At 38.5% G+C, this 72,089-nt stretch overlaps 3 protein-coding genes, 2 long non-coding RNA genes and 1 pseudogene across 9 annotated transcripts; 3 read left to right on the top strand and 3 right to left on the bottom strand.

The window, feature by feature from the left end:
- Positions 1–19,271: 19,271 nt before the first annotated feature.
- LOC113325982 lies at positions 19,272–22,994 on the top strand. 2 transcript variants are annotated; one of them, XM_026573804.1, is made up of 3 exons: positions 19,272–19,680; positions 19,998–21,567; positions 21,786–22,994. In XM_026573804.1, exons 2-3 carry the CDS (start codon positions 21,537–21,539, stop codon positions 22,811–22,813), a joined length of 1,059 nt encoding a protein of 352 aa, XP_026429589.1. In that variant the 5' UTR covers positions 19,272–19,680; positions 19,998–21,536; the 3' UTR covers positions 22,814–22,994. The 2 variants fall into 2 exon arrangements, with proteins under 2 accessions (XP_026429589.1, XP_026429588.1); XM_026573803.1 differs by having other exon boundaries at positions 19,907–21,567.
- Positions 22,995–31,545: 8,551 nt separating this feature from the next.
- LOC113326270 lies at positions 31,546–33,742 on the top strand (annotated as a pseudogene).
- A 4,783-nt stretch (positions 33,743–38,525) lies between these two features.
- LOC113326953 (cyclin-dependent kinase C-2-like) lies at positions 38,526–43,847 on the bottom strand. Of its 2 annotated transcripts, XM_026574607.1 has the most exons (13): positions 43,547–43,847; positions 43,389–43,461; positions 42,341–42,422; positions 42,166–42,256; positions 42,011–42,040; positions 41,693–41,808; positions 41,533–41,605; positions 41,308–41,428; positions 41,090–41,207; positions 40,297–40,436; positions 40,129–40,186; positions 39,712–39,782; positions 38,526–39,520 (listed from the first exon to the last, which is right to left on the bottom strand). In XM_026574607.1, exons 4-13 carry the CDS (start codon positions 42,239–42,241, stop codon positions 39,004–39,006), a joined length of 1,320 nt encoding a protein of 439 aa, XP_026430392.1. In that variant the 5' UTR covers positions 42,242–42,256; positions 42,341–42,422; positions 43,389–43,461; positions 43,547–43,847; the 3' UTR covers positions 38,526–39,003. The 2 variants fall into 2 exon arrangements, with proteins under 2 accessions (XP_026430392.1, XP_026430393.1); XM_026574608.1 differs by lacking the exons at positions 43,389–43,461; positions 43,547–43,847 and adding an exon at positions 42,701–42,810.
- A 3,267-nt stretch (positions 43,848–47,114) lies between these two features.
- Positions 47,115–52,623, bottom strand: LOC113326775 (SUPPRESSOR OF ABI3-5-like). Its single transcript, XM_026574428.1, has 10 exons — positions 52,488–52,623; positions 51,279–51,422; positions 51,143–51,183; positions 50,355–50,868; positions 50,199–50,270; positions 49,943–50,035; positions 49,785–49,864; positions 48,246–48,806; positions 47,908–48,122; positions 47,115–47,799 (listed from the first exon to the last, which is right to left on the bottom strand). Exons 2-9 carry the CDS (start codon positions 51,324–51,326, stop codon positions 48,062–48,064), a joined length of 1,470 nt encoding a protein of 489 aa, XP_026430213.1. The 5' UTR covers positions 51,327–51,422; positions 52,488–52,623; the 3' UTR covers positions 47,115–47,799; positions 47,908–48,061.
- Positions 52,624–64,692: 12,069 nt separating this feature from the next.
- LOC113326083 lies at positions 64,693–65,245 on the top strand. 2 transcript variants are annotated; one of them, XR_003348282.1, is made up of 3 exons: positions 64,693–64,787; positions 64,885–65,060; positions 65,232–65,245. It is a non-coding gene; the product is annotated as an uncharacterized LOC113326083 (long non-coding RNA). The 2 variants fall into 2 exon arrangements; XR_003348281.1 differs by having other exon boundaries at positions 64,693–64,796.
- A 963-nt stretch (positions 65,246–66,208) lies between these two features.
- Positions 66,209–70,974, bottom strand: LOC113325967. Of its 2 annotated transcripts, XR_003348207.1 has the most exons (8): positions 70,674–70,974; positions 70,086–70,482; positions 69,891–69,990; positions 68,441–68,528; positions 68,067–68,145; positions 67,506–67,577; positions 67,145–67,231; positions 66,209–66,514 (listed from the first exon to the last, which is right to left on the bottom strand). It is a non-coding gene; the product is annotated as an uncharacterized LOC113325967 (long non-coding RNA). The 2 variants fall into 2 exon arrangements; XR_003348206.1 differs by having other exon boundaries at positions 66,209–67,231; positions 70,674–70,973.
- Positions 70,975–72,089: the final 1,115 nt, after the last annotated feature.

The raw sequence follows: 72,089 nt of genomic DNA, 5'->3' as shown, positions 1-72,089 counted from the left end.
GTTTGAGATGAAGGATTTGGGTCCAGCTAAGAAGATTTTGCGTATGGAGATTACTCGAGATAGATCTAAGGGGAAGTTATGTCTTACTCAGAAATCCTATCTTGAGAAGGTTTTTCGTCGCTTTGGAATGCATAACACCAAAGATATTAGTGTTCCAATACCGCCTACAGTTAAGTTATCAAAACAGTTGTGTCCTACTACAACTGGGGAGAAGGAGTTTATGTCAAAGGTTCTCTATGCTAATGCGGTTGGTTCTTTGATGTATGCTATGGTTTGTACTCGTCTGGATATTGCACATGTTGTTGGTTTAGTTAGTCGTTATATGGCGAATCCTGGGAGAGAACATTGGTATGCGGTGAAGGGAATTTTGAGATATCTTCAAGGGACCTTGGATATTGGTTTAGTGTTTGAGAAGGAGAAGAACTTGAAAGTCTGTGGATTTTTTGATTCTGATTATGCGGGTGATAGAGATAAGTGTCGTTCTACTTCGAGGTATTGTTTTACATTGAGTGGAGGACCTATCAGTTGGAGGTCTATGTTACAACCAATCGTGGATTTGTCTACTACGGAGGCAGAGTATATTGCTGTTACGGAGGCTGTTAAGGCAGCGTTATGGCTTCGTCGTTTAGTTAAAGACTTGGGGATTATACAACGGAGTGTTGTTGTGAACTGTGATAGTCAAAGTTCTATTCATTTAGCTAAGAACCAAGTTTATCATGCACGCACCAAGCATATTGATGTTCGTTATCATAGAGTTCGAGAAGTGGTTGATAAAGGATTAGTATAACTATTGAAGGTTGATACTGAAGATAATCCAGCAGACATGTTAACGAAAGTCGTTCCGAGGGTCAATTTTGAGAGGTGTCTCAGCTTGATCAATGCTGCTCGTTGTTAAGGCCCTAGGGGCATTAGAGGCTACGGTTAACTTGTGAAGATCAAGCTCAATTTGGTGGAAACATCGGCAAGGTGGAGAATTGTTAGAATTGTCGATGTTTTAGGAAGGTTCCAGAATTTTCTAGAATCATCTAGGTGGTTCCTTATTTTGGTATAGCTAGAGGTTTCTTGTTTTAGTTAAACACACGGTTTCCTTTCTTAGCAATGTTTAGGTTTCCTAGTATAACTCATATACTTGGAAGACAAGTTTGTAACCTATATAAATAGGCGTACAAGTCTTAGGGAAACACAGACACACAACAGTTTAGAGAAGAATTCTCAGCATTAGAGAATTTTAGGGTTTAGAATGTTTTGTTCATAGATAATTGTTTGGGGTTTGTGAACAACATCATGCTGGTCATAGTTGTGGTTTATTCTCTGTAATTCGTTCTATAATAAGAGTTGATTATAGTCTTTTGTGGACGTAGGCATATTGCCGAACCACGTTAAATCTTGTGTCTTTCTTTGTTTCGTTTAGTGCATCTTATTTCTGTTTTCTTTAGTTCTACGTTGATCCAAAGAACTATTAGTGTCTTGTGAGGTTAATCCTAAGGCTTTAATCCTAACGCAAGGCACGAAGGATCATCGTCTCACATTTACGAAGTTAGATCAATTTTGAGTTGGTTGGCTATTCAGATTCTGATTTCATAGGATGTAATGATACTCGAAAGAGCACTTTTGGATATCTTTTTCTATTAGCTGGAGGAGCAATATCATGGAAAAGTGCAAAAGAGTCTATTCTCACTGGCTCAACAATGGAAGCTGAATTTGTAGCATGTTATGAGGCTACAAATCAATGTTCATGGTTGCGGAACTTCATCTCAATGTTTGGAGACCTAAATTTTTCCTCCGCACCAGTGAAACTTACTGTGATAATGCCGCAGCAGTATTTTTTTCAAAGTACGCTAGATATACTAAGGGTTCAAGACACATGGATCGAAAGTACCTATGCGTGAAACAAGTTGTTCAGATGAAAAAGTTGTTCATTGAACACATAGGCACAAAACTTATGATTGCATATGCATTTACGAATGCGTTACCTCCCAAGCCTTTTTTGGAACATGTTGGAAACATGGGTCTTTAGGGAGTAACAAACAATTAGTTTCACTTAGACTTTTACTTATGTTTGAACACTTATTGAGATCTTATTATTGTTACTATTCTGAACTTATTTCTGGATCCACTTTAGTATACTTTTATGTTATTCGATGAATGTTACATAAATTGTTTTATTTTGAAGACATTACTGGACCATTATGATATCCCTATTTAAGGCCGGATTGAGTAAGTGGCTTGTGTTGTGGTACATGGAAGGGAACACGTTGATAGAAAGACAATGTGCCACCGCCATGACTCACATAAGTAATTTTATTAGTTGAGGTATTACGTTTAACGATTATATTTTTTTAGCAATTATGTGCACTTATATTTTTCTACGATTAACCGTTAAATAGATTATCACATGGTCCAGTGGGAGAATGTAAGAATATTTCTACACATATGAAATATCCTCTTGGGCCATGTAATAACTTGGTTATTCATGAATATTGCTAAACATGTTGGTTACAATATTGGGGTCTTTTCATATTCTCTCTTCCTTAATGGATGATCGAGATTAAATGAAAATTTTAAATCCTATGAACCTTGGTCCTCCTTCTACCTATAAAAGGAACTCTATAATCATCAGAATAGGGTTCATGAATTATTATTATTTCATTACATAAAAGGTCAAGAAGGAGAAACTTAGAGTTCTTGAAGTATTCTGCTCAAAGGGTGTTCTTGGAGGACATCTTGGATTCAATCAAATGGCATCGTCAGGTATCCTTCCTAACGCAACTATGCTTATGATGTGATTATCATGTTTGTTCAAAGATCCTTTATATATAAAAAATAATTCTTATATTTATTTGTATGTGTTTGTACTATGTGTTACGAGATATGCTTGCCAAACAGTTTTCATATAAATCATTTTTTCTTAAGATAATCAATTATTTTAAGAAAGGTGATTGTATCATTGTTATGGTTAAGTTAGTAGTTATTTAGGAGCTGAAAATCTAACAGGCTGTCCTGAGTCTGATGCAGATTTGGTTGCTACGGCATCAGATGGCTGGTTCCCATCTCTATATTGATGCGTCGCCTGGTTTTGTGGAAACACCTACAATTCTCATGTCGATCAACGGGATGATATTCCATGGTGATTGTGTTTTTCCTTTGAGGATATGCACCAGTTTCTTTGAGCCAGAATCCAAGATTATTCGATGGTATCCGGTGTCCAGTTGCAGTGCTTACGTTTCCGCTACAAAGGTGGTCCAGCTTTAAAGAAGGATACCATGGTGGTCTCGAAAATTGTGGTATGGTGTTCTATAAAAGGTGTTGATGAGGATGATGGTGTGGTTGGAGGTGGTGGGGAAGAAGATCGTACAGTTTTGGATCCCTGCTCAGGTGTGTGGAGAATTTAGTCCATGTTTCTACTGCCTCTGTACATATGAATAGAATGTGTGCTGCTGATTCTGGTTGTGTAAGTCAGTGTATGCAAATGTAGGATGTTACCGTTTGCATTTCATGTAAAAGCTCCAAAGTTGTGATGCTTCACTTTCAAGAGAAACATTTTGATTTTAGGATGACAGTCAAGCTCAAGCTTCGTACATTTGGACTTGTTGTGTGGTATATTGGGCATTGCTAGATGTATGATGAGGGAGTAACCACTTTTGACAATGTATTTACCTGTTTTAGAGAGTGTCCATTGGGTTTAAATAGAGCTGATCCTCAGTGGCATGCTAATCCCAGTTGTTGGTGGTACTGTTTATTAAGGCATCAACCAGTTGTCCAGGGTTGGCCTGTGGAGGTGGAGGCAGTGGTTGGCAGTTGGTTAGACAGTTTCTATCCCAAATGTTAGTTATTTGACCACCTCCTGTTTGAAGAAAAACACCTCTTGGATGTAAGCTGCTGCTCTCTCATTCCCTTTTATAATTTACTAGGATTGGAAGTGACAACCCTTTGGTGTATGTTTACTTGGTAAATAACGTTATATGCAAGTATATGTAGAATCTCAACATTAGATAGGTATATTAATTGTTTTCGTGTTGGTTGTATCTTCTGATTTTTTGTCTTCGGCACTTTTTTCGCTCTTGATTGGGAAAATTTGATAACTAGAAAGAAGGCATTGACATTGGCCTTCCGGTACCAGGTTGAATTCTTAGATATGGTTTTTGTGTACACATATATCTCACTATCAGACACGTGTATATAAAGAGGCACGTGGAAAGCATGCAGGCCAAAAACATCGAAACATGATGGGTCACGAAACACCAAATAAACCCCGAGGAGTTACTTTATCTCATCCCCAAAAGAGAATCCAAGATCAACGGTGGAGAGAAAGTTAGCTGACACGGACTGACAGGGGCAGAGGACACTTGTCTGACACGAGCAGACCCCTCAACTACCCACATTAAACACTCCGAGCAGTGTACGTGTCGACCAACCTGTGGAACGAGCGAGGATGCCTCTGCGGGATCAAGGGGGAAACGCAGACCTCCGCGCGATGGACGCAAGGACACGAGAAGATAAGGTTCCAACGGTCTTCAGAGATGGGACCCACGTTCTAACCTTATAAATACCCAATCTCCACCAAGAGGAAAGAGGAGGAAAAAATATCAGGAAGGGAAGGAAAGAGAGAGAGAGAGAGAAATAGCAAAGGTAGGTTAATCCCTGAGAGGAGAGAAACATGTAAACCCCAAAAATCATTCAACTGTTCGTGTAACCGTGAAGAACATAGTAGAACAACAAATCCCGTGGATGTAGGCCTTAGTGCTGAACCACGTAAACCTTGGTTTTATTTACATTTCAGCACTTTACATTCATTTAGCTCCACACGTGTTTGCTTATGTGTTTTGTTTTCCTTAATACTTAGATCTCATGCACAAATGCCACGCCTGGAGTGGTTGGAGGAGGCCATGATAAACCCGAAGGTTTTGAGCCAATGAATCAACACCAGGGTACCATCACCATAATCTCCTTAGATGTTAAAGATTGATTGTGAGCGTTCGGACACGCACGTGGTTCGTGTGCTCACAATTTGGCGCTAGAAACAGGGACTTCGTCCCGGTAAAAGATTTATCTTGTCCTGTGATTTCATTTTAATTTGGCATATGATTGCTCTGATTTTATCAGCTCGGACCGTATAGATCATTCGTCAACTGTATTATGTTCAAAAACCCACCTTTGGTCTTCAATAAGAGTTACTGTTCTAAGCGGGTTATTGTTCTAATTCATCGGATTTACAATTTTCGTAGTTTTTATACTAAGGATCGCTTTTAATAAAACTCTAACCCGTAGGGTATTAATTCCCTCTTGAAAAATTGTATTTCGCCAACTAACCAGCTTCACGCGGATATTCCCGTTTCTGTTGTTTGAAATAACTTATGCAGAGAGAACGTGTTGTGAGTAAAGAAGGCAAGTTTACGCGAGATTTCAGTATCAACAAAAGGGCACGTGATGGAAAAGACGCAGGAAGCAGGAAAATCCAAAGCTTTGTCAAAAGAAACGCCCAGGACAACCCCGATCATCACCCGAAGCAAGCAGAAAGGAGATAAAACTAAAGTGACCAATCGAAGGCAAGATACTGCAGAAATCACTTCACCCATGAACGCTAATTCAGTTGCAGCGGCGGCTCTCAGAGCAGCAACGATAAAATACGGGGAGGCTGCGGTAATTCCGAAGGCTGCGGAGGCTAGCAATACCTTCGCCATGAGTCAACTTAATCAACCAAGAGAAAGGGTGGATGAATCCCGAACATTCCAACCCGCGCACCTGCTAACCTTTGGAATGCCGCTAACAAATAATCAGAATCAAACCATACCGGCTGCTCTGGCACCGCAGAGGGGCGCTCACTCCAATTTGGAAACACCAGCAACCGAAGCTGATCCCCTGCCACCTTTAGTACAGACCATGGAGGAGGGCGGTACCACGGCTGTAGCGGCACGCGCTGGGACTCCCAATCAGGGGTCCAACCAATCACACCGACTAATGGCTGAGCTTGAGGAACTGAGGAAGAACCAGCAGGTTTACGCAGAAGCTGTAGATCTGTTGGCCAGAGAAAATCAAGATTTAAAGGAGCGGATTGCTCTAAGCACGAAGACCAGCCAACAACTTGATGAAGCAAGCTCCAAAGCACCAGAGCCAAACCAAGACTGTAGAGTCGTCCTAGCGGCTAATGAAGACGTGACAAGGAGACGTAGCGTATCCGACCCGGATTATGACGATGGAGAGTCAGACGGTAATGAGCGGAAGAATTTAGAGCACCAACGCGCAATGGAGGAACTACGAGATGAGATGATGGCAGAGATCAGGCAATTAAAAAATAAACAAGGTGGGGGAAGGTTAGAGGAGGTCATGAGAGAATCTAACTCCACGCCCCTAACGCATCGCTTGGCCAACACCCCTATTCCACTGAAATGCCCTGTCCCGACGTTCGAATGCTATGATGGATCCAGCGACCCTGCTGCACATATTCGGTACTACAACCGTGTCTTAGCTAGATGGGGTCAGAACGACGCCGTACTCTGTAGATACTTCCCATCAAGATTGAAGGGATCGGCGTTATCATGGTTTGATAATCTGCCACCAAACTCCATCCACTCATATGACCAACTCGAAGAGAAATTCTTAAGAACATACATGTACAACAAGACTGTAAACACCGGGATGGATAAGCTCTTTTCACTAGCAATTGGCTACAAGGAAACCACGAGGGAATACACACACAGATGGCATAAGATCTGCCAAGCCATAGGGAGCGTGGACCCAGTGGTAAGCATCAACTGCTATAAATGGGGCTTAGACCGAATGAGTCCCCTATTTGTTGAAATTCACGGGAGCGTGCCCAAGACAGAAGGAGATCTCCGAATAATTATCGAGAAACACGCTCGACTTGAAGAAATTCAACGGGAAAACCCGAGGGCATATGCAAACATTTCTTCAATATTCTTAAAAAAGGGAGCAGGTTCGAATGGACTGCTGAATGCGAGGAAGCATTCCAAAAAATCAAAGAACATCTAGCTTCAATCCCAATCCTGCAGAAACCAGACCCTGATGAAGTTTTGGCACTGTACATAGCAGCAACAGAGGACGCAGTCAGCGCGGTATTAGTCAAGACCAATACAAAGGTAGAACAGCCTATCTACTACGTCAGCAAGACACTCAATTCCGCGGAAAGAAATTATACTAAGATTGAACAACTCATCCTCGCACTGGTATGGGCTACCCAAAAACTGAGAACCTACTTCCTAACTCACCTCGTCAGGGTACCATGCAAAGCACCATTGGAAGCAGTCCTCAAAAGCACGGGAAAAGTGGGCCGAATAGCCAAATGGAATACCCATCTGGACCAATTCAACATCATTCATGAAATTCAACATTCTCAGAAGTCCCAAGTGCTGGCAGATTTCTTAGCAGACCTCCCCCTAGACAACGACGAAGAGATTAAGGGAATACCAGAAGCCGAGGAAGAAATCAAGGATCCAATGGATATCCTCGAACCTGCGAGTCATAGACAATGGGAAGTCTTTGTCGACGGATCTAAAAATAAGGAAGGAGCAGGAATAGGTATTGTCATTATCACCCCAACTGGAGAAAGGATTATACAGGCACTTAGATTGGAATTCAAAGAGCATACCAATAACATTGTTGAATACGAAGCTGTCGTACATGCCCTATGTATAATAATAGAGATGGGGGTAACCGATGTAAGGCTGACAAGTGATTCGCAGCTTGTCATACGGCAAATTGGGCTCGAGTATAATGTGTACGATGACACTCTTTCAGCTTACATGGCCTTGGTCCAAACATTGGCATCACAAATCCCGAACATTAAGTTCCGGCACTTATGCAGAAGGGACCTCAGGCACGCGGATGCCCTGGCATATATATCATCTATGCTGAGGGATAAAAATGCCGAAGCTATTAAAATAGCAAGGGTATACGAGCCTTCGATTGCATCTCAATTCTCCTTCGCTACCAATCAAGATGTGATGGAAGAAAATATCGAAGACCAGGTAGGAGAAGACATCCATAATGACTTTGATGAAGAAGACATCCTGTCAAGAGCAAATCAAGACGAAGACTTCAGCAACGAAGATGACTGGAGGGTGACAATACAAGCCTTTCTCGAAAAAGGAAGCTTACCTGCGGATCGGAAACTAGCTAGGAAGATGCTCTCGAAAGTGGGAAGATATGATCTTCGGGAGGGGGTCCTGTATAGAAAATCCTTCCTTGGACCATTACTACGCTGCTTGTCCCGGAGAGAGGGGCATCGAATTCTAAATGATATCCACTATGGTGACGCGGGGAATCATAGCGGCATGAGATCACTGGCTGACAAGGCAAAAACGCAAGGATATTACTGACCGACCATGATACAAGATGCTGCGAGGATGTCCCGACGATGTGAAGAATGTCAGCGCTTCGCGAAAAAAATCCACGCGCCGGCAACAATGTTAAACTCTGTCGATAGCCCGTGGCCATTTGCAAAATGGGGCGTAGACATCGTAGGGCCTTTCATCGAAGGATCAGGGAAGAGACGATTTTTGATAGTAGCCACGGACTACTTCAGTAAATGGGTGGAGGCTAAGGCCTTGGCCAGGATCAGAGACGCGGATGTGTTCACTTTCATATTCCAGAACATCATTTGCAGATTTGGTATACCTGCGGAAATTGTATCTGATAACGGTAAGCAATTACAGGGAAAAAATGTAGACATGCTCTTCGACACCTTCAAAATAAGAAAGAACAAGTCCACCCCCTTATACCCTCAAAGCAACGGACAAGCGGAAGCTACCAACAAGACCCTCGCCCTTATACTCAAAAAACAATTAGACGAGCATAAGGGAAGATGGTGCGAACAACTGCACAATGTCTTATGGGCATACAGGACAACACAAAGATCCGCTACCGGGGAATCCCCGTTTCTTCTAACTTATGGAGCTGAAGCAGTCATACCTACGGAAATCCTCATGCCAACCACGAAGACCGAAGCTTGGGAGAAAAACCTCACAACAGATATGATGTTAGAAAGGTTGGACGACTTGGAAGGAAGAAGGGAAGTAGCATTGCAAAAGATGGAAAATTATCAACAAAAAGGTAAAACTACGGAATTTTGTAGAGGGACAGTATGTGTTGAGAACAATCCCACGGTATCAGCAAGAAAAGAAATGGGGAAAGTTAGCACCTACATGGGGAGGACCTTTTATGATCCACGACATTGCGGGTAACGGTTCCTACTACCTTCGTAATCTAAAAGGCGATGTCCTCCGGCATCCTTGGAATGCTAAATGGCTCAAACCATACTTCCCATAGAAGCAACGCAGATTTGAATCTGCTTGGAGTGTACCAGAAGAAGAAGGGAGCCTGACCGCTCCGCATGTTTCTATCTCTGGAAGAGGGATTGCAGACCTCAACTTATCAATCAAACAAGTTTTCAAATTATCAAGTCAGTGGAATCTACCTACAATATTGGGGAAAGTAGTTAATCTACAATCTCTCAGGGCTCCCCCATCAGTGTCCATAAGTGTAAGACCAGGGGGAAGGCACCCAGCAGAAAGAGATACCCAACCAATCTTAAGGCAACGGGTCGACGGAATGGGTGCGTAAATATTTTAATCCCATATCCTAGAACGTTTCCCCGGCCCCCACCGTCTGGGAATCCTCTGGCCCAGGATTCGCCAGCGGGGTGACAGGTCTCAAGACGATCACGAAGGTACCTTCCTTCAGGATCGCACTCAAAAACACTTAAAAACTTTTGTTTTGATTTTTCACGAATACTTAAAATAAAAATAAAACGACATTGTAGGTATATCAAGAGAGGATTCATTTCATAAAGGGTGATTACAAGAAGTGAAAAGCCAAAGCCAAGGATACACAATCAAAAAATATTCCTTTTACAGGATCATCAGCAAAAAATATCCTTGTTACATAATTACAAAAAGTATAATGATGCCGCGGATCCTACAATTGCTGCAATCTCTATCTAAGTGGCGGCCCCATCGGCAGGATTATTCCAAAGACTTGATGGGACGCTCCCACCAGAAGAAGGGCCCGAGGAGCTTGGTAAGGCAGAAGGAACGGGACGACGAGGATAGTTCTTCACGAGACCATGTTCATTCCTTAGGCCAAGTTTTATCCTCTCCAGCATCTTGTTCGTCTCCTCAGCCAATTGACAACGAGCCCTGTGTTTAATAACTGTTGTCCGCTGTTGGGCTTGGGATAATAACGAAGATAGCCGATTCACCTCTCCAGAAGCAGCACCAACGGCCTCCTCGCGGGTTGCTGCTAAATTCTTGAAGTGATTGGTCTGTTCTTCCTGCTGCGCTAAGGACGATTGAGCCTTTTCAAGTTTTTCATTTGTGACGCGAAGGCGTCCCTCGAGCTCTGAAAAAGACAACACCACGGAGTTAGCATAGAAAAAAGACAAGGTCACACTCGATGAAATGGGATTATATCTTCGACACAAGCCGAAGCCTCTTCATACTCATTAACAACCGCATCTCGCGCTTCATCAAGATGATCATATTCCGCGGATAATTTCTTATAGTCTAGTTGAAGGTTGGTGAGAGTAAATTGACAGGCATCTAATTCTACCTGCTTCATCGAGTCCACATGACGAAGGTGGTCGACCTCTTTATTTATCTCTGAGACCCCTTTGCTGAGTCTGTACATGCACACTTCGAGATTCCTCTCAGACTCAGCATGACGAGCTACGTCGGAACGAGACGCGGAAAGAGCATTACTGAGAGCGTAGACTTCAGCACGAGCGTTATCTCTTTCTCTGACAAGACAGAGCATATTATCCTGGACCCCTGAAAGAGGAATGGATCGAGCCGTCTGTAATTCTTCTTCCAACCGCTGAATCCTAGATTCCAACAGGGAAGTGCGCTCACGGGCTTCTCGCAGACAATCACGGGTCCACAGCAGTGTGCCATTAAATAAAGCACGATCATGGTTGTACATATTTTGCATGTCGACCATCTGAACATGCCGCGCGCGCCATACCTCAGCCCGAGCATCCCATTTCTTAGCTTCACTCTTAATTTTCTCAACCAAATCTCTAATACGAGATTTTTGCCGAACTCTTTCGTTTCGAAGCCATATCAGCTCGGGGACGCCACCCACTGGAGATAGGGTGGGGAGACTCAGACAGAACAACTAAGAGATAAAAGAATGACGACATACGGCGAGGGAAAAGAACCAAACCTGTGAAAGCGGAAACTTGGCTACGAGTTTGCTCTAACTCCGCGCGCACTGTAACAAGTTCTGACCGAAGATCAGCCTCTGCTTCACCCAGCTTTTCTTTTTCCTTAAGGCTTTTCTTCAGCTCTTCAATTTCCACCTCAGCCGCAGACAATTCCTTTTCTCGATGACGAAGCTTAGCCTCGAGCTTCAGAGATTTCGCTTTGAAGAACTGATACAGCACGTGGTTACAATGCTCGCTCCTCATCATCTACACATCAAGATAACAACATTATTTCACCGAAGCGTCTGATCGTCACTTAGAAGTGTGTACGAAAATTTACCTCAAGCACACGCTGCTGCGGAAAGCCATATTGATACCCGTCGGCGATGGCCATCATATCGGCAACGGAAGTAGGAGGCTCCGGCACGAGGGTAGCTTCGGGAACAGTCAACCTTTTTCCCCAGGCTTCAGACACCTGCGCCTTTGAAGACATCTCCATCATGCGACGGGTATACGCGGTGGATTCCTTTTCCCCAGCGACCACAGGAGCGGGATGAGAGACAAACAGAATATTCTTTTCCTTAAACCAATCCATGATGGCGTCCTCACCCTCAGACGTCGGCGACTGGGGAAGACTATCGGCGGGCGCGTCAACGACAGATTTTCCCTTCTCTGACTCGACCCCCTCAGCATGCTCCTCCGCGCCTACATGCACAGCAGGCTCCTCCGCACCAACATCTTCTACAGTAGCATCCCCATTACCATCACCACCAAGAACATCCCAATCATCATTGGGGGAAAGTAAAGAGAAGTCCTCGGGAAAATCGAGGGCTTCGTCAAAAAACTCCCCCGTGGAATACATTCGATCAAAAGAAAATTCTTGAGAAGTGGGAAGGGTATCCGCGACATCACCAGCAGGGACGGAAACATCCCCAATGACAACGTCATCAGCCATCACAACTTTGTTCCTTCCTTCATCACCAGCGTGACCAGCGAAGACCTCTTCTCCGGCATTGATAGGGGAGGTACCAGTACGTTCCTCCCCATCTGTAATCTCGTCCTCAGCAAACTCTTCGTTCACTGGACTAGTAACTTCTTCTTGGGCCTCAACCTCGCCCATCACCGTAGTAGAAGACTGCTTCGGCCTAATCTTTTTCTTCTTCAATACCTGAAACCAACACCGCAAAAAGAATTATTTTTCCCGTCTGATGGAAGTTCTAAAAAAGAAGCGCAGCTAGAATCTGCATACCTGAGCATCTGAGATATTCTTCGGTGGGAGTATAGCACCGGAACCATCCTCCTCGTCTCCCTCTATGACGTCCAGGGCATAAGGAAAATTCATGCCCGCAAAGTTCAGACGCCAGGGGAAGAAATCTCCATAGCGAACAGGAGGAGATTCGCGCGGCTTACCATTCTCGGTAGGCCGCCAACCGCGGGGACCGGGAATCCAACCGTAAGCCCACGGACCAACTATCTCGATAACGGTGGCGTGCCACTCGTAATCATGATCGCGCTTGATCCTCTCTCGCGCGGGGAAGAGTTTCCGACGACTGGACGCCTCCGTGCCAGGAACATACTTCAGCTTGGCATCGCTGACCTCATTTAACAGACGAATCTCGCCTCGAGGAGCAGGGAGATTCCGAAGGCTGACACTCCACGGCTTGCGATTCCTTCTATTGACGTAATCCCCAAAGGAGTTATTGAAATTCTCAGGCGTATACCATTCTTTCTCCATGGGATTGGGAACGTAACAAGTCATCGACGTTTCCCCCTTACTCCGCAGATAGCATTCCTTCAGGGCGCGGAGATAATTCCCCGATAGTTGTGATACGGAACGGCTATGAGTATTGGTGGAAGAACCCTCACGACTAGCCAGCACGTCGTAGTAGAATGAATCACCGGATTTGTACAACGGCAGCATCAGACCAGCCTCGAATGCCCCAACCGTCGTTAACAAATGAAACTCATCGAATTCGTACTTGGAGATAAGCTCATACGTAATATCATCCTCAGGGGCATAGAAACGAACCCCGAAGGCTTGAAGCTCATGCTTTTCCTTGAATATTTCAAGATCGATGTGCTTAAAAGTTACTTTTCTCCTGCTAACAGAGACACTGCGTATCAAGGGAGCAGCCTCATCCTCCTCGGCAGGACCGGATGAACTACCGAACGCTTCCGAAGCTTTTCTCTTCACGGGGGGATTCTTTGAAGATTCAACCCTAGGAGCTACGCTCTTCGTATTCTTCCCTTTAAAAGTTGGAGAAGACCGTAGATGATGCTCGGGCACTAACGAACGTAGAGGAGGAATGTCAAAAGCAACAGCGCGGGGCGAAGCCTGCGTACTCCTAGTATCATCACGAGGACGAGCCACTGAGCGATCAAAGACTCTTCGAGAACCAGACGGAATTATCGGGGGAATATCTTCCCTAGAGGACGAGGCTTTCGCTCCAGAAGAAACTCGACTCCGACGAACATCATCTTGAGACTCTCGACGCGGAGATCTCGATAACCCAGAATCCGGAGTCTGATAAGTAGGCCGCGGACGGTCAGACATGGCTGCGGAAAGAATAAAATCAAGAACAAGTTACACACCAAAATCACCAAAATCAAAAAACACATCCATAGTAATACAACCACGATAACATAGCAACCCTAAAAGTAGTATACATGCTCAATATTTCACCCTCGAAGTAATGGCTTCCTTAATTTAAGATGAAGAACAGGGGCAAACTAGTATACAAGCATCAGAAGAAGTTCTTCATCACAAACAAGGAACAACAGTAGCAGAAAATTCACAAGTCAACACAGCATAAAACGGTGGAAATAAAGAAAAGGAAAACTTACCGGCAAAAACAGCAGTAGAAGAAACAAACAGGAGAAGCGGGCGTGGTTAATGCTAAGGTGGAGAGAATTTAAGATCACAAGTGCAATGAAGATTGACAGAGAATTTAAGGTCACAGGTTCAATGAAGACAGACAGAAAATTTAAAGGAAGAATGAAAACTGAGAGAGTGTTTAGGAAGAATGAAATTAAATTTTCCTTCTATCCTTAAAATACCCGAAAGAAAGAGAAGGAAATTAAGATAGGAATGGGAAAACGTGCCCGTTACATAAGCAGTTAATGCACGAATAAAAGACGTGCCCAAATATCTAGGAGAAGTTATTAGGAGTGAGAAGAATATGCGACGATAGTTTTTCTTCAAGGCACCCATTAGTCATTCAAGCCCGAAGAAAAGGGGCAAATTGTGTACACATATAACTCACTATCAGACACGTGTATATAAAGAGGCACGTGGAAAGCATGCAGGCCAAAAACATCGAAACATGATGGGTCACGAAACACCAAATAAACCCCGAGGAGTTACTTTATCTCATCCCCAAAAGAGAAGCCAAGATCAACGGTGGAGAGAAAGTTAGCTGACACGGACTGACAGGGGCAGAGGACACTTGTCTGACACGAGCAGACCCCTCAACTACCCACATTAAACACTCCGAGCAGTGTACGTGTCGACCAACCTGTGGAACGAGCGAGGATGCCTCTGCGGGATCAAGGGGGAAACGCAGACCTCCGCGCGATGGACGCAAGGACACGAGAAGATAAGGTTCCAACGGTCTTCAGAGATGGGACCCACATTCTAACCTTATAAATACCCAATCTCCACCAAGAGGAAAGAGGAGGAAAAAATATCAGGAAGGGAAGGAAAGAGAGAGAGAGAGAAATAGCAAAGGTAGGTTAATCCCTGAGAGGAGAGAAACATGTAAACCCCAAAAATCATTCAACTGTTCGTGTAACCGTGAAGAACATAGTAGAACAACAAATCCCGTGGATGTAGGCCTTAGTGCTGAACCACGTAAACCTTGGTTTTATTTACATTTCAGCACTTTACATTCATTTAGCTCCACACGTGTTTGCTTATGTGTTTTGTTTTCCTTAATACTTAGATCTCATGCACAAATGCCACCACGCCTGGAGTGGTTGGAGGAGGCCATGATAAACCCGAAGGTTTTGAGCCAATGAATCAACACCAGGGTACCATCACCATAATCTCCTTAGATGTTAAAGATTGATTGTGAGAGTTCGGACACGCACGTGGTTCGTGTGCTCACAGTTTTCTATAATTTGTTGTTCATCATATTATTTTGATATTTGATTTTGTATTTCTAAAAGGATAAATATCAATTTAGCTTTTGATTTTTGATTTTCTAGATTCATGAAACCTCAAACCTGTGGATAAAATTGATAGCATGAAAGGCAAAGGGGTTTGTACCTGAAACCCTGGAGCTCTATTTGAAATTATAGGGGGTCTGGGCACTTAAATGTTGAAATGCTCGGTAAAATTGGATGGAGGCCAATCGAAAACCCTCATCACCTAGGCTCAAATTCTAAAAGCTAAGGCATCTTTAAATCATATGTTTAAAGGTCACAGTCCTAAATTTGGTCCAGCATTTGTAGAGGTAACAAATTTATGGTTAGTAAGCACATACCAGAAACGGTGTTAGAATTTGTGTTAATGTATGGGTTAGTGACCATGGCAAAATTAGATGCTCCATTCTAATCAGTGGTTTGATCCTGTGACCATTTGCACATTCTAGGGATGGATGTTTATTTGTTAAGTTAGCTAATCATGCCTTATGCCATAACTCTCAGAGAAAGAGTGAACCTCATTGGAAAGAAATTTGGGATCTTAAGGCGATTCCTAAATCCTGTATCCTCACAGTGTGATACTATGCGTTATTAGGATTCTCATTGTGTCAGGTGTAGTCTTTGTTATAAAGATTACTTCCTTACATTTGTTTATAACTTCTCCATTTGCTAAGCTCTTTGGAGAAGCTTGAATATGCATAGCAGCAGCATTGCTGGATTCCAGGTTACTTCTCTTAATGACTGGATTCTAGACATGTTAATAATGATAGATTATAAAGTTAGCATAACTTTATGGATGCTCTGTAAATTCAGAGCAAAGTGATGTTTAAGCATATCATCCCTAATCAAATCTGTTGGAGCTTAGTTTCAGTAGTATAACTATAGTATCCTCTAAATTATCTTAGTTTGCAGAAAAAAGGAAATAAATACCTCAAAAAAAAAGAAAAGAAAAGTGAAACACCTCATTGGGTTTGTTTTTGTATGACACCTTAAGTTATTGCAGGGAAATATATATGTGGTTTTTAAGCTTTGACTCTCCGTTAATCTGAAATGTTGGAATTGAGCTTACTCCGATAATGGGGCAATGCCTTGGGAGAGACTATCAAAGATAATGGGGCGTGGAGGCTTGGGGTGCGATGATGCATCTCAGTTGGTGGGCAATAAGGCTTGGTGTACATGCTGGGATGTGTAAACGTTGAAATGTATGCTTAATTTTTTTCTTTTCATTGTTTAGTCATTGGATAATATTTATTAAATCAGTTTGGTAGTTGTTTTTTTTTTTTTTTTTTTGGTATCTTTTCTTGATTTGGATTCTGTGTATGGCAATGACGGCTTGATTTTCGGTTAATAACTTGGGGCAGTATTCGGTCCAGCATAAGCCGGATTTGAAATTTTTGTAACACGTCTCATGAAATGCTTTCTCCTAAGTGTGAGGCGAAGCCGAGCCACACCAAATCAAAAATCATAAACGATGCGGCGAGGCGAAGCCAAGCCATACTAAATCAAAAATAAAAAACACGTTTTCGTCCAGCATAAAATCACGCAAGACCAAAATAAAAAATGCATCAGTTTGGAACGGAGCAGCGACACCAAATAAAAAATACATCGGGACAGGACAAATGTTTCGGGACAGGACGAATAAGAATATCAAAACTCATAAATTCATCGGGATGAAGGGGGCAAAGCCCCGCGACACAAAATCCAGTACTTACCTAAATTTATTAAGCAGTATTGGAATTTGAAGTATCGTCATCGTTTTTATCGGTGGAGACCACGGCAATTTAGGTGGGTAGTTAGTCTTTTTAATATTTTTAGACACCCGTTATTATCTGTTAAAAATATTGGCTAATCTGTGATTGGGCTTTCCAGAAATTTCTGAAGTACTCATAATGGACCAGTAAAGGCAAGCCTTCTAGAATAAATAAAGCCCAGAAAGTTCTAGGCTCTTGCGTACAAGAAGATGCTTAGATTAGTCGTGCATTTTCTAGAGAGCTTCTATTTAATCGGTCAATAGTGAGTGTTAAGAAAGATCTAGATAGAAATTGAAAGAACTATCTAGAGAAATATATGGTCGGTGGACGAAGCCTATAGATAGGCACCCGATGGGATCATTTGTAATTAATCCAAACTCGAGTGAGTAAACAAAGCAGTAAGAGTGAGAGCTAGTAGAAAGAGTCAAAGAGTCTTTGTAAAACAGAAAGTGTAAGCCAAAGTTGCTACACTAAATCCTCCTGTAACATCTCATTTTCAATTAATCAAAAGCCTCACTTTCTCAAATAACCAACCTCATTTCCTAAATTCATTTTCATAAACTCATCACACTTTCGCATTGCGCCAACATTATCGATATAAATAACGTGACTTATGAATGGTTTAGTTAGCCGAACCGACCTTTCTAATTATCCGGTATAGCCCAATAAATTATGCATAATTATTATGTACAACCCGAAATACTTAAATTAACTACTCACTCCTCCGTTCCTATAGGCTGGTTTTGTTTTTAGAGAAATTTAAGGAAATTAAGAGAACTAATCATTGAAAGTGGTCCTCATGACACTTGTCAACAAAAGAAGTGAAATGAAATGGTCACATGACACTTGTCAGCAAAAGAAGTAAAGTGAAATGGTCCACATGACACTTGTCATCAAAAGATGTTAAGAGAAAAATGGTCCCAGAAAATTAAAGTAACATTTGACTTTCCCAATTAGGAAACCAGCCTATCTTTTTGGAACATTTATTTATAGAAACCAGCCTATTCAAAAGGAACGGAGGGAATACCAAACTTTCTAAATCAACAAAAACAATAGTTTTCCTTTTTTCTTTTAATATCCTCGCGTTTTTAGGGGCCATCCGAAAGGATTTAGGGGCCATCAATTTATACCCAGCCAAAAACTCTAGTTAAGGGGTACATATATGATATTGAAGTTACATAAATGCCCTTCTGGTAAAACTGTATAAAAACCAAATCAAAAAAAATTCTACTCATTTCAACTCTTCTTCTTCCAGTTTCATATTATCTTCCGATTGTGGAAGAAAAAAAAACTTTCCCTCGTTCTTGTGTTCAACCGAAACATCGCCGCGAATCGTAAAATCAAAACATCGTTGATTCGTTTATAAAACAATGGATAAGGGAAATGAAACCCACAGACCTAGAACCAAAAACGTTGCTCGGGGTATCGATCCAAAGATTGGGATTTTAGCAAGAAATAAAGAAATTGTTGCTGCAAATGAAGAAGAACGCGAAGAAGAAGTACCCGTCGATGTAGTCGGTGGTGACGATTCCGATAGTCAAACACTTCGTCAACTTCAAATGATCCCAATTAGATAAGAATCTATTATTTTTGGGGTTTATTTCGCTTTAATTAGACGAATCGAGAAAAAGAATACAATAAAGGCGTACCTGAATGGATGAGAAAACGAAAAGAAATGCCAATGCCACGTGAGATATGAGATACCTTGTTGGGGAAAAAACAAAATTTTGCAAGTAGCCATGAGGGAGATTGTTTACATCAGAAGTTTTGCTTTCACATCAGAAAAGAAAGATAACGTATACGTTTTCTTCTTCTTCTTTTTTTCAGGGAAGAATATCATACGTTGAACATGCATATTGTGGGCATAGGAGGGCATCTCCTTTCTATATAAGTTGGAGAGTTGGTATACTCTTGGAAAATTCGACAGGAACTAGCCAAATTTTCGGATTCGGGTGATGAAGCTTTCAAGAAAAAGAAAGATAACAGAATGATGACTAAAAACTGCTTAACTAATACGATCATGTGGGATTTCCATCATCGATCAGGTGGCCATCGGCCAGCTTCATTTATTAGGTTTATTCGTTCGTATCGGCCAAACAGTATTACCTGCTAACATCACTTGGCGTTTATGGAATGAGCGTAATGCTCGTACCTTTGAAGGGAATAAAAAACACAAAATTGGTCAAAAAGACCAAAACACAAAATTCCTGGGTCATATAGATTCTTAGCTTTTGATATTGTTTATATAACCAAAAATCAGAAATATTCTGTTTATATAGCCAATTTGGATATTTGGCCCAGGAAAATTAAAAAAAAATGTCTCCTACCTAAAATACCCCCTAACCTTTTAAACCCTTCTTTTCAAAGAGAATTTATTTCTCTTCCCTTCCCGCAGAGCTCTGTAGAACCTCCTCTTCCCTTCTCGCAGAGCTCTGCAGAAATCGGCAATTCAGAGCTCGTTTTTTTTCTTCAGATCTCGTTTATCAATCATGATGATTAGCGATTGTTTAATACGTTTGTAGAATCCAAGTTTCATCTAATCGAAGTTTCATCAATTGGAGTTTCATCTAATCGAAATTTCTGAGTTGGTTTTGAAGCAATTGAAGTTTCTATAATAGCGTCGAATCGGTAAGTTTCAATTTGTCCAATTGAAGTTTCTCTGTCGATTTTGAAGCAAGTTTTAGTTGTTGATGATTAATTTTTGTTAATTTTTGATTTTAGTTGTTGATTTTGAATATCCAGGGTTTAGTTGATTATGTGACTGGTAAATTTTTCAATTTTTCCATTATTTCGGTTTGTCTCGAATCATGTTTTCTAGGGTTTAGTAATCTGATTTTCAATGCAATATACACAGATGTGAAGTTTGTGTGTTCAATTGTGATGTGAACTGAATTAGTATGTACTTCTGCTAATTTGTTTACATATTATCAATTGAATACATCCAGATTCAGAAGATTTGTTTTTATATATTCCTTTTGAAGATGGATCGTCATTTTCTCTGTGTGGTTATCCGGGGTACCGATGCGTGTCCATACCAAGTTACTACGAAGTCAACAGTTGATGAGTTGAAGGCGCATGTCTGTTCTTATTGGAATAGAATTTTACCGGACTCAATTCAGTTTGTATTTGACTATGAGGGGAGAAGCAATGTTGTTGACAGTGATGTGAAGCTCTGTTCTTTCTTGTCATTGTGTATTGTTAACCAGTTGTCTTTCTTGGAGCTTCGTTTATTTGAACGTGTTCCTCTTCGTGCTCTTGATTTTGTTCGTGAACCTACTACGAGCGAGTTTAGTTTAGCACCAGACCCTAGTAGAGATCAGTTGGTTAATCCTTGTCATCTTCCGAGCAGCAGTAGAATGAGCGAGTTTCGTTTAGCACCAGACCCTAGCAGAGATCAGTTGGTTAATCCTTGTCATCTTCCAAGCAGCAGTAGAATGAGCGAGTTTCATTTAGCACCAGACGCTAGCAGAGCTCAGTTGGTTAATCCTTGTCATCTTCCGAGCAACAGTAGAATGAGCGAGTTTCGTTTAGCACCAGACCCTAGCAGAGCTCAGTTGGTTAATCCTTGTCATCTTCCGAGCAGCAGTAGAATGAGCGAGTTTCGTTTAGCAGCAGACCCTAGCAGAGCTCAGTTGGTTAATCCTTGTCATCTTCCGAGTAGCAGTAAAGTTACTCCTACACCTACAATGACGGAGTTGCTTTTAGCTCAGTCACCTATTCCTTCCTCTCAAAAGCTTGTATCTTCTCAAGATATACCCATGTCTCAAGAACATACATACAATGGAAAGTTGGCAATTAAAAGATCTTGCAAGGCGGCTGAATAGGAGTTTATTATAAAAGGTGTTGGTCAAGATTCTTATGGAGGACGAGATGAAGCTCGTCTTGTTGTTGAGAAATATAACCATTTTTTTGGTCGCAGGGTGAGAGTCGTCAAGAGCAATACAGAACGACATATGGTGGAATGTTATTACAAGGAGAAATTGGAATGCGACTGGATGTTTCATGCAGCTCCCAAGACTTCCAATGTGAAGGGTCACTTATTCCTCAAGGCCTATAACGGGGAACATAAATGTTGTGCTGGTTATAGTGATGGAATAAAGGCTGATCCTGTTACGCGCGAACTTATCAAGAGTTTGATATTTGAGCAGATTGAACAGAATCCCAACAAGAAAGCCAGGGATATTGTTAGAGAACTCAAAAGTGATTATGGGTTGGAAGTGAGCTACGATCAGGCGCATGCCGGGAAATAATTATGTTTCAAGGAGTTTTATGGCGAGGACATTAAATCATACACTGACTTGAGATGGTGGTGTGAATCCGTGAAGAAAAACGATCCAGGTAGTAGGGCTGATTTAGTTGTTGAAGGTGGCGAGTTTAAGAGTTTGTTCTTAGCCTTCGATGCTTGCATCTCTGGTTTCGAATATTGTCGCCCGGTACTGTTCTTGGATGCAACTTTCCTAACTGGAAAATTTAGGGGTTGTCTTATGGCAGCTACCGGGAAGAATGCGAATAATGGTACGTCTTCTTTTAGTTTTGATGTCATAATTTTCTTTTTATATCAGATTATCACTGGATGAAACCGGTTTCATCCTTAACTGGTGAAGTCATACTAGAGAATGAAACTAGTTTCATTCTGTACAATAGCAGTTTCAGTCAGTTTGATATGATTTTTTCTTTTTGTGTTTGTTTTGTTTCTGTATGAATATTTCCTCTGGCATATGGTATCGTATCAGCTGAAACTGTTGAGAATTGGCATTGGTTCTTGAAGAAACTAGAATCTATCTTGGGTCCTCGTGTACTAACTTTTATTTCGGATCGCCATGAGGGTTTGATCCAAGGGATTCGTGATGTTTTCCCAACTTTCTATCATGATTGGTGTTACCACCATTTGAAGAATAATGTCCGCAGTAAGACCAACAAGAAAAAGGGAGAGCATTGTGCTGCGATGGGTTTGTTCAAAGAATGTTTCTATTCATCGACTCATGAAGGCTTTGATCAGGGTATGCAAAAGTTGAAGGATATGGGATGTGATGGTCTTCACAAATTCTTGAGTGAGATTCCAGTGGAATGTTTGTCCAATGCACATTGTCTGGGCTGTCGTTACGGCTACATGTGTTCAAACATTGCAGAGTCCTTCAACTCTTGGATCAAGGAAGCAAAAGGTATGCCTATTGCAACACTTGTTAACTGGATCAGACTTAAAATTATGGAACAGATGAGTACAAGGAAGAGCAAGGGGGCGACATATAAAGGATTCATTTGTCCCAGGCTAGAGAAAAAAATATTGGCTTCCATTCGTGCTGGTGTCCAGTGGAGAATAACCAAGTCTGGTTACATGGAGTGGGAAGTTTTTGATGGAAAGTACACGCATGTTGTTAATATTGCGAGGTTTCAGTGCAGCTGTAGGGTTTGGTTTACTGAGCAGTTCCCTTGTGGTCATGCTATTGCGTGTATGCATTCAAATAACATCAATGTTTACGAGTACATTAATCCGTATTTCAGCATTGCTAGCTTCCGTGCTTCGTATGATCGTCCTATCAAGCCCATTCCCGATTACGACAAGCCTATTGATGTTGCTACTGGAGATCTCGTGAACCCACCAACTGTCGTAGGAAAAAAACATGGTAGGCCGAAGAAGAAGCGGATTCCTAACACAAGTAGTGCAAGTTTCAAGAGACCAATTATGTGCGGTAACTGCCATACTCAGGCACATCATAACAAGACGACGTGTCCTCATCCTCCTGCGAAAAAGCAACGTTAAGTACCTGCTTAAGAACATCTCCAGCCTTCATTTCTTCTGTGCAGCTTTTTACCATGATATCTTTTATTAGATTTTTACCATGATATCTTTATTAGTTTATTCTTCTCTGCAGCCTCTTGTTGCACATCTAAGATTCATTTAGAATTTACCTTGGATTGTTTCTTTTGTTCATAAAAATATATCTTATGGAATTATTTTTTCAAGTATTTCTCTTCATTTTTATAGTATATATCTTTTAGTCTTATGTTGATTGTTTAATTGTACATTCCCTTCAGTTTTTCATTGTAAAATTTGAATGTTTGTGAAGATTCAAATTTAATTGTACATGATGTAACCAGTTTCATCCTGCCTATTCTGGAAAAAATGAGATTTTTGGCCAGGATGAAACTGGATTTCATCCATCACATATGGACAGAAAAAACTATTTTTTGTCAACCTGCACACTCTGAAAACAGTTTTTATACAGGCTTTGATGTAAACAGTTTCATCCAATCCTGGTTACAATCTGACAAAAAAATTGAAGTTTTATACAGGCTAGGATGTAACCAGTTTCATCCAAGCCTGGTTACTTTTTCAAACTGCAAATTTAATCATTTCTGGCTAACATATTCAAACACAACCATCATGAAATTGAAGTATAGGCATTTTCCAGTAAAAGAGTTCATATTTTAATTAAGACGAATCCACGGATCATAACTGTATGCGAAGACATAGTTCAACAAAAAAAAAGTACTACCAAATGAACTACATTAATAAAAAATTTCTAAACAACCTAAACACATTAAACTTTCCAGCAGCTATTCTCATCAGTTAGGATTTCATATGCCAGATTGATTCGTCTTGTGCCCATCTCCTCTCCAATAGTATCTTTTCCTTCAAAAGAGTAACCGTCTGTGATTGCCCATTCCATGTAGTAGATAACATACATCATCGAATCATCACTGCAAGACAAATGAATATGTAATGTCAGTTTAACGATCTGGAAAAAAAATGTAATGTCGGTTCAAACTTCGTTTCAGTTTGTATGTTATAATCTCAGTTCAAAGAGTTAACGACCTACCTTTCACACTGTTGTGGACAATCTGATTGAACGACGACATCAACGTCATCCATACTAGTACTTTGATTTGAACTTGAAAGAGATGATTTATTCTCTCCGCCATCATTTGAGCTTCTTTTAAATAGTTTAAAGAACCTAGGCGAGAATTGTAGTGTGTCCAAGTTCTTCCATGGATGTCAAGGTGAAGCAATGTGAAATGTTCTTTATCATTCAGCATTGGGATGAACAAGTGTTGTGTTTCGACATCAATATTTTGCAGTTCAGCATTTATCATTTTTGCATCGTCCAACTCATCTTCCGCAATGACATCAACCTGAATACAAATTTGAATCAAAACCAGTTAATCCATATTTTTTATATGGATGAAAATCAATTACATCCTGTCATTAATGCTAGATGAAAACCAGTTTCTGCAGGTATCATATGAAACCCAGTTACATCCTATATATAATAGCTAGATGAAACTCAGTTTTATCCTACACTAGTGAGAGAATTATATTTCAAGCAACAGATGCAAGCCAGGTACATCCTACACTAAATTAAAAGTTATATGAAAACAACTTGCAGATCTAAGTTCATTCATTTTAAAATGTAGTATTCAAAATGTTTACCCATGCAAGCGCGCTGAGAAAGATTGATTTGGAGTATCCTTTGGTATCACCGCCATATTGAAACAATTGTCTCCATTTTTCGATTTTAAACTCCAAAATAGTGTTCACCAATGGCTGATTGAAAACAAGTTGCTGGATGTGTTCTCCACTGATACATACACCTCCATTGGACTTCCAAACACAATCGCTGCATTTAAACAAGTTCATATAATTTAGTATAATCTTAGCAGTACTTTAACAGAAATAAGAAAAGTAGAATGAAAAAAAAACAGCAAAAGAATGTGGATACGTACCTTACTTTTCCAGTTACATAGTACTCCTTTATTAACTTCTCTTCAGCTTGTCTTATTCCGCTCATCAAGTAATTTTTCCACAGCTTGTTGTTCCTTGTTAACTTCCTCAACTTATCGTCCTTCTGCTTCTTCTCTGGACGCTCATCATCATCTGATACAAACTTGTTATTTCTAGCCCTTTTATATACGTTCTTCACTCTATTCTCAAGCGATCCAATAACTTCCAGAGGTTCTGCTGCGATAATTTCTTCTTGGTTGATTTCTGATGCAAGAACTGGTGCTAGAGGTTCTGCTCGAGGAACTGGTATTACAGGTTCTGCTTCGGGAATATTTTCAGCTTCCTCCATAGGTTTGTTCATCTCTTGAGTGATGTCGTCTTTAGGAACATCCTCCTCCACAGGTTTATTCATCTCTTGAGTGATGTTAAGGTTGAAATAGTCTTCAGGTGTGGTGTAAAGAAAAATCTCTTGAGAGCAAGCTTGCTGAGTTCCCGGTTGAGGCTTGAGTTGCGCTTTCAAGGCTTCCACTTCACTTTGCAAGTCTGAGATTGTCTTATCCTTTGCTTCAGACTCAGCCTCCTTTGCTTCCAACTCTGTATTCCTTGCTTCCAACTCGTCATTCAAGTGATGGATAATCATGTCCTTCTCAGCTAGTTCATTCTTCAACTTGGAAACATCATCTTCATCTGTGTTTTCTTCTTCATTACCAAACAAGCATAGTTGTTTCTCCTCTTGACTCCAGCTACCAACAAAGTCAACAACCTGCAAACACATAAAATTTACCATAACACATGATGTAACTGGTTTCATCTTATCATAACACATTATGTAACTTGGTTTCATCCACTAATAACACAAGATGAAACTTGGTAGATAATGGGTTTCATCATTTTATAACATAAGATGTAACTAGTTTCATCCAGTTATAATAGGGGATATAATTTTAAAAATGAATCTAAACAACATCAACACAAGATGTAACTGGATTCATCTAGTTATAATAACAACAAGATTTTTACCTCACTGCTTGAAAGAGTTTCAAGCTTCCCCTCAATTTCGCAAGATACTTCATTTGCTCAAAAATCCAAAACTTCAAAAACAAAAATATATTCAAAAGATAATATATAAGATGTTACTCACTGTATGATACATTTAACGTAAGAAAAAAATATATTCAAAAGATAGAAGACGATACTCACCAGCAAATAAAAGCTGCAACCATTGATAGAGTATGGTGTCTCGTATACAGCTTTAACACTTTGCATTAAATGTTCGTGAATGAGATCTGGCCAAGATACTTTGTTAATGGTGTCGATTGACTGTAGGAAGTTCAAATACTTGTAGTGGACATACATACCTCCAGTGTTTATGAAGAATATTGTACAGAACATGAACAGCAACAAAAGTTTCGCCAAGTCTTCTTCTGTTCCTTCTTCATTCATAGCAGTATGTATTCCTTCGACAATGTATTTCTTATCCAAACTGTCCCCAGTATTATTCTCTTTCCTTTTCTTCTCTTTGGATCCAGCCTTCTTCTTTTCATCTTTCTTTTTCTCCTGTTCATCCCTTCTCTTTGGCTCAAGAAAGTATTTTTTGTAAAATTCAGAAGTTTTCAAACTTGGGTCTTCTTTTGGTCCATAAAGTTTCTTATCTTGTTCACTCATACGTATTCTCTGCATTTTGAAAATAACAGCAATATGATTTGCATCGGTCTTGAAAATTTGATCACCAATCTTGAATGCCAACTCTTTGGGGTCAAAATTTCTTATGATGAACTCTAACGCCCTTGGATCTTTGCTACATTCAGCCTTGCCCACCTTACCTTGTTTGATCGCCTCAATAAAGTTCCAGAATTTAGTCTTCCTTAACACAGCCTCTTGTGCTTCAGTAAATACCAGTTTTTCCAACACTTCAACTGTCGGTTTCAGGTTTGATCGGAACGTTTTCTTCCCTTCCTTTTTCTCTAACTTGTCTTCATCCATTTCGGCATCCACAAGTTCCATATCCCCTGTGCTAGACTCTCCGCCCACTTTCACATCATGCTTATTCTTGGATGTAATTTCAGCAGCAGCACTCTTCTTACTTTTCTTGCTACTGCTTCCTGCAACAATTTGGATGAAACCAAGTTTCAGCAGGTTTCAGAATAACTGATTTATGGCAAGAAGCTAAAATAGGACCTAACTTTAATACAGATCTTCAAAAGTTAACTTTAAAAAGTAGCAAAATCCTGGATGTATCTGATTTCATCCAGTCTTAGTCTGCTGAAACAACATATACTGCAAACTAAACCTGGATGAAATCAGTTTCATAATAGTGTAAACCTGCTGAAACAGTTGATATAACCAGATTTAAGCCAAGATGAAAATCAGATTACATCCAATCTCACTTCAAGCAATTTAACAATTAAAAACAATTAAATAACAAGATGCAAACCCATTTAATCATTAATTTAATACCACCAGCAGGTCATTTACATTCTAACTTAAAATTTGATGAAAACCAGTTTCAAACACCTGCTGAGCATCACTTCGTAGCCAAATGCAAACCCAATTTCGTTCAATCCATAACATAGATTTTCATACATCCCATTCACAACATACTAATAGTCTTATATTAACCGCAGATGTATCTTTAAACCTGAACGAAACTGGTTTCATCCAGTGTTAATCTGCTTGAAACAATATACACTGTAGATTAACAAAAGATGAAACCAGTTAAATCCTGGTTTAAACACTGCTGAAACAAATCAGATACCCAGATCCAATTTCACTTCAACCAATTTCACAGTGAAACAAATCAGTTACATCCTGTTTTAAACTGGTTTAATACTTAATGAAACCAGATGCAAACCAGTTTCATCTAATTGAAATTTAAAATAAAACAAGCAATTCAACACATAAATCAACTAAAATGAAAATTAAAACAACCAATTCAAAAATTTAATCATGCAATTCTGAAATTAATAACAAAAAAGAGTTAGGGTTTGAAAACTTACGAGTTATAGGAGACATTCTGTGGAAACTTATTGAAACACTAACTCTCCAAATACACTGAAACAGATCGATTGAAACCCTAAAATCTCCCAATACACTGAAATTATTGAAACCCTAATTCACTGAAACCATTGTTGTAGTGTTGATTGTGTATTAGAGACGGAGGATGAAAACAGTTTCTAGTATTGTTGATGGTGGTGTTGACGGTGGATGAAACTGATTCCCCTCAATTTGTGATGAGACAGTGGATGAAAACGATGAAATTGAAGAGAAGATGAAAACGATTTCTGGTAACTGGGCATGAAGATGAAGATGATGAAAACGATTTCTGGTGTGGGGATGAAGATGAAGGACGGTGGGGGTGAAAACGTGGGGATGAAGGACGTTGTGGTTTTAGTGAAGAGAGAGGGAGATCGTGGGTGGTTTTGATGAAAACGTGGGGTTAGAACGGTTACAAAAGGGTAGTAATGTCTCTCCGCACTAAAAAGATTCCATTGGCTATTTGACCCATGCCAAATTCTAAATGTCCATTTGGCCCAGAAAAAGAGCCTTTTTGACTATATGACCCATTTTCTCAATAAAAAACCAAGCGATGTTATCATCACCGAAATAAAAATCCAGACTACTTACTGGGCTTCCGTTGATCTGTCTACGCAAAGTGTTGCAATTAATGATGGGATTGTTAACTGGAGTCATGAATTTTTTTATCCTCATTTATTTCCTTGTAATTCTTGCTTTCGTGCTTTTGGGTGATCTTTTCGTGTGAATGGAGATTTGGGTTGTATATTTGTTTCTATCAATACAATTTTGTCATTACTGAGCGGAAAAAAAAAAAAGAAAATAATATTATATCGTGTTGATACACACAGCCATATAGCACATTTATTATATCCAATACCATCCCTTTGTATATAACATATAAATTTATATAATAGATCACAATAAACTTAACAAAACTAAATTAATGCAGATCACACTTTGTGTGTTGATTTTTAAGAGTACGATAAATATGGATGCCCGATTGCGAAATTTGGGAGAAACTTTGGGTGAGTATATTGCTTCCGTATTTTTTTTCCACCAAAGAAGAAAGATAACATACGCGTTTTTCCTTTCGAGCAAAATATGACATACATTTAACATGAATACTGTGGGAGAGATTTTTGCCGAAAAATGACTTAAAAAATTGTCTGATTTTGTGTATATGATCAATGTACTAAGGAATTCCAAAAACAGCATACATGACCAAAAGAGCAAAATATGACTATAAAAAATGATGCTCATGTCCTTGCATACGACTGCACAATGAACATAGTGAGAACATTTTTTTGGAGTGTACTGATAGTGCGTTCGAAATATTGGCCAGTCAACCGTACTCATGTTCATGGTCAACAACACTCGACACTATTTAGTCAACGGTCAATAGTACGTTTTTTGAGTGTCCAGTAGGAGTCCAGATGCGTGCTTGGGTCAGTCAACTGGAATAGTCAATAGTACGTCGGTGGGGCTCAATGAGCCCTCGTTTGACCAAAATAGTTGGTAAAAGTCTATTTTCGAGGACAAAAAAATTATAAAACCGTTGCTAAAAATCCAAAATGTTACTTTTATAGCAGTAAGTGCGAGAATTTCACCCTTTTTAAGTCTTGTTCGGGCAAACAGCTCGTTGCGCCAATCGGATGACATCTCCTTTTCATATAAGTTGGCGAGTTGGTACATTGTTGAACTTTGAAGATTCGACTGGACATAGGCCAAATTTTCGAATTCGGATGATGAAGCTTTCAAAAGAAAAGAACCGAACGAAGACTAAAATCATCTTAGATAATACGATCACGTGGGATTTCCATGATAGATCAAGCGATATAGAGATTCACAGGATATTTACATAAGAAGTACCTATGTAACATAATTTAGGCTAGTGGTATAGGCGGCGTAACCCAACCGTCTAACAAGTGCGCTCTATCTAACATACTATTCAAGTCTTTGATAGGCTAGTGCAGCTGCGAGCACAATCTATCTGTCCAAGAGCGAGTGATTATCATTGGACTCTCCATAATTGATTTCCATATGGGTCAAACATTTTATCTTAAAATATATCTTCTATCATCAACGGTCAACCATTGTGTAGTCCGGGACTTCAAAACCCAACCATATTTACGTCATGTTACCATTATAAATCTTGCAGGAACTAGCATGATATTGACAAGTCGGTGACTGTATTCTCAGTGTGATTATGTCATGCCTGAACATGGGTGTTTGAAGCTTTATTGTGGCCATTAATCCCAATATATAACAATAATGTGCTTTATAATAATATTGATCTAGAACAAAAGAAATAAAATGTAAAAAAATAGAAGTTTATATTGGTTATCAGTTTTCATTTAAGGACAAACATCATCCTCGGACGGGTTTTCATCATCCGCTCTTCCCAGCGGACCAACATGATGATCATAATATCATCGTGATGAAGATGATAATCATAAAAAAAACTTAAATTTATTATTCTTATTTTCCATCGTATCACGATGTTATAAAAAAAAAACTAAGAAAACCCATCATTTATCTTTATTTTTGACTGCTAAAAGCTTCTTTTCGATTAAATTAGAGTTAAAAATAAATAAATTTCTTAACCATTTTAAGGTTAGGAATTTTTAACTTTCCAACCGTAAATCATACTTTACATCTTAGAAAATAGGATTTCCTAGCCGTAATTGGGTTTACGGGTTGGACAATTAAAACTCACGGCCGTAAAATGTTGTTTACGATTAGGAAATCCTAACCGTAAGCGATTCTGATAATCACGAAAAGAAAAAAAAAAAAAAAAAAAAAAAAAGGTTGAGTTTCAGTTAGGATTTCTTAACCGTAAATCAGAAATACGGTTGGAAAATTAAAATTCTCATTCGTGGATGTCGTTTACGGTTATAAAGTTGACAAAAAATTCCAGTATGAAAATATTTGCATTTTGATTTTATGCTCGATGTTGGAATGAGTACTAGTTTATTTATACTCGGTTTTACTCTATACTCGATTTCTAAAAGAATATCAGATCATACTCAATTTTAGAATTTAATACCAGATTTCAAAAAGAGTATAATTTATATTCGATTTATACTTTATACGCGATTTCAAAATGAGTATAACTTTATACTCAATTTCAGAACGAGTATAACTTTATACTCGATTCCAAAAAGAAGAGTATAAGTTCATACTCAGTTTAAGACTGAGTATAAAATGATATTAATTTTCTAAACATAAAATGAATACAAGTATATATTCGATCTAAAAAGAGTCCAACCATATACTCATTTTTATATAGAGTAGAGCTCATTCCGGCTGAGAAATGTTAAATTATTAGCGGTAAATTTCATGAGAATTCACTAATCATTCATCATCTCTTTTTTTTTATCATGATATTTTATATCAGAATAATAATATATACCACAAAACATAGCAAAGAATATCTTATGAATCCTTAATTGTAGAATAACTGGCTACTAAAAACACAGGATAATCAGGAGCTTTTATCAAATTCTCACAAGTCAATCATACGATTAGTCCTTTATATTCTGCAGGTAAAACAAAGAAAAATACCGAAAAATCACATAACGTAGAATCTGTAGGTGTTGTTTTTTTCTTGAAAATAAAAACAGGACAGATTTCTATAAATATTTTTAGCCCCACCCACTGTCATAAACCCAAATCCACCACCTTTTAAAGAAACGTTATCACGACCGAAAGATAGTAGCAAAGTTTAATCACCTCTAGCTACTTGATCATTTTGAAACAGGGAGCTTTTTCCTTACAATAACATCATTCTGCTCCTTCCTCTATACTTCCTCGTCAAAATCAAAGGTAGCAACAAAGGTAACATTCCTCCCGGTCCTCCCAAACTTCCCATCATTGGTAACTTGCATCAACTAGCCAAACCTCCTCATCGCATTCTACACAAACTCTCCCAGAAATATGGCCCGGTCATGCTTCTAAAACTAGGAAGTATACCCACAATTGTAATCACATCAGCCGAGGCTGCAGAACAAATCTTAAAAACACATGATCTTGATTTTTGCACTAGACCTTCATTGGCCGGTCCGAAACGTCTTACATATAATTACTTAGATATTATTTTTGGTCCTTGTTGTGAGTATTGGAGAGAGATGAGGAAAATTTGTGTTCTTCATCTTTTTAGTACGAAAAGAGTGCAATCTTTTGCAGCAATCAGAGAGGAAGAAGTTTCAGTTACGATTGATTCTATCCTAGTTCTACTGATCCTATCGATGTTTCTAAAATGTTTATAAGCTTAACAGAGAAGTTTCTATCCAGGGTTGCTTTTGGCAAGACATTCCAAAGTAGAGATCAATTTAGTGATGGTAGACATCAAGAAATCCTTTACGAAACCATGGCAGTAATGAATGGTTTTTCAGCGTCTAACCTTTTCACCAGTGTAGGTTGGTTCTTTGATAGGATCACTGGACTCCATGGGAGAATTGAGAAATGCTTTTATGATTTTGATGAATTCTTTCAGCAAATTATAGACATGCATCTCAACCCGGAGAGACAGAAATCCGAGCATGAAGATCTCATAGATGTTTTGCTAAAAACCGAGAAGGATGGAACGAGTACTGTTCGTCTCACTCATGACCATATCAAAGCAATTCTTCTGGTATGTAGTTTCACTAATTCATTCAATATATGTTTAGGACGCTTACTTTATCACCCCAGTATATATGCACGCACTTCACTCCTGAAATCCGCCCAACCCACCAATATTATTTCTAGAACAGGCCTAATTAATACTGACCCTTGGTTGACTGTGGTAGTGGGTTACTTCGTTCTCTGCTTTACCACATGGCTGCGGCAGGAAGTAGGTTTCACCTCAAAATTTAGAGTTAAAATTTTTTGCTTTTTTCTTTGCGTTTTGATTTGTATAAACCATATATTAAGGATGTATTTCTTGCTGGAGTAGAAACATCTTCTGTAACCATGAATTGGGCAATGGTAGAACTGATTAGGAATCCAGAAGCAATGAAGAATGTTCAAGAAGAGATCAGAAGTCATGATTTAAGAATGAAAGGGAAGGTAGAAGAATCAGACCTAGATCAATTCTTATACCTAAAAATGGTGGTTCAAGAGACACTACGATTACACCCACCAGTTGCGCTATTGCTTCCAAGAGAATCTACGAAGCACCATGTTATAAACGGATATGATGTTTACCCCAAAACAAGGATCCTGATAATAATGGCAACTGCAAGATGAAACTTAGCTTATATAAAGACAACTCTCTTTATTGATGTTTAGAAAATCTCTCAAAACTAAACACAAGCTCTAATCTTGCTCATATGATCAACCACAACTTTGGTGATCATATATATATAGAACTATGATTCCTTTTCCTAGTCTTATTACCTTATTACATGTCTTTCCTTTTCTTAGAACTAGATGACTTCCAATTCCCTTAGGATTACATCAATTTCCTAATCTTTTCCTAACCAGCTTTTTAGTGACTTCTATGTTGAAGTTTAACCAACAAATAAATGCATGGGCTATCATGAGGAATCCTGAGTATTGGGACAAGCCAGACGATTTCATCCCAGAGAGGTTTGAAAACCGCTCCATTGATTATATTGGAGGACAAAATTTTTACTTCATACCTTTTGGCGGTGGTCGGAGGAGCTGCCCAGGAATGAATATGGCACTCGTATGGACAGAGTATATGCTGGCCAATCTACTGTACTCCTTTAATTGGGAATTGCCCGGAGGCCTGCAAAAGGAAGACATAAACATGGAGGAATCGTCGGGGATTAGCATTCATAAGAAATATCCACTTGAGCTGGTTGCGACCAAGTGCATTTGATGGTAAATCTCGTTAAGAAACTGTGATGTGATATTGTTGTCTAAAAATGCATATGAAATTTCTTATTTTGCTTATAAAAATAAAATGGGAAGAAGTCAGGGACTGTTTCCGTTTATGTTGAACCATTCAGCACATCTGATTGCAATTGTAATGCCTCATGTAACCATCCACAGGCCTGATAAGCAACCAAAGTCTCTGTACTTCACAATACTAGTTTATATATCTGCTTTTCTTCAAATACATACGTGTAACGGTGGTCTCATGAAATGCGAGTCCCGTTATATTATTAGATTCAAATTATTATCATACACTATTTTGTTATTTGAGTTCTAAACCCTAAACCCTAAAATAGCTAGGACAATCTAATGTTAATCCCCTAAGATTATCATTCTTCAGTAGCCGTATGTCATAACATTTGGTATGTTCGACAACTTGGCAAGCAGCAAAAAAAAAAAAAAAAAAACCCGTCCAAAACCCCTATTCCACTCTCATACCAGTAACCGTCCAGGGGCAAAGGAGGTGGTGAAAGATATTCACCAAATTTTTCCTCAGCCAAATCGAATGTCGTGATCATTTTTAAATCTATGCTCTTCCAATAGAGAGTTCCATATGTAGTTGCTGGAAATCCCACAACTACACCCAATGAGATGATAAGAACACCAAGTCTAAGTCATGAGGACAAACTCAAACGTTAATGATATTATACACCACTTGACGCTAATATAATTTTCACACAAACTCTATATTGAGAATATGATGTTCTTACAAATATCACAAAGGTATAAATGACAACAATGGAGATGATATACAAACCTCAACTCTAATGGTTTCTTTCCTTTTCTTTCGCCAGGCTTTTGAGAGCTGTCCTTGTCTTGTCGCATCGATGCTTCTCCTGATTGAGTCGCATTGCCCTTGTCCTTGTCGTGTGATTGTCCTTCGTGCCTTCTTCCTTATTATCGCGTGATTACTCTTCGCCTAATTTCTTCCTTCTTCGTGTTAATGACTGTCGAGGTTACGAGTTTGCTCTGTGTGATATTTCTCCCCTACACCATAGACAAAGATACCTTTTACTTTACATAAAGAAATGTGCCGAACTGATCGATGATTGAAGTTTCTTAGGTTTTTCCATCCATTGCCACTACCTAGAATGTAAATGTGGACTTCTACAATGTCCGTCATCCGCACATTTAGTCTTGAAACAGAGAGACTAACTCAAAAGTTCTTCTTAGGGTTTCAGAATAAATGGTTGGATTTTATTTGCGGAAGAAAAGAGTAAAGACAGCTTTATTGTTGCATACCAAAAAAAAAAAGACAGCTTTGTCGTTAGAAATATACACGAAGTATCCTACTATTACAGTCTCACAACCTATGCTCAGACGAAGTTATATCCTACAGATATATAGATAAGATACTGAGGTTTGCAGAAGAATCCGAGGACCAAAACGCTCGTCAGCTAAAATGCTTTCTCAGGCTGGAGCATCCAAAAAATCCAATCACTACCTACTGGAGCGAACAAACAACTCATCTACAAATATGCACATCAATTTTATCTACTATTTGAATTGAACAATGGTTCCATTACTATATTCACGAATTTCCCAATTGTCTGTCGACCAGTGGGAGGGACCTATGCAAGATTGCTGTACTAAACGACGTGAACGCTGCACTCTTGGTAAGTTAAAATCACTTCCATTCTCGACAAAATTTCATCGAGCACCCAAAGATGCAGAAAAATTCCTCCATTCTACTGCAAAGTTATAGCAGTTATAGGCATCCAGATGTAAGCAAATTAAGATAATATTAGCAAAGACATGCTTATAACAGAGATTATAAGGGAATGAATACAAAAAAGCCATCAGAAGTTCAAGACTATACCACTTAAACAGGAAAGCATATATCTCGCAACACAGTACAAACACGCACACACACATACGACATGCACACGCACAAACACAGCATACGGACACTGAGAGCAATGACCACGTTTGGGAAAAGAAACTAAACTTGGAAACAAAATAAGTGTACATTTCTGCCGCCACTAGACGTGATAAACGTGTTTGGCACTATAGCTCAGTTTTAATGTTTCCTGAGACTGCAGAGTATCGAAAATATCTGCATAAAAAGAGTGAAATGGCGAGCAAAATACTGTCCAAACACGTTGACATGCCCACAATAACAAACTTACAGGGTAGAATTCGTATTGAATGGCATATACACAACTGATAAAGAGACCAAAATATGGAGAGTGAGATGTGCAAGTAAGTTTGGCTTAGCAGTTGTTTAGAAAACTACCACATTTCAATGTTGATGAGTTCCCTAGAAGACTTTCAAATGATTACTACAGTTAAGATTAAAGAAGATGTTGATACCCAATTACAGGCATAGATTGCCAAAACAGTGTTCAAATAAATTGAGATAATTAAGCTCAATCTTGCTTGGCCCTGGTTACCAAATAAAATCAAAGGAATTTTATCATTTTTGTGCTTTCTAAGATTCTCAATTTTCATCTTTTACTATAAAAATTTGCAGCCCTACATCAACATGACAAAGGTAATGAAGTGCATAAGATGGTTTCCTATTATTGGTCCTTCATTCTGTAGTTAGGTGAAATTAGGCTAACCCTATAATTTTCTTCTGGCTATACAGAGTTAAAATAAATATTGCATAAATTTCTTAAACTCCGTGTGCAGCAAGGAAACTCAAGCCTTGGCAGAAAGATATCGTTTTATGCAAGTACAGGAGGTCCAAAACTACAAGCAGACACATGAGACGGAATGGCATCTAACCATTCAGAACTACAGATCATTATCATTAATAGTCTTCTAATACAAACCTGATAAGTATGACTACTATCATACCTTATGCTAAAAACAGAATTAATGACTCCTAGAAAAGCGACCTTGTCATGCTTTCCATGTACCCCTCTAGCCTTTTTCATCATGAGATAGAGAGACAAATCAATAGTTACATAGGATAGATCATCACTACTTAAGCTTAAAGTTGCATTAATCTTAAGCTAAGGTTAGGTACACGATTAGACCTTAGACCAGATCTTAATTTGGATTTTTACCAACCGAACTCAGCTTAACTCAAGCTAATCTTTGATTCGTTTAACCAAATCCAGATTTGTTGCTAAACCTTAAAAAGCCAACAATGTTTACCCCCTTCTAAGAACCAATCATTATTGGTTAACATGATTAACATAAAAGTTTACATTTACATGTATGAAGTAAAAGTTTAATAATGTTACCATAACATCTGAAGTGCCAGAACTGAGCTAAACGGAAAGTTAGAAGCGGCTCGTGAAGGATTATTTCACCGCTCTATAAAGGGTGAATATTGTTCATACTCAGCTTAAGGATTAATTGGTAGCTAGATGGGCAATATGATGACCCAGATTATCTGTGCTATCTCCACTGGGTGCGAACTTGAAGCTTCTCAACTTCGAGGAGGTCCATTACAAAATGTTTTACGATCTCTCACATGTGCCCTGCTTCTGCTTAAAATCTCTTGGTCACCTCCCACCTAGGACACATAAAAATAGCTATGATGTTAGTATCAAAACACTAAATATACTACCAGAAAAGTGATTATTGTTAGCAACACATAACCATATTTAGCAATACATTAGCAATTGTTCATGAAAAAATAAAACATTTTCTGCATCAGGCCTTCATTTTCATTCAAGTCCAAAACTCATGTCAATGTGCATCTTACATAATCATCTACTATCTAACAAAAATTCAAAAAAAAGTTTTATCTGATTCTTAGGCATTCATGAAAATATGAAACTCACCACTATGACGACCCAGACTAGCTGCGCTCTCTCCATTTGGTTGTGAACTTGAAGCTTCTCAACTTCGTGGAGGTCCTACACAAATTGCACTTGGTCTGATTTCACTTGTGCCCTTGTTTCTACTTGGCTTCTCTTGGTCCGCTGCCATATATCCTGGAACACATTAAAACATTAATGACGTTAATATCCAAAATTTATCAAATACTAATTGTACAACCAGAAAAGTGATTAGACCTTTTATCAACAGATGTTAGAAGCACAAAGTCATGAAACCATATGTTACAAAGTCAAACATGCTTAATGGCATCAGATGTTACAAAGTCCTCCCAATCTATCTTCACTGATTTGAAAAAGCATTCAAAGAAAATTTAAAACACTTAATGCGTCAGCTTTTATTTTATTCAAGTCAGAAACTCATGACAATGCCATCTACTATCTACCAGATTCAAAAAAGTTTCATCTATTGCATAGACATTCAAATATGAAACTCACCATAATGATTCTTCATGCAATCATATGTTGGTTGACTTGTCCAATATCAATTTCACACTCTTTATAGGACATAGCTTACCTATAAATTTAATTAGTACATGTCAATCAGTTCCTTACAAAAAAACAAAAATTAACTTACATAACAAAAGGGAGTTTCCAACATGGTTATCTACACCAGAAATACAATGCAATTGTACATCCAATTGCCACATCGATAAGATCTATGTAGTGTATTGTTCTATAAAGCTTGACTTTAGAACGACCTATAATTAGGAAAGAAAAAACTGATCTATCTAGTGCATTATGCTTAGAGGAGACATCATTATGCTACTGTCTTCATATTTGTTGCTGATGATCATAAACATCTGAAGCCATGGTCGATCTGCTGGTGGTTGTTTCAGAGGCGGCGTGAAACAGAGAAGAAAAGAGGCAGTAAAAAGGAATGATGGATGATGCCCTAGAAAACACTGGCGACCCAATAAATAGTAGGGTAACTAGACCAAAAGTCTATTTAAGCCGTTAGGAGATCTATACAAAAATCGAGTTAATTCAAGATTTCGGATTGCTATTCAAATGATTGGGATTAAGAATTAAAAGATATCTTGGATCAAGAAGCAAATTAGGAATCATATGACAGAATAATGATAAAATTTAGACACATATTGGTTCATGAACAACTTTTGAAGTACAATGAGAGATTTCATGTCACAAAGCGTTCCAGAGATCCACATTTGAAGATCAAGCACTCGGATATACTTTACAACTCATAGACCTCGGTACCACCTCAGAAACAGGCTAATGCACAACTCCTATAATTACATTTATTTTTGTTATGATGAGTGAGATTTTTAAGATTTGCCAAGTGGTATCCAAAGTTGGCTACAATGATGCCTGTAGGTGATATCAGTCGGTGTATGTGTACCAATTCAGATTTACCCCAGGTTCCCTAAAGGGAATAGTGTTACACAACTTTGAGATACCGAATCTTAGGTCCTGGCCTGCAACCATATCGCCTTTCAGTGGAAAAAGAAGACCGTGCAACTTGATAGTAAACATAAAATCCCTCCAGCCTTGATTCAGTTACGTCTGTCGTGTCGTTTAACCCCTGTCACCATTATAATGCCTACTATAATAATGTTGCTGATGTGATTTACTATCGTTGCCTAGCGTATCTCGACCAGAACTTGAACCTCGTGAATATGGACCGTTCTGTGGACGGTAACTTGAACTGGTACGACTGTAGTTACTACCACCTCCTCGGGGACCAGGCATTGCGTTAGCAGCATAAGGAGGTCCACGTCCTTGTGGAGATGGTGGATATGAGCCAGCGTTGTAACCTCCTCCACCACCACCTTGACTTGCTCGATTTGGGTTGAATCTAGAGGGCCCGCCAGAAGGTCCTCGTGATTTACCATAATGATGGCTAGCTCCAGCAGCCACTGGAGGCTGAGAAGTATGTATAGGCTGGTTAGCTCCTGGATGGAGTGGAGGGTACCTAGACTGTTGGTATGGAGGCGCATGTGAGTGCTGAAGCTTTTGCCGTTTTGCTGCTTCCTCTTGTTGCCTCTGCTGCTGGCGTACCTTGAACTCGTGTGACGTTTCATATTTAGGCAAACTGCACCATCAAGTAAAATGAAATTTCAGCATTATCAAAACCGGGATCAGAGCATATACATCTATCTACAGATGAGGATTTTCTTTTCCGCCAAAACCTGTCACCGTATCGCCTTCTATCGGTTTTCGCAAAATTTTGTTAACTGTCAGCTTGAAATATGCAGGAAAGAGAATGTGGTCATGGAATGTTACCTCTTGGGATCACAAGGCAGGGGATGAGTCCAGAAATACTCGGCATTAAGCGCATCTTTGGCTGATATTCTCTGAAAACATGAAGATGGCATTATTATACTTAAATCTAAAAGATACTCGAGCAACAGTTTCTATGATTTAGTATGGAGACAACAAATTAAAATCAAGGGGTAAAGTTCAGTCATGCAAAAGATAAGTAGATATAGTTTCACAGAATCACAAAGATGTATATCCAGAGGAGGAAACACAGGCTAAGGCAGTCCAAGGGTAGTTTCATTGAGGATTACTTCTTTCCGAGAACAAATAGAAGTTAAGAGGGGTAACTTATTCTGGTGGAAATACAGCTTCATAGAATCATATTAAATTATATAACTTCCTCATCACTTATCTCGACACATGTAAGTTTTAAATAAGTACCTGAGATGGGTCGAGAGTCATCATTTTGTCCAATAACTCCACAGCATGGCGACCATGCCTATATAATAAGGACATAAAAAACGATCAATTACAATATTCTTATCGCGCACAAACCAATTATTCAATAAAGTACTCATTAAAATAAATCTATGTGAGTTGGTTACATACTGCCTGAAAGTTTCCCTAAGACATCTCTCCGTTGGCTTCTTTGGCTTGAAATTGTTATACCATGGAAACTTGGAGACACCAGGCCAGTTGACCTCATTGGGAGATCCACAGAGCTTAAAAATCATGTCCAGTTGCATCGTCTGCAGCAAATATTTATATCTAGTTCAAGTTCTAGGAAATCCATTTTCAATTTTTTGGTTGACAAGCATTTTCCAGAAATCTATCATCATATAATAAAATATCTGAAAATCATCATGTAGGTAGAAAAAAATCAACAGATAAAACAGACCACAGAGGTCCACGGAATTTCGGAAAACCATTCATAGCAATCACACGATTAGGCAGCACGAAAAGGAAACAAATACATTAGTAGATACAGATATCCAAACTCGGCAACAGACGTTGGGTGTTAGAATAAAAGATGATATTTATGAACCTATTAGTAGCTTATGATGCACAATTTATGTTTACTTGGCTATGTATTTCTTGATCTATGTTTTGCCATGCACCAATTTAGTAGCTTATTATTGTCTAGGATATTGACTCATATCTATTATTCTTAATGTTGTTTTGTTTTTATAATTCTCGTCACAGTTCTCTTTTTACCAATTCCGGTAAGCTTATTGGTTGACAAATTCGAGAACTGATGTAAAAATCATTCATTTAGAGAGAACACACAAAGACAGGTCCTCTTTCTTAATAACTGTTCATGATATCCAGGCAGGATACTAGCACACTATGTTGTAAGGTACACAACTATAAACCATTTAGTGAAGAAGGAATAGAATGTCACCCTGTCTTTGCCAGGTAAAATTGGTTTTCCTTGCAGAAGCTCCGCGAAAATACATCCCACGGACCACATGTCAATAGCCGGTCCATATTTAGTAGCTCCGAGCAATATTTCTGGGGGTCTGTAAAAAGGAACCAAATATGTAAAAATGCTGCACAGACTAACAAGTAATGTCAACTGGATACCAAACTTTGTAAGACCCAATTTGCAACAGTTATTACCTATACCACAATGTAATCACTTCATTTGTTAGGTTCCCTTGATGGTCGTTGGATAATGATCTTGCAAGGCCAAAATCTGCTAGCTTAAGGTTCCCCTCATTATCTACTAGAAGATTAGCAGCTGCGGGAACAGATAATTTCAATGTCTCAGACCATTGGAAAAAAGAAAAGAAAAGTGAAACTCAATTTATTTAATAAAACAGAAAAGCTTGGCCTAAAATTAACCTTTAATGTCGCGGTGAAGTACTTCATTGAGGTGACAGTAATGAAGTCCTGTCAATAGCTGCTTCATATAGCACTGGGGAAATCAAAGTAACTTGAGTACTCACACAACAATCACTTGCTGAAAAACTGACAATTCTCAATGATAAGTTTCTGATGGTACCTTGATCTGAGGAACTGAAAATCGCACCCCACGTTTAGAAAGCCCAGAAAAGTCATGGTCCATGTATTCAAATACCATATAGATATCACCCTTGTACTTGTTACCAACTGTCGGCCCTATAAAAAAATGCAGGTAATTTCGTATATCAATTAACCTCCAAGAAGTTCAGTGGAGCAACGAAGCTTAGTGGATGATATGCTGAATAGCCTTGGTAATCAGTAACAATTTTGATAACAAAATAATATTCTAAGAAATATATTTGAATCGTAGAATAGTAATGAAGGAAAATTTTCAGCTGAAAACTGTAAATCTACGCACCTGGCTTCCCTTGCTCATCGTTCTTGGGTCCTGGTAGACAGTAAAAGGTTTAGAAACCTTGATAATTAAGTGTGAAAAGAACTAGTGATGAGACTCGTGAGCAAAACGAAAAAGAAACTACGAATTAAAACTGGAAGAACTAAAAAGAAGGCTACCAGTGGAGGTAACAATCTCTTTCAGCTTAATAACATTTTGATGACGCAATTTCTTTAGAATTTTAATTTCTCGCATGGCAGTTATAGGGAACTGCAAACAGTCAAACTTTAATGTTAGACATCCAAAGCTCAGGCGTCCAATAATAATTGGTAAAAAAAAAAAAACGAATGTTACCCCTTCTTTCTCCTTGTCCGTTCGAATCTTCTTAAGGGCAACAATATCCCCTGTTAAGACGTCTCTAGCCTTGTAAACTAGACTGCAAGAGAGTGTGGACAACAGATGAAAAAAAATAAAAAACAATTAACCTCGACAAGGTATAAGTTTGAGCACAAACAGACTTAAACTTGCATTATGCTTGTCATGAGCTGGTTTTCAGAGAAAACAAGAAATTATGATTGCCATTACAATCCACTAACAAGACTTTGTTAAATAAAACCCATTCAGATCAGAAATAAATTTGTATAGCAGTTAATAACACAATGCACCAGAGAATTAGGGTTTTAATAAGGGTTTTATAATAGTTAAAATAGTCACCCATATGTTCCTTCACCAATCTGCTCCAACTTGTCAAAACAATCAACGTTGCGGGATCCAAAAGCAGGGGACGCATAGAGATTGAGCTGCCCAGGGGCGGCTACAGCCATAATAACTCTTTTTCAACAATCCTAGACCCCAATATGATGGATAAACGGTATCTAAAAAGGAAGAACACTGATACTAACAATTATGCAATATGAACTTCAACTTTATTGAAAGAGTTCAACAGCGTTTTGCCCTAACTGTTGCATCTTTCTTCACTGTTTTTTTTTTTTTGTCTTTGAATTCTCTTCTATACAGTATTCTATTTTTTTCCTCCCTCTCTATATGCGCTCTTGCAACCTATTTATAGACTAGGACTTCAACTAGTCCTCCTAGGATTATAAACCTGGTCCCAATAATATTTTGATGGGCCTAAAAACGGATCAGACCGAGTTAGAATAGTGAGTCATCAACTCGCGACTCAGTAAAACCATGATGAAAACCTTGTTTCTTCATTTTGGAAAAATATCTGATTTCACTTGTATTTCAATCACACAATCAATCAATCAACATAAATTCAGAAAGAAAGAAAGAAAAAAATCACCTAATCAGAACCCTAAACCTCACAATGAACCCTAATTTCAGAAATTATAAACCCAAACTTCAAATTGTGTATTAGCAAAAGAATTCAATTGAAACTCACTTGCTAAAACGGAACAGTTCATGCCTGCACTTATCACCTTGTTCCTATCCCACGCCATTCCTCTTGTGAGCATCTGCAAAATTAGATCGGACATAAGATTAAGGAAAGGAATAAAAGAAAATCAAAGGAAGCTGTAAATGATGGATAAATTAACCGACCAAGCGTTTCCGGCAATGGAAAACAACAGCCAAAATAAGTAATATTTGCCGGAACAGATCTAATCAAATCCATGTCTGAATCTTTGCTAAATGATGGGTACTTGAACCCACTGTCTAAAACAAGGTTCTTAGTTTTGTACGGGTTACATGGAGAGGAGACAAACATCTGCGATCACTGATCAGATTTTGAAGAAGATGAAGGTACTGTTAGAGCAAGGGCTATGGGTAGTATCACCCTTTCAAACGAAAGAGTGCACTACCAATTTGAACAAATTAGGCTCTCCTATGAGTAAGTTTCAACCCATTTTTCTCTCAAATCTTTCCACACACTCTTTCAGGTTAACGAGTGGTTGGGAGTTTCATATTAGACGGGAGACTATCCCCGCAAGAAAAAATAACAACAAAAGGGAGACAGTTCCCGTAAGGCTTTTATTTTTTCTTCTTTACGGGGGACAGTCTCCCGTTTATTTTTATTTTTTTTCTTTACGGGTGACTGTCCCCGTTTAATGAGTTTTTAAGATAAAAACGGGAGACTGTCTCCCGTTTGGTATTTGAATTTTGTTCCCCCAACGGCTACATTTCAGCCTATAAAACCAACCCATAAAACTCTTTTCTCTTCATTCCACTTCAACTCCAACTCAATTTCATTCTACTCCATTTTAGTTTTGAAGTTCTCTTCTTCTCTTTATCCATATCTTCTTCATCAACACCGATCCCTTCAACCCAAAAAACTCAAAAAACTCGTAGGAAACAACAAATTAAATTTACTACGGAGGAAGATGTGGCTCTTTGCGAAGCACGTATATCAATAACGGGTGATGGTAGTGTTGGTGTGCATCAAGGAAAAACCAAATATTGGGATCGTATTATTCCATTATTTATCGAGAAAATGAAAGATAACCCAAATGATAGAGACAAAACTAGTTTAGAAAACCGAATATATGCTATAAAGAAAGACATTAAGCTATTTGTCGCAGTTCTTGGAAAATTATTTCGAGGAGGACGAATAAGTGGTTACGGAGCCGAGCACACGGTAAGTATTTTTGTTTCGTACGTATTGCTCGTTATGTTTGTAAAAATGAATACTCATATGATAAGTTTATATTGTAGATGATACGTGGTCGGTGTGACTTCCACAAGCTACATGGGAGACCATTCATCCTTGATGAGTGCTACGAGTTATACAAGAATGAACCTGGTTACGATTACACCAAGTATGTTGAAGTACCCCCGCTACCCCCACCACCCGGTTCAGGAGGTGGGCGAGGCTGAATACCTAATACACTGGTTACTTGGAACGAACATCTCTCACCCACGTACCTATATCCTTGATCATCTTCAATATCCAAGAAAACACATCGTTTCTTTGACAACCTATGCGAATATCTTAGGACATCATTATTAGTATGCTCACTTCCTCACCATGGCTGCCATGTTGTTCCTTGTATTGACCTATTCTCCATTTGCTTACGAGCAATAGTAATTGAATGTCTTCCCATATCCCTTTGAACCTCCGCTAAATTCTCCTTGTTAAACACCTTAATTTTTGGCCACAAATCATCCCAAACCGGTGCATTCCCATCAATACTGGGAAAGAAAGTGTGGAAATAGTAGTAAAACCAATACTACAAAAAAAAGTGGGGAAAATTAATATATAACATTTTTCCGAAAATATCAACATTAAATGGGTTTAAGATATAAAATGAGCCATATGTATATACCTCTAAGATCATCCACATCCCGTTGAAAGTCTTCAATTTGCTACTAGCCTCGCCCAAAGATTTATAAAGACAAGCCAACGTTGGACATCCCCAATCAAACCTATTTATGTTTTCTAAATCCAACTCCTCAAAGTTACATAACCATCCTACCTTTGCGGTGGATACACTATTTGGCATAAGCACTTGACCAATCATCCATAAAATAAAAACCCGAACAATTTCATCGCAATATAGTTCCATAGCCACTCCAATCTTTCCTTTAAATATCTTCAACCAATCACACATATCTACACATTTGATACCACCACTCCTCTTGCTCAAATAGGAGGACACATCAAGATCACGAATTTTGTTTTCCCCATTCTCACCAATTTCTTCTTCACTGTCAATCGGATCCAAATTCTCATGAATATCTTCTTCATCATCACTTTCTTGCTCGGTTGCTTTGGCTTTCCCTTTCCCCTTTTCTAGTGCTTTCTTCTTTTTTGCGGCTTTCTTTTTCTCGGCTTTATCGAAAATAAGTTGAGATAAATTGGGCAAAAGATTTTCAACATACTCCAAGCAAGTTTCTCTATTTTCCTTATCGCACCAATTTACATAATCTAGCTTTACTCCTTTTCCTACTTCTAAACCCGTCAACCAAGAGAAGTCATTGGGTGTGAGCCGTATTTCAAATGTAGGAAAATGAAAAGTATTTGTAGATTTCCAAAACCGCTCAACAATTGCGTGTGTGAGTTGTTGATCATCTTTCGAAACATTTATCTCAAGTAATCGACCCAATCCACATTGGTCTACAAACAACTTACATTTTTCATTTTTATATACAGTTTCATACAAATTATGCATATTGCTCCATCCACCTCTAAATCTAATTGAAGGTTCACCATCTACAATGTCAAGAGTGTTGCATATATGATTTTCTTCACCTATAGAAGACAAAATAGTATAATCCATTGTTCTCTATATGAACCCTAAAACAAGTGTCATTAACCATTTATCAAAATTAAGCTATAAATCAATCAAATTAAAATAATGAAACAAGAGGTAAACAAAATTAATTCGCTCAACATTAAGATTGAGCTAAGAATCATACCTTTAATTCACTCAACACCTTCAAGAATTTAGGAAAAAAAATCAAATTAGGGTAACTTTTAACCAAAACCTAAATAAGATGATGAAATTAATATCAATAAACGATTTTTTTTTGTTAGAATAGGATTTACCTCTACTAGTTAATCAATGGGATACATTTATTTTTGCAAGAAATCGGATTACTTATCGTTTTTGAAGATTATAGTGAAGGAGAAGATGAAAAACCATGAAAATGTTGAAGAATAATGAAAACATCCAGAAGAATTTTCTCCTGATATCGACTTCCTACACAAACAGAGGACCAACCCCCCGTGTGAAACTTTTTTTATTTTAGACGGGGGACTGTCTCCCTCAAGATTTCTTTTTATTTCTTATGGGGACAGTTTCAAAAAAACTATTAAACAGGGGACGGTCCCCGTCTAGTCCTTTTATATTTGCCCACAGTGGATATACTCGTTCATATGGACGAGTGGTCATTCATATGGGCGAGTTAGTCTCCAAATGGAGACTACCCATAGCCTTTGCTCTTAGAAACCATGAAATGATATTTTGGTTTTCATTTCTTCAAATCGTTTGAAGCAACAAAAGGGAAAGAAGAGAGGGATAAGTTAGATTAGAAGTTGGGCCAAGCACCAAGGTTACTGGGCCATTTAACACCAAGCAATCTGACAAAAGAAAAAGGGAAAGATTACGAGAATAAAACAAATACAAATATGAATAAAATAACGATGGGAGGGAAGAATGGTATTTAAGAATTGCCTTGAATAAGATCCGGCTGAATAACAACATTGGAATTGCTAACGTGCAAAAACTTTATAAATTCAAAACTACAATATGCAACTGAACAATTACACCTTTTTATTGTTTGATTAATAATAAAATCAATACAAATTACAGAAACCAAATTTCTCTAGGAGCAGCAGAAACAGCAGATGCATACCAAACTCTCTCAGGACAATTACAGCAGCTAATCCTCCTGCCATTACCAACGGAATTACTGGTATCAGTCGTACTAAATCTTCCAGTATTCCACCATGTTTCACCCTTCCTAGTTACCAGGGGTGGTTGCGGTGGTGATGTTCAACTACAAGCACCATTTTATTATTGTAATTGTTGCTGAACTGGATGACGACTCCAGACAACCCTGAGGCAGCCATAATTATCCAAATACAATAAAACTCTTCTATAAGGATGCACCAGAAAAATTCCTGCTAGCACGAGCTACAGATCTCCATCAAGCAACATTTCTTCAAATGCATTAGATGATGATGTGAGGCATGGCTACTACAGTTCAACTCTCATTCTCGTCCCTGTAATCCCAAACAACATCCATGTCCATGATGATACTGTGCACGAACGAGGAGCGGTATGAACTGATACTATCCAGGCTTTGCTTTGACGTTCTGGATCCCAGATCAGGAATTGATCATTCACGTTCACCTGCAAGTGTGAACACTAGGAAGTAACGCAACCACTTATTTGATTTTAGGGACAAGTTTGTCTATCAAACATCAAGTGTACTTGGTAAGCGATTCATAGATTACAAACCTTCTCCAGGGAATTCAAGTATTCAGCTATTCTTTCTTTGTTAACCATGAAGATGAGCTCCTTCGTTTCAATGTGTACTGAAAATTGACTCAACCTCTGTCGGTTTATTCAGCGTCCCTAGTGCATTATGTTCAGTTGAATTGATAATGCCTTTTTAAACCGTAAAACCCATAGCATGCCCCAACTTCCATAGGACCTCGGGATCACTCAAGTACCTATGAACAAGTAAGAACATCAAACTCAGTTAACGAAAACAGTAAATAAAACAAAAACCAAGTTCCTTGGTAGGATAACAAGTTATTAAGCACTAAAATGCACACAAACCTATAACTTCATACCTCATCATTACATCTGGACCACCGATCTCAATATCTTCTATAACAACTTTTAAATATGGATCTTCCTTGATGCAATCCATTCTTTCTTCAAGTTCCTCACAAGACATAGCAGCAGAAATACCATATGAAGAAGGCCCATGCCGGATTTCACCAATCTCAAGTTCTCCTACTAGTTGCCGTTGCTGCTGCTGCTGTAGTTTTTCTTCTCCTTCTCCTTGAACTAGTTCTTCCACTTCTGTTTCTCCTTCTCCTGCTTCTCTGTCTTCTACTTCTGTATTTTGTTCTTCTCCTTCTCCTTGTACTAGTTCTTCTGCTTCTGCTTCTCCTTCTCCCGCTTCTCTGTCTTCTACTTCTCTTTCCTCCTCCACACCCCCCCTATCTTCTACTTCTACCACATCTCTATCATCTACTTCTCCTTCCTCCTCTCCCACCTCCTTTTCTTCTTGTTGTTGTTGCTGTGCACGTGCAGCAACTGCATCTCTTTCTAATTGTCGTAGCCTTCTTCTCTTGCTATTTAGCTTTTCGTGCAGGACACGACTCTTCGATTTGATCTTTTTAAAACTGAAGATTATAGGGTTAGATTCAGTGTATTATATTATATCTATTCATGCTGGAAGTTCTACAATTGATGTTAAAAACAAAAGAAGTTGGCACCTTGCATAAACAAAGGGAAATGCAAAAATATGGTTCATATGAGAGCTCTATGATCAGCTGATACAATCTCATCTCTTTCTGTATAAGTTGGGTTATACGTCTGATGAATTGCTCCCAACATATATTCGTCCAGCACAATACTGTCGTCTTAAAAAAGTCAATTTGTGTTTAGATGAACAAAAAGTCCAACGCCTACGAATTTGAACCTGTACATGTGAGTTGGCAAAAACAGCAAGCACTATCGATTACATTACCAGATAACAATAGTGAACTCCAATCATCCAACCCATTTGTATATTGACTGAAGTCTATTAAAACATTTTATCTGCTGCACTTGATTCTAATCAAAGTTCTATCCTCTTATTGTCTTTCTCAACAATGAATTCTTCCAAGTAGGTTAGTTTTGTGGCGTTATCATAAAAAATTGACTACCTACGCCCTGTCAGGAAAAAATACAAATACTTAATGCGGATAATTAATTTGTCATTGATATTAATACCAGCCCCGAATGATAATAACCCTAATATGCCCATCATCACTAACACGGTGCTAAAATACCAAAGCAAAACCAACCATCCAGTTTGATCACTAAGCTAACTGAGTGAAAGTAGTGCTTTAGGTAACCAGAGAAAACCAGTTCCATATTTTTGTGTCAACTGTAGCACCTCGTGTCTGTACAGTGAAACTTCGGATTTTTTTCCTGAATATATGCAGTGTCAGATGTTGTCAGTGATTCAAAGCTCGGTGAACTTCGAACTCAATGTAAATACTAATTATCATCCAAACATATTATAGCTAACTCAAATCTCGGCAATTTGTTTGAATCGTGTATGAAAGTCGTAGTATGTTGCTGTTCAAATGTATCCAAAAATACAAAACACGTACCTGTACTCAAAAGACAGCTCTCTCCCATCATCAATGAGGCCATCATATCCAACTTCCTCCATCATAGTACGAGCCGCTCTCTGTGTTACCAGAATGAGTTTCTAGAAACGAACTAGAAAGTGAATAAAGAAGTATATGGCAACATAAAGTTCACATACCACTGAAGGAAAATCAATAAATGCAAATCCACGACAGGTGCTGGATTCCTTTTCCTTTAAAATTCTGACATTACAAATGGGTCCCCATTCTGCCTAATAATAGAAGCAATTGAAATAAGAAGGCACACAGTCAAAACAATAGCCTTTTGTTTTGGAGGATAAACAGAAATCTTTCCTATCATGTATAGGTAAAACAACATATACAAATAAGATGTGAGACAGAATTCAGAGTTGGAAGTTTATAGAGGTTAATTACTAGAATCTGATAAAGATCTTCCTTAGTGGCCTCGCTTGACAAACCCCTCACCCTAACGGTTGAAGATGGAACCTGCAAGTGGAAATGGATGCCCCAATTAGCAGGTAATATAGGGGAAATATACAAAATAACAGTGCAGTGTCTGTTATAGCATACCACTGAAGAATGTTCATGATTTCGTCTGTCATCGCAATTTTCCTTCCACTGGATGTGAACTCGAGGAGGCCTTATTCTCTGACGATCATAATGTCCACGATACAGAGAATGTTCTGGACTTTGATCTCGCTTCCAACTTGAACTTTGTCTATCAGGAACACAAACAAGGGAATCGCACCTCTCCCAACTACCATCTCTTTTTCTGCTTTTGTCACAATCAGAACCGTAGACGGACCGGCCATAATCGGTACCTCTTTCATGCCTATCCTCCCTTCTTCTGGAGATATGATGCCTATAATCATGACCATTATCATAAGGTGCAAAATCAGCATGATTACGACCAGCAAACCTTGTAGGCCTGTCAAACCCAGGATCGTGGGAGCTATCAATGCCACGATAGCTATATGCATGGGTATCCCTGTCATGCATGTGTCGGCGATAAGCCTTCCGAGGGTATGTTGCCCCACTTAACAATTCCATGTCAAACCTTCTATCACTATCAGTACCACCAATCCTGCAAGAAGTGAATCAGGAAGAAAGAATAAGTTATTTAGATATAACAGACCATGTTGCAACCAAAAGATAAGTGAGCAACATAAGCACACTAACCAGAAGTAAACAACAAAATTAATTTGAAATATCATAAGAAAATAACCAGATTACTTTTGATTGTAGGGTAAGTGTTACATAAACAAAGATACTACATGCAAACCAACCATTTTCAGGACATATAGTTCTGAAACCACACTAATACCCGCGCCAATATAAAAGCAACATACACCACTCACCGAAGGTCTGCCTGATGAACCACAGGATGCCCCTCCAGAGCCTGTGCATTAAGAAAATGAGATAAGTTAGCAACTAATAACCATGGTACATGTACACAAAGTCCTGTTGGAAGAACTGGTAGGAAATTGCACTTACACTGATATGGACCCATTCTTCCTGAACTAAATGACGCGTAAAATCCATTATAACCCGTAAGCTTCCGCTGGGCGCTAGGTTCACCTCCGCAAGGGTTCTGACGATCTTTTAAGTGTTTCTTGAAGCAGATACCTTTCGTCTTTCCTGTAGAAGATGCACAAACAGATATCATTTTGCCAATATGAAGCAAGAAACATTCTTATGGCTCGACCACTTTTCTTATTATTATACTTCTTAACCAAATCCTTACGAAGACATCAATCTATCTTCAATTAAGCTCTCAGAAGATATGAATTATATAGACACAGAGGTACCAATAGAACATGATGTTCGTTTTCACTCTAAATTGTGGAAGGCAAGTCTTTTAGGTTCTTAAGATACTTTAACACTTGAACACATTTTTGGTCAAAATTCTAATAACACCACTTCCTTTTAACTTATGAACCCCGGACAGTTAAATAGTATATCGATAATAAGACAGATAAGATTCAACAAATTGAACTTAAAGAAGATGGAAAATTAGACATCACAAATTTTCTTTCTGCAATACAAACCAACGAACATAGTAGCACTTGATTGATAAAGAACCCTACAGTATTATAAAGAAACATCATCCAATTTAAGTAAGTTTTAGCTAGAATTTCATTATATCCGTAAGCAATAGAGTTAGCTATTAACATCTTAGTAAGAAAACACTCAGAAAATATTCAATTCTAGGGTTCTTTGCATTTGAACCTGTTTAGGGTGTTTCGATCTAGTAGATCGGAGATGGAGAAGGGTTCTTACCAGTCCAGAAACTCTAATCGAAAATAGAGCTTCGCTTCCACAAAATTCCAAAATGAACCCTAACACTACAGCGTTTGTCTACATATAATACAGGGTGGGATACAGGAATTTGATGGTGTCTGAGAAAATATGTTTCTATGGAGTAGAGTAGAGAAGGATAAGGGTCCTTGAGATGAATTTTGCAAGTTCAATTCCATGGAGCCCTTTAGAATTGGAAAAAAAAAAATCCAATTTGGGTTTTAGGGTTTTCTGAGGATCAGATAACAGAAATGATGGATGCTACAGTTCCAGATAATCGGCAAGAATTTATCAAATATCTAATTACAATCGAATCAATAGAAGAAGATGAACTAAGATTACTATTAGTGCAATACAGAGAGGAGATGAGTAACATTTGGATTCTATAATGTCAAAAGGAAATACCTATATGATACTGATCATGACGATGACGGAGTGGTCTTCCTTTGGAGAATAGCTCCTGCTTTGCACCACAAGGATTCCAATTTCACCACTGGAGCAAAAAAGAAAGAGGGAAACGAGAGTGAACCCTAGAAATTTGAGGGGTTGAATTTTCACGAATTTTCATTTGAGGAGATTTATGAAGTCAAGAAAACGCCAGTCAAAGTATAACGATTCTGGTCAAATGAGAATAGAGTAAAAATCGTATGTACCCGACTCACTGTATCCTAATGGGTTTAGTGTTTCAGTTTTACTCCTTTTTGTCCAAGTTATAAAAGAATCATTTTTTGGGACCATGATTTTTTATAGGGTACCGTTGTTTTATTCTGGGTAAGATATTAGAAATAAATCTGGATCACCTCTAATCTAAATATTTATATTAATACCAAAATTACCCATTTCAATTAAGTTAGTGTAATGATTAGTTGAATCATAAGGTTAACATTAGAGCTGGCAAACAAGCCGAAACCCGTGGATAAATCCGTACCCGGCCCGTGAAAACCCTAACCCGGCTTGGATGGGTTATAAACGAGCCGGGTTAGGGTAAGAGAAATGGTGGCTTGTTAGTAAACGGGTTAACCCGTGCCCGGCCTGTAAACCCGCAGGTAAACCCGTGTACAGTAAATTTTCACCGTTGGATTATGTAGGACGGGTCCACTTAATCCTATACCTACGTTAAAGAGTTAAAAACACTAAAACCCTAACAGATCATTTCTTCTTCCTCTTTCTTTTCTTTTTTTCTCCCCACCGTCTTCTCCTGCGGCTGCGACACCCTCCTCAGTCCTCAGTCCTCCTCAGTTCTCACAAAACACAAATCAGTCATACATATTTACAGACAGACGCTTCACCGCCGGTCCACCACCACCACCGCCGCTTCACAAAACTCCTTTTCTCTTGATTTTCGATGGAGTTCTGAGTTTGAAACGAAAACAATGATGAATTGAAGCAAGAACAAAAGATGGGGGATTGATTTGAATTGGTTAACGGTGATTGTGTGGATGTTTAGACGGGTACTGGTGATTTTGGAAGAATATGAGATCAGATGTGGATGGATTTGTTAGAGCCTGTTGAAGAATGGGTCTCGAATTGATTCGAAGTTTGGCTGGAAAATCAGATGGGATTAATAGAAACGGATTTGGGGATTTGAGGTTGCTGTCGATGTCAATTTCAGGCAAAAAAGACAGGGGATCTCGAGGCTGAGAAAATGGTGGTTTCTCTTGGTGTTTGAAAGTTGGGTTGAGATGGATACTGAAGTTAGCAGCAAAGATTTTAATTTGAAGGAAATTGATGTTGTCGTGACTGGTTATGGCACTGTTTCAATTGATTTTGTGTTGGTGATTCAAGATGCATGTGAGTGAGATGATGATGCTTTATGTGTGTTAGTGGTGAATGTAGCAGTTGTTGTTGCAGTAGATTAGCAGATGACTTTTGATATTGCTGGTGGTGGTGCTGTGTCTGCACACTGTGTTCCTTTAAATGCAAAATCAGTATCAAATTATTGCTTAGTTTTGCAATTTTGAGTTATTATATTTTGATGTTAAGGTTTCGTCGGTGTGACTGTTGAATCTGTTGGTTGAATTGAATCAAAATATCAAATGAATTAGATGAACGTTAGGTTGCAGGGAAGGAGCTTTAGATGGACTGAATGTGGCCGGAAATAGCCCAAAAATCAGAGGAAACTCCTTTCTGGCAAGTTGACTCAACAGAAACCAGCTAACCCGTGAGCCCACAAGCTTTACCCGTTACGGGTGCGGGTTGGAGAAATGACCACCCGTGAAGAATATCAACCCGCAAGCTTTGGCCCGTGTAAACCCGTAACCCGCGTGTTGGTCACAAGCCAGCCCCGGCCCGCCCGTTTGCCAGCTCTAGTTAACATGATTAATGATTAGTGTAAGATTAAATCAAAAAAGAAAAATTAAACTAAATAACTTAAGAGAAGAAGAAGAATAAGAGTTTAAAAAAAAATGAATCCGAACCTTCAAACTACTGAGTTATACGTCAATGTTAGTTTTTTGTTGCTTGAATTAACCAAAATTTCCTGAAAATGAGAAATTTAATGGATTTTTTGTTGCTTTAATGGAGTTTTTGTTTTTCAGAGAAAAATTCGGTTGGGAAATGTTTTTCGCGACGTAACTGAACTAAGGTTCGGTTGGGAAATGTTTTTTGTGACTTAACCGAACTAAGGTTCGGTTGGGAAATTTTTTTTGCGACGTAACCGAACTAAGGTTCGGTTGCGAAATGTTTTTCGCAACTTAACCGAACTAAGGTTCGGTTGGGAAATGTTATTTGCGACTTAACCGAACTAAGGTTCGGTTGGGAAATGTTATTTGCGACTTAACCGAACTAAGGTTCGATTGGGAAATGTTTTTTGCGAAATAGCCAAATTGTTCTTCATGTTTACCATTTCCATTAGGTTCGGTTAGTTCGACAAAGTTTTTGCATAATTCCTAGCCGAACTTCTCTCTGCAACTTCCATTTTCAACTTATTTTGATGGTTAATATTCATTTTTTCAGCCAAAAACAAAACAAAAGTAATGGGTTTGTGAAAACTTCATTGAATCGACGACAAGGAAGGGGTTTGTCACAATTTTGATTTTGATTTAGTCTTTGTTAATGATTTAGTTAACTAATATATATATATACATAGAGGTGGTTGTTAGGTTAGTTATAAATTAAATTAAAGGGTAGATCAGTCATTTTCACACTTTAGGATACCCCTTATAATGGTAGGGAGGTTGGCCTAATAAAACCATGGTCCCAAAAAATCGTTCTTATAAAACCTGGCTAATTTGAGCCTACTACTAGATGATAAAAAAGGTCATTAGAAATAACTTTCACACCACCCCTTATCCGACAATTATTTAAGTACCTAATTTACCCATGTTTAATTAGCACTAATTAATCGTATTAGGTATTAATTATGTTTTAGATGTGAGATTAACTAATGTTAAAGAGTTCTTCGAAACATCATACAACTTAAATTTTTTGATTTTTTTTTCGTAAACATTACTCAGATGCGGTTTACGTTAATGCTCTCATAAACCGATTCTGGGTTCATGTTCCAAAATTAACAGAGGACTTCAACAATCGGTTGAAGTTGGCATATGTATAATCCGATTATATGAATCGGGGTTTTACTTGACCCCGAGTATATGAGTCGGGGTTTCATAAGAATTTTTTTTCATTCATTTCATTATTATAGGATGAATTTAGCACATGCATGGAGTCTTTAACCCCTAGGCAACCCTAGTGGACGAGTTATAGTTTCGTGGGCGTTTACATAGAGATCTACCCACAAAATCTACACCAAAACTTCTAAAACCATCAATCTTCGTCGGAGGAACCCGAGTCCCATTCACTCGACATGAAGTCCCGGGCATACTCCCGGATTTTGGATACCATGAATTGATAGCTTGCATCGAATGCGAATGCTTCCCCCTTTTCCTCCAAGTAGCGCGCTTAGACGACTTCATGCTAAAAAAACAAAAACTTACTTTGTTAGTGGTGTTTAGTAAGAAGATCAAACAACATGGATCATGTAAAATAAACCACCAAAATACTTACAAATTGTTCAATGGAGTAGCTAAAGTGGGTAGCGTTCAAATCCGTTTTTGGATAGCTAAAAAAGCAAGTATCGCATTTTCGATGACTAGGTGCCTATCATGCACTTGTTGAACACTTCTTCCATTGGGATTACCAAACTCTTGCCTATATTTGTTTTGCACCTTATAGAGGACTGATTTTTGATTCGAGTTTCGGCGTACCATGCTTCGGTGATGGATAGATCTTCATTTGAATCAAACGAAGCCATTGTGCAGGTATGAAATGAGTACTTGTGGAGTATATGGAGTGAGAGGGAATAGAATGAGCAATTTTGAGCCAAATGGGATCCAAGGATGAGGTCTATATATAGAGAGAAAGTCCCTAACGACTATTATTTTTTGAAAGTCTGAAATAATTTGAAATAATCGGTCTTATCGAAGGTCTGTAAAATCCGATTGTGTTTTTATGCCAGCACGAATCGGACTTTCTTGTGACCAATATAAATCGATTATAGACATGTAAAAGAATTTAATTTTCACCGACACTAATCGGTTTATATATATGCATATGTGATCCAATAGTGGCTTGAAAAACATACAGGAAAAATAGCATTTTTAAGGCATGAAGAATCGGATTATACATAACCCACACATAAACCGAATCCTTTATGGAATCTAGACAATCGTTTATGTTGACATATAGAGTATCCCTATTGTTGGCAGAATTACTGAGCAACACACAATTATAATTAAAACTTAAAATGCATATTAAGCTCAACACCATGATCATCCAAAATAAAAATCTTAACCATCCCAAAAGAGTGTTAAAAACTTAAAACAACCACAAGCCTTATAAACTTAAACTTTTAATATCTAAAACTTAAACTTAAAAACTTAAAGAGTAGGAGCATGAGCAGCAACAGCATCACCGGGAGCATTAGCAGCAGAACCAGCACCAGCACCAGCATCAGCAGCAGCACCACCATCAAGAGCAGCATCTTCTGCTTCAGCCATGGCTTGAAATTGAGCCATTTCTTCCCACAAATCTTCCATAAATCCATGGCGATCCCTCTCATATGAAATCATGCATGTTTCTCCTCATCCTAGTGAACCTCATGACCACATCAAGCTCCTCCAGTGCAAGCTTGTCAATCAATGAGAGGGCTTGTTCAAGACGGGTCTCACCCCCATAAGAAAACTTATAGAGGCTTCTTTCTGGCACTGGTTGTGGTTCCCTAAGAATATCCTCCAAGGTGAGCTCTCGAGTGTAAAGCGCTAGGTGTCCGAAGTCCATATCTACATAAAAATTTAAAAAAAAATCAAGTTAACAATCGGTACATAACCAAACATATGTAATCCGATTCTCAACAACAAAACACACAAGAATGTCAAACACAAACAATCGGTTTATGTGATACATATATAAACACCAATTGTGGAATGGAATCTGAAGAGACAATCTTAATCGGTATATTAACAAGCACATAAAACCCGATTATGGGATCGCATAGTTTAAAAAAAATTGTATCCAAAATCGGATTATTATAAAGCACTTATAAACCGATTCTAGTGTTGTACTTTCATATTTCGTTTCTAAACCTAAAATCGGTTGATGTTAATAATCACATAAGCCGATTACTCTGCATGCTCTTCATGGTCGAAGAACAAAACCCAGAATCGGTTTATTCGATATGTCAACATATACCGATTCTGGTGTAATCAGAGATTAATTTTGATGAACGAAAATCGAAGATATAAACATGTAAATCAATGAAGAAATGCGAATCATAGAATGGGTTGATGGAGATTTACATTTTTCTTGGTTGGATCGAATATCTTGGATAAGAGAATGAAAAAAAATTGATTAGGGTTTTGAGAATTGGAAAAGATTATGATAATAATAGAAAGTTTTTTAGGTTTAGGTTTTTTATGTTTTTGGATTTACTAAAAATGGAAAGATTAATATTTATATGAGATTGTTTTAGGAATTAATGTGGGGGTAAATTAGGATTTTTGAGAAGTTTGGTAGCCCATAGCAATTTGGTGGAGTGGGAGGGAAATTTGATAGGCCAAATTAAGTGGGGTAGGCTCCAATTTAGCCAGGTTATATAAGGGAGACCAGATTTTTCTTGCCCAAGGTTACTATTAACATATACGCTCTTATTGATGTTATTAATGTTGCATGTTGTTTGAGGGTGAAAACGATTTCTGCTGATTTTGGTAATTTCGGGTGTGTAGGTGAGAAATGAGTTTAAACCCTAAACAATGTACTGCAAGGGAGTACTTTAGATTCGAGAGATCAATCTGTACAAATCCGACCCAAACCAAGAAATGGCCGTTCCAGACTTGCTTCGGTCACAAAGTGAAGGAGAAGGGTTGGTTTTGGGGAGGAAGCGAAGAGAGTGTTGAGACCAGAATAGTTGATTCTGGAAGAGTAGTTGTTTCCCGACTTGTATCAGAAAGTGGGAAGCTAACAGATGGAAAGCTAGCAAATATTTTCTGAGTGTTGTATCCTCCTGACCTGAACTTTTTGTTCGGTGGAAATAAGTAAGACCTATTTATACAAGTCGAAGTGAAACGTACTCTGGTCTCGTAAGAAATGGAAAACGGATGAGTAAATGGGTGGAGGTGGTAACCGGTAATTCCTGGAATTGATGTTTCATAAAAGAAAGCGTTTCACCATTACTCCCTGTATTTACTAACCGCCTCATCCTTATGACACTGTCGTATAACGGGCGTAGTGTACGCCGCACGCTGTAAACCCCCAAACCAATACCCAATGAGCATCGCCCAGTTTGTGACATGTGTTGATGTCTCGAGTGTTTTCGTGTAAAATATGTAGCATGTTGTTGTTCGGCAAGTTGAGATTGGGAGACTTGTCGGCTCGGTGGTAAACTTCAACGGTCAAGATTTTGCATCTTGAGAGGAAGGGTAGCCATTGATTATTGCAACCCTTCGTTTGGTAGCCAGTGGCATGAAAGCATGGTCGGTACGGCTTTAATATGTCCTAGTTTAGGCGAGGCCAAAAGTTAAGGTTTTGGCTTTGTTTGGGCGCGACCAAACTAGGGCTTGGCATCGGGCCAAAGGTTGCCATGCGTTAGCTGGTAACCTTGGACGGCTAAGATCTGCATCTTATATGGAAAAGTGGCGTTGATCTTCGCAAGCCTTTGTTTTGGTAGCCGCATAGGGAAGGCCGCATGGTATGGCGCGGCAAGGTGGTTGGCATGTCATTGGCACATGTGGCATGGCTGGCATGCCTTGGCGCGGGTTGGGCGTGGGCAAAACAAAGGTTTTGGCGTTGGGCCAAAGGTTACCATGCGTTGGTTGGCGACCTTGGACGGCTAAGATTTGCATCTTAGATGGAAGGATGGCCGTTGATCGTCGCCAGCCTTTGTTTTGGTAACCGCATAGGGAAGGCCGGCAAGGTATGGCGCTGCAAGGTGGCTGGGATGTCATTGGCACATGTGGCATGGCCGACATGCCTTGGCGCGGTTTGGGCATGACCAAAACTAGGGTTTTGGCCCAAAAGGTTACCATGTGTTGGTTGGCGACCTTAGACGGCTAAGATTTGCATCTTAGATGGAAGGATGGATGTTGATCGTCGCAAGCCTTTGTTTTGGTAACCTCATAGGGAAGGACGGCATGGTATGGCGCGGCAAGGTGGCTGGCATGCCATTGGCACATGTGGCATGGCCGGCATGCCTTGGTGCGGTTTGGGCGTGACCAAAACTAGGGTTTTGGCATTGGTCCAAAGGTTACCATGTGTTGGTTGGTGACCTTGGACGGCTGAGATTTTCATCTAATACGGAAGGGTGGTCGTTGATTGTCGCACGCCTTCGTTTTGGCAGCCATGAAGGGAAGGCCGGCATGGCATCGCTTAGGCGCGACAAGGTGGATGGCACGGCATGCCATTGGCTCATGTGGAATGGTCGGCATGCCTTGGCGTGGTTTAGGCGCGGCCAAACTAAGGTTTTGGAGTTGGGCCAAAGGTTATCATGCGTTGGTTGGTGACCTTGGACGGCTGAAATTTGCATCTAAGATGGAAGGGTGGCCGTTGATCATCGCACGCCTTCATTTTGGTAGCCGCGAAGGGAAGGCCGGTATGGCATGGCTTAGGCGCGGCAAGGTGGATGGCGCGGCATGCCATTGGCACATGTGGCATGGTCGGCATGCCTTGGCGTGGATTAGGTGCGGCCAAACTAGGGTTTTGGCGTTGGGCCAAAGGTTACCATGCGTTGGTTGGTGACCTTGGACGGCTGAGATTTGCATCTAAGATGGAAGGGGCACTACACCAAAACAACCGATTTGGGACGGATATAAACGTTGCAATGAATTTAACCAACGCCTATATCTGTTTGTAATATGGCGTAGCAAATTTGTGCGCAACGCCGAAATCCGTTGCACAAATTAATTTGTGCAACTTATATAAAACGTTTTATTTTACAATTTGAGCAACAAATTCTTTAATTTGTGCAACGGAATTTTGAATTTGTGCAACGAATATATTAATTTAGGCAACGTATTACACTAATTTGCGCAATATCTATATACGTTGCAAAACTATCACTACAAGAAAACCTGGTTTAAGCGACCAAAATCCCAGCAAGAGCCCATAATTTTAGTCACTTTAAGGGTTTAAGCATCCAAAGTTGCAACTGCCATAAAGTTTGGCGGCTACAAACCTGTGTCATCTAATATCTAACCACGACCGAATGTGTTTGCTCGCTACATCACTCTTTCAAGTCATCTATAGCAGCTTGAAAAGTGCTCAGGTAGCTATTCACTTTGAGGCACCGACTCCTAGCAACTAAAAAATGAATCGGTTGGTACAACCTCTCTAAGAAACCAAGTTTAAGCGGCCACCACAAGTTCAAAAGAGAAGTCAGTTTTGGAAGTAGGCATTTGAAACCGATCATGATCTCATTTTAGTTTCTTATTGGTTAGATTAGCGTCATACATATCATGGTTGTTATCTTAGTTTACTATTAGGGGTGCACAATGGCCTGTCGGTCCGGTTTTTAGGAAAAACCATTGACCAAACCGTATACACCTCGGTCTTCAATTTCAAAACTGCCACCGAACTGTTGATGGATCGGTTGCGTTTGAAACCGATTCCAGTCCGCTAGGTCATTTTTCTGGCTACTAGTGTTTTAACTGGTTCCAAATGAGGAAAAACAAACAAACAAAAGAAACCAAAAAACTATCCTACAACATGAAATGGATCTCAGAGCTTTACCGAAACCTTGAAAATTTAAAATTATATCGATAATTCCTTTGGTCAAAAAATCTGTGGAACTTGGTCAATTATGCCGATTAACGCATCAGTTCTCATCTCGGTGAAAAATAGAAATCAGCTTGGCCAAGGTGAAATTTTTGGTCCCGGATACGTTAAGCGAACTAAATGAATATCTGAGTTGACTTAATATTCAACCATACAAACCCATGGAATCCAAGAAAAATCGAGTAACTATTGAATAAAATTGATTGATAACGGGTGAAATTCGTTTCAAATTAATAGGCAATAATACAATTATACCCATGGAATCCAAGGAAAATCGCGTGGAGCGAGCGATGTTGGATAAGATTAATATATAACAGGTGAAATTGACTAAACAGTATGGACATGCGGCTAAAATGATCAATAACATGAGAAACCGACGTAATCCAAGAGAAAGTGAGTGAGGTCGACCGACAAAACTACTGGTATTGAAACCGGTGTTGTATCCATACCCGGTTCATAGTTTGTATCTCGTTAGACTACATTTGAAGTTTGAATCGACACTGAGCTTCATATTTATCGATTTTGATGATGTATCCTGCTAAGTTTGAAGTCAGAACCCTTCTAGAGCTTCGTGGTTCATAGTTTGTTTGTCGCTATATCGCATATTGAAGTTTGAATCGACACTGAGCTTCATATTTATCGATTTTAATGATGTATTCTTCTATGTTTGAAGTCAGAACCCCGCCGAAGCTTCTTGGTTCATAGTTTGTATGCCGTTATACCACATTTTAAGTTCGGATCGACACCGAGCTTTATATTTATCGATTTTGATGATATATCATGCTAAGTTTGAAGTCAGAACCCTCCCGAAGCTTCGTGGTTCATAGTTTGTATGCCGTTATACCACATTTGAAGTTCGAATCGACATTAAGCTTCATATTTATCGATTTCGATGATGTATCCTACTAAGTTTGAAGTCAGAATCCTGCCGGAGCTTCTTGGTTCATAGTTTTTATGCTTCTTGAGTCTACCAGTGTGAACTAAAGCTACTTCATGACCTGTTTGACTAGTCAAAATTACTTCATGACCTATGTGACTAATCGAAATTCAAACCGGAAGCACAAAGAGAAAGCACAAAAGCACAAAGACAAAGCACAAAGAAAACACACTTTCTTATTTTTTTTGTTTCATTCCCATATATGTTTGGAATTTTTTTTATAATTGAAGGTCGATAATAATATCTTAAATTTATTGATATATTTTTTGGATTTTTTTCATATGGAAAGTTGATAATAAAATCGAATACACGAGTTTGAACTAGCACAAAGAGAAACACACAAGCTTCTCAATCCGTATGAGCGTCCTAAAACGAATCTACACCGTCGCTTAATTTATGCAATCCGTATCAACATCCTAAAGAAAATCTTAATTTATGCAATCCATTTAGGATTCATTCTGTGCATCTACAGGGTTTGGATTTTTGTGGATGGGTATGAAACTCTAATTCTCTGTCTGTATTCTCACCAATTCAATACTCTACGTTTAAGAAGATGAAGGAGCTATGCAAAGAAGAACGAGCGTTGGCTAATGACTGAGTACTCATTCTTATAGAGTTTACCAGTGTGAACTAAAGCTACTTCATGACCTATATGACTTGTCAAAATTACTTCATGACCAATGCGAATAGTCGAAATTCAAACCGTAAGCACAAAGAGAAAGCACAAAAACACAAAGAAACATACCAATTATCGAATTCATTTTTCATTTTCCCAATTCATTCTTATACATTTTCTGGATTTTTTTATATCAGAATGTCGATAACAATGTGCTAAATTTATTAATATTTTTCCTGGATTTTTTTTATGTCGAAGGTTGATAATTAAACCGAAAACATGAGTTCGTATTAACACAAAGAGAAAGCACAAAGAAAACACACTTGTCTTGATCCGTATGACACTCTTTACTTAAATCTATACCGTCCAAATATTTTCACAATCCGTATGACCCCATCCTACCACATCTTATCCGTTCAAATTCTTTTAGATAAAACGATTTTTTTTCTCTCACTTATCTTCATTCACTTCTCTCGTCTCTCATCTTCCCCTCCCTCAGAAAAAAAAACCTTAACCCAAGTTTCGTTAGCTTCAATTGCTTCGAATATTCATCACATAACTCGATTCTTCCATCTCTATATTTCAGTAAAAAATCATCTCTAATCTTCACCGAAGACTCTCAATTTCATCTTCTACATATTCCTTTGAACAATTCCACGAAACCTTAATTCACTGATTTCCCAAATCCCTGATTCTCTTTTCGATTTCATACTGAATCCTCACAAACCCTAGCTTTAGTTCAAGTGGAAACCCTTAATTTCGTCACTGATTTATATATTTTACTTCATCTTGAACTTATCCCCAAAACCCTAATTTATATCATCGGATTTACATGTTCTTCTGGTTCTGAATCAAATCATGTACTCGTATTAACACCACCTCTAATAGACACACCTAGATCATTCCCTACCTCTCTTAATCTAAAAAGATATCTATTTCATATTCTGACAATGTTTATGCTACTACTGATCGAGAAAAGAGGGAAGAACTGATCTCGTTGATGTTGTAGAAGATGAATCTGTAATGGAATTAGGGAATTGATGTCTGTAAGATTTCAAGAAACAAGGGTTTGAGGTGAACTTGAGATGAAGTGAAGATTTAAGGGTTTGATGTCTGTTTTGTTGATGTAGATTAGGTTGAGGGGTGCAACAAAATCAAAAGATCAAGGGTTTGATGCCTGTTTTGTTGATGTAGATTACGTTGAGATGAAGTGAAGATTTAAGTGAAATTGATGTCTGTTTTTTTGATGTAGATTATGTTGAGGGGTGCAACAAAATCATACTTAAGAACAGTGGAAAACTCTTACATTGACAGCTCTGACGAGGTTCTCTCCTTTTGATTTGGTTGATTTTGATTATAGAAATTTAATTTTTGATTTCTAATTTTTGTACTGATTCTGTAATTGTTGGTGTAAACAGGGGAACCAAGTGGAGGAGGATATACAGAAGGGGATTGAGAAGAAGAAGGTGGAAAAGAGGGCAGAAGAAAATGGAAGATGAATTACAGAGGAGGAGAAGAACAAGTAGAAGTTGGTTCATTTTCTAATAATTGTTTCTTAATCGAATTAGAGTTGAATAACATGCTCCCAAAGGATTTGCTAAGTATCTTGTCTTTTGATTTTGTTTAATTTTGGGCTTAATTTTACTGTACTCAATTGATTTTCCTTTTTAGGTCTGTTTAGGTTATGTATTTTAAGAGACTCTGGTATGGAATTTTTGTACTGAAGTACTAATTTCTGCTGGATGAAGATGCATCGATCACTCATATCTCTTTGAAGGATGCAGTTAATTGAAGGCGAAATGAACCAAGAAATAATTTCTTATGATGAAGGATGCTTCCCCAATGATGAAATGATGTTAATCCCAGTAATTTGGATTTTTTGCACTTGGTAGGCCATGTAAGCTCTTTACCAAATTAGTAAACTTTTGTGCTATAATCTCGCTAAACGAACCTAAAGCATTAACATTGTGTTTAATTTCTTTCAGGAGAATGAGCAGAGTGCCCTCTTTGCTACGATGGTTTTGCAGTTCTGCTACAAAGAGAATTATTACTGCAAAAGACCATTCTTCAGTTCAGCTTAACATTGGTCATATTGATGACAGTGGTATCTATACTAGACATTTATCCACTTTTTCCCTTAGTGGTTTCGTTCGTTGCCCAGGTAATTGTTGTCATTGTGCTATTAATTCTAATTGAGTTAATCTTTATTAGGATTTGAGCTAGCTAGTTATGGAGAACTTTTGAAGGTGCATTGTGAGGTTTGATGGCTTTATAGATGAGAATCCATTATCTCCTGATTATAATTATGCGAATCACTTCCTTCATGCTACAGCCTAATCCCTCACGTTGCTTTTGATTCCTTCCATGATGTTATTAGAGTATGAGTACTCCATCAAGATCCCAATGATGAATGATCAGAGAGGAACTTAAACACAAGAATGATGGAAGTATGAATCTCTTATCATGAGCTTGGTGCTACAAAGTCGAGGGAGTGTTCATCTTTTATTTAAAAATTAAGGAAATTGTAATCATCATTTTTTAAAGAAATGATTGGTTAGTATTTTTGATCTTTTTGTTCGTGTAAAGATTGTCTTTTTTTAAGAAATGATGTAAATTGATCTATGTGATATAATAAAACTTGATTCAGTTTTTAATTTGGTTCATAATTTGTTTTAGTATCAATTTTAATTGTAAGTTTCATTTTAATTTCAATTTGGGATTTATCTAAATCGAAATCGGCTAAATACTTCCGGGCAAAAAGTTTGGTAGCTCAAAAATGTAAGCAACCAAACTTCAGGTTCACTTGTTCTAATATAGTTAGTATATCTATGAAGCGATCAGTGTTTCACTTGTTGTATTTTGGTTGGTCTAGCTTTAAAGCGATCATTATTTTTCTTGTTGTATTTTGGTTGGTCTAGCTTTAAAGCGATCATTATTTTGCTTGCTCTAGGAAGGTCTGTCTAGCCATGAAACAATTAATAAAAAAGACGTTATATGATAGTTGCTTGATTACTAAAGCGATTGCCTAGCTGATCTAGACTTGTAGAAATCCCACCTTTTGCAACTCGAGAGCGAGAGCCAAATTAAGTCGCTTTAAGGGTTAGAACGATTCAATATGGGCTTTTCTAACCAAAAATGCCTGGTCGCTTAATCCAACTTTTCTTGTAGTGTATTTACCGGTGCAAAAAAATAAATTCCGATGCGGCAGGTTTCTGCACCATTATATACCATTGTAGACCAACTAGAAGACCCAATGTTACATATGAACATATAGTTGGTCATCACAATCCATGCATCAAGATATATGAATATATGAATTCCTTAAGTTGAAGAATGTATTAGATGAACTATAATAAACCATACAATTATTTGGTTTAATTCAAAGATAAATACTAACAATGGTTCAATAAACCAAGTTTCTCAATTTGAAAATATGAAAGTTAATGTTAATATGTCTAAAATTTAAGTTGAGGCCTGAAAAGAGGTAGAAGTCAAGGTTAATGGAAAATTCAATGTGGTAATGGGAATTAACACAGAACCTGGGGTTACAATTCGCACATAATGGCTGGGCATTGCCATCATCGACTGAACATCGCCATCATCGACTGAGCACATCTGAAGTATAAAAGAGAACCAAGCTTGTTATAACCACCATAATAGATGGGCACTCCCAAACCCACCACCACCAGCTATGAATTATTACCAAACTTTGAAGACAAAAAAACTAACTGAAATCAATAATGTTCACGCTTATATAACACTACACCAAAGTCGGTACGTTCATGCAAAGAAGAAGTTGTTATTGTTACAAGGTAAACACTATCCTCTGTATTTTTAAGAGAGGAAAGCGCCACACAAGCTCGAGAAAGAAGAAAATCTCCTGCTAGCACAGACAGCTGCATCATTTAAACAATCAATTTGAGGCTGAATGTTGTCCCGCACAGTCAAAAAGTAACCCAATACTTAAGTAATTAATACCAGGCATAGTCTCAGAACAAATTACACAACAACAGATCTACATACAGCTAAGCACTCAACAACACCAACATAAGGGATGTGCATTATAAGAAAAAATTTCCCTTTTTCTAAACGTTAATAGAGGTCATAGTTCAAAATTCCAAGTCTAAATTACCATTTTCAGGATAACAATGTAAAGCATAATTTAGGATCGAAATTTCCAATCATTTCCTAAACAATAAAAGTATCCGCATGGCGGGGGCTGAAAAGAAAGTGCAGCAAAGATACCTTGTTCCCTGTTAAGAAATTAAGGGAACAAACACCGCGCTTTGTATCAGCATCATCCCAGACATCATCATGAAGAAGACTTGCAACCTAGCAGGCAAGATACCCAAGTTTAAATATTCATGTGAAAGAAAAAAATTAGATATGAGTAAGTGGCAAAAGGAAGCATCACGGTACTCTGATGCGAACATAAAAGAGGGTTAACATTCTGATACAAAAGTAACAAGAAGTCCAAAAGTATGCATGGATCTGTAGAGTTAGAACAAAACGATTCAGTCTTATCGAAGATATGAAAAGGGTTGACCAGGAGTCATAAAAAAAAACATTTTAAGCAGAAACTTAGTGGTCTAGACTAAGCAATTACCTTATTCATTACCCACATTCACCCAAGTCAAACCAAATCTTGCAAAGCTTGATTCGTCTTAAACCACAATCTCTGTAGAAAAGGAGAATAACGTAAGCAGTATTAGTAGCATTATAACAGAATTCATCTTTCAGAGAATATCTGCGTGATTTCAATAGTATGTAGCAAAAGATATTTATCTACCACATTCTTTGCCTCTTCAAGGTCCCTCAATGTAGTTTGATAGAACTCTTGTAGACAATTTGAAACCCTTGAAAAACTGAATAACGAATACTCATTGCTAAGAACTCAATAAAATATCACCAATAATGGCTCGAATTCTCAAGAAGGGAACTTAAATTATGTAAGGTGCTAGAGTCTTCCTTTTAAAAAAAATTTATTACATTTCAGACAGTTATAGATAACATACGATCTAAAAACGGAATCAGATGGCATTGATTAATTGCAAAGATACAAAGGTCGACCAAGCAAGTTATATAAAACTTGAAAGATCCTTTCACATTTTAAACCATTTAGGGAACATCTTATAGTGCAACAATCTTGGCATTTTCAAAAAGTTACCGTTCTGCCTTATCTAGTTCCATCCGCACCACTTTAGAAAATCCTTCCAGCGCTCCTTGAGGATCAATTTCATCCAAACCTACAACAATATGAATAAAATATTAGCATAAATATGTTAAAACTACGGCTTTCAACTTAAGCACCTAAGAATATAGTTACAAGGGTACCGCCTTATCTGCAATAAATCTGGTGATTAACTGTATAGAGAATTTCATATTGTAACTTTGAACAGTATCCAAATAAATTTACTAAACCTAAACAATAATCTAGGCCCCTGAATAGCACCAACAGACTAAAAGATCACCCTGTTAAGAAATAAGAAGTGGGTACTGGACCAAAAACTCAAACACATGAAGACTTTTATAAGTAAGTACCTTTAGAGTATCGGTTCTCAATATCAAACATGTTGCTCCTCCGGTTCCTCCTCAAAGTACTCACATCCATTATCTTCCATCTCCATATCTGCACATACCAACAAATCAATACAGAAAATTTGAACAATATCAAAAATTCAAACATGAATAGAGATCTGCAATGACCCCAGCGTGAGAGTCATTAGCTAACATCTGAAAAAGAAGAAAATAAACTCTTGGACTCAAGATTAACCTTCCTAGATATTTAGTACCAGTACCCAACGAAATAACTTCAATATAAAAAGAAGAAAATAAAGTCCAAATCAGAGTCAGAGACTGCCTAACCCCTGAAGAAAACTCTAAACTCCTTATCTAATTGACATAATGTCAAATATCAACATTATAATGAATCATCTGCAATCTTAGCATAAATAAATCTAAAGTAACTCGCTCAATTTCTTACTTAAGCTAATTAACCAAAAACCCAATCTACAATCGAGCATAGAAATTAAAAATTAGTGAAGGAAATCAAGACCCCTACTAACATCAACTTCAAATAACACCCAAATCAAATCAAATCGGAAGTTTAAGAATCAAAAATTTAGAACTAAACTGAACAAACCCCCCAAATCTACAACATACAGAGATCAGACGGAAGAAAAGTTGAGACTTGTTAAAAAAAAAAAAATTGTTCAAGTTCTATAAATTACATATCCGCCTTGTTTGTCTGCACCATGTTTTGCACCAAATGAAGAGTAGCTGCCTCATTAAACGCCTTCACAAGCTTACCTGAAGCTTTTTCCAGATCATCTTTGTAACTCGGATAATCGTGTGGTGTCTCTAAAGCGGATATCATTGCTAAATGTATAAACAGGAACAATATATGTACTGAATTTAACAAATCCAATTAAATTGCAAAAACAAGTCCTGGTAGTGAATACGATTGTGTAATGTCACGTAGGATATCCCACTTTTGGACTAGCTCCATCTAGAAGATATAGTACGTAGAACTCATCCTAGAACTTATAACCCTGGTAATTATGTGACAGAACCTTCTATAAAGGTATAATATACCATACAGAAAACATGTTGTATCGTTTATGCATTAGTGTAGTATAGCATTATCACAAAACTACAAATTCATTTTGATACTTTTATCACCAACTCAATGTCAGCAGTTTGGTGCTTTTACCAAAAAAGGGATACCAAAAAACTTTCTAGAAGCCAACTCAGCTCTAGCTCTGTGAACCACAACAATCCCCACCAATTACAGGGTTCCACATTGTTCAAAGTTTTGTCGATATCTCTTTTTGGAAGATAATAAAAAGGAAAAAAATAAACCATCTCGTAATAAAGACATTCTAAACGTCCGTACTTCGCCTTGAATAAAAGAAATCAAATCATAATAAACACGTGGTAGAGTAGCAAACAAAGACTATACCAATCAATGCATGTCACTGAACAAACTTACCAGAAACAACAGCAATTCTCTCCTGAATTCTCTTCCGACATACCCTCCGAGCATTCACAACCCCTTTTAGACTTTTCAGAATCAGCTTGAACTCTCTTGTCTAAGCATCAAATTTAGCAAGAAATTCAATGCAAAACCGACAAATAAAAATACCAATAACATTACATAAAACACAAAAGTAATCAAAATTATCACCTCCCAACACCATAAACACTTATCACTATTATCCTCCAACACATCAGCATCAGCAATACCGATCCCATAAATAACCCTCTTCCCAACCAATAAAACTAATGTAATCCCATCTTTACTCTTCAGTTTCTCGTAAATCTCATCAGCTAGTTTCGAATACGGCAATCCATCCTCTTCAATCAAACTAGCATACATCGCATTCCCAGAATAACAACCATCTTTTCAACTTTTCTTCTACTAATCCCTCTTTAAAGTACCTAAACAAGCTCTCCAATTCTTCCTTCAACTCCTTAATCTATAGTAACCCTCTTTCTTTTCAATGTCTTCTTCACTTTCTTGACCGCCGTAGCTTCCTGAATCAGTACCCCATCCAATCACCATCAAATCCGTCATTACTTACCTAAAAATCAAACAAACCCCAAATAAAAATCAAGAAATTAACCCCATGTAAAAAACCCAAATCAAATCAAGAAGACCAAAATCAAACCCTAAATCCACAAAATGGATCTGAACAAGAAACAAATAGTAACTTAAAGTAATAAAGAAATTAAAAACATAACTTTAAAACCCTACAAAATCAAAGAAACTCACCTATTTGGTCCAAATCTAGGGTTTTAACAATTCGAAGGGATAAAGGGTTGTATCAATTGAATGAAACTCCCCCAAATCCAGAAATATTCTGAGAGGATGTTAGTAGAAGTGAGATTTCTTTGATTCCGGAAAGAGATTCGGAGAAAGAACGGAACATGGAGAAATCGAAGCGATTTCTCAGTGAAATATGATACATGGGTTTTGATATTGAGATGGGTTATGATTAGTCTTTGATTTGTGAGACCTGAGATGGATCTATGAGATTTTCAGAAGGGAGTGTAGGAGGAAGATTAAAAACAGAAAAAGAGTTCCGCAAAAACGGAACCTTTGGCCCAATGACAAAACCCTAGTTTGGCCGCCCCTAAACCATGCCAAGGCATGCCGATCATGCCACATGTGTCAATGGCATGCCGCGCAATCCACCTTGTCGCGCCCAAGCCTAGGGTTTTAACAATTCGAAGGGATAAAGGGTTGTATCAATTGAATGAAACTCCCCCAAATCCAGAAATATTCTGAGAGGATGTTAGTAGAAGTGAGATTTCTTTGATTCCGGAAAGAGATTCGGAGAAAGAATGGAACATGGAGAAATCGAAGCGATTTCTCAGTGAAATATGATACATGGGTTTTGATATTGAGATGGGTTATGATTAGTCTTTGATTTGTGAGACCTGAGATGGATCTATGAGATTTTCAGAAGGGAGTGTAGGAGGAAGATTAAAAACAGAAAAAGAGTTCCGCAAAAACGGAACCTTTGGCCCAATGACAAAACCCTAGTTTGGCCGCCCCTAAACCATGCCAAGGCATGCCGATCATGCCACATGTGCCAATGGCATGCCGCGCAATCCACCTTGTCGCGCCCAAGCCATGTCATGCCGGTCTTCCCTTCACGGCTTCCAAAACGAAGGCGTGCGACAATCAACGACCACCCTTCCATCTTAGATACAAATCTCAGCCGTCCAAGGTCACCAACCAACACATGGTAACCTTTGGCCCAACACCAAAACTCTAGTTTGGCCGCGTCTAAACCACGCCAAGGCATGCCGACCGTGCCACATGCGCGGCATGCCATTGGCACATGTGGCATGGTCGGCATGCTTTGGCATGTTTTAGACGCGGCCAAACTAGGGTTTTGGCATTGGGCCAAAGGTTACCATGCGTTGGTTGGTGACCTTGGACGGCTGAGATTTGCATCTAAGATGGAAGGGTGGTCGTTGATTGTCGCACGCCTTCGTTTTGGCAGCCGTGAAGGGAAGGCCAGCATGGCATGGCTTAGGCGCCGCAAGGTGGATGGCGCGGCATGCCATTGGCACATGTGGCATGGTCGGCATGCCTTGGCGTGGTTTAGGCGCGGCCAAACTAGGGTTTTGGCGTTAGGCCAAAGGTTACCATGCGTTGTTTGGCGACCTTGGACGGCTA

Source organism: Papaver somniferum, unplaced genomic scaffold (assembly GCF_003573695.1).
Source record: "Papaver somniferum cultivar HN1 unplaced genomic scaffold, ASM357369v1 unplaced-scaffold_10, whole genome shotgun sequence".
Lineage (NCBI taxonomy): Eukaryota > Viridiplantae > Streptophyta > Magnoliopsida > Ranunculales > Papaveraceae > Papaver > Papaver somniferum.
This window is presented reverse-complemented; position numbering and strand designations above follow the sequence as displayed.

Coding starts and splice junctions, on each gene's coding strand:
- LOC113325982 (XM_026573804.1), top strand. CDS start 21,537: ATGGCAGCTACCGGGAAGAATGCGAATAATG. Junction 21,568..21,785: donor CGGGAAGAATGCGAATAATG/GTACGTCTTCTT, acceptor GTATCGTATCAG/CTGAAACTGTTGAGAATTGG.
- LOC113326953 (XM_026574608.1), bottom strand. CDS start 42,810: ATGGCTGTAGCCGCCCCTGGGCAGCTCAATCTCTATGCGTCCCCTGCT. Junction 42,041..42,165: donor AGAGATTGTTACCTCCACTG/GTAGCCTTCTTT, acceptor ACTGTCTACCAG/GACCCAAGAACGATGAGCAA. Junction 41,429..41,532: donor ACTTCACCGCGACATTAAAG/GTTAATTTTAGG, acceptor CTGTTCCCGCAG/CTGCTAATCTTCTAGTAGAT.
- LOC113326775 (XM_026574428.1), bottom strand. CDS start 51,326: ATGGATTTTACGCGTCATTTAGTTCAGGAAGAATGGGTCCATATCAGT. Junction 51,184..51,278: donor AAGAATGGGTCCATATCAGT/GTAAGTGCAATT, acceptor CTTAATGCACAG/GCTCTGGAGGGGCATCCTGT. Junction 50,869..51,142: donor GTTCATCAGGCAGACCTTCG/GTGAGTGGTGTA, acceptor CACTTCTTGCAG/GATTGGTGGTACTGATAGTG.